The sequence below is a fragment of the Phaseolus vulgaris genome, chromosome 11 (assembly GCF_000499845.2).
Source record: "Phaseolus vulgaris cultivar G19833 chromosome 11, P. vulgaris v2.0, whole genome shotgun sequence".
Classification (NCBI taxonomy): Eukaryota; Viridiplantae; Streptophyta; class Magnoliopsida; order Fabales; family Fabaceae; genus Phaseolus; species Phaseolus vulgaris.
Window position 1 is genome coordinate 5,289,701 of NC_023749.2, and position 62,937 is coordinate 5,352,637.

The following is a 62,937-nucleotide window of genomic DNA, read 5'->3' on the forward strand; positions in this document are numbered from 1 at the left end:
TAAATTTATATCCATTTAATTGATTTAATATAGATAAAATTAGTATTAAAATTGAGACTATTATATATAATAAATTCATTTTTTATTTAAATTAATTAAGTTGATATATTTTTTAAGACTAATGGTTAATTTTGAGAGAATGGGGGATCATATAGAGTACCTATACAAATTGATTCAAATGGAAAATACAATTATTGAATAATCTAATTGTAAATAAATATAAATCCTTATCTCTTTCAAGTATTTAGGGTTATTCATATAGGTGCTAATACTAGAAAGAGTGAGTTGTGGGAGTCTCTCTTTGACTAAAATAAAATCAAAACAAAATTGTCTAAATGAAAAGGTAAACACCTAACTTTGGCTCTATGGTAAAATCGGTGTTCAGTGCACTACCTATTTATTATTTGTCCTTCTATAAGGCTCCTTGTATCTGTTTGTCAAGCAATCACAAAAATTTAAAGAAAATTCTTATTGGATTGGGGAAAGAGAGTACTAAAATAACATGGATTAGATGGAAAACCTATATAAATTCGTTGTATTTGACGCTCCCTAATGTGAAGATTTTTCTTTTTTGAGTTTTGTAATTCATTTTTTCATCTTCCTGATTTTTTTATGGGTTATGTGGCTTCCAAAAAAAAATGAAAAAAAAAAACACAATCACTACCAGTAAAAAAAACTTACATCAACCACCAACTTTCACCACCAGTCATCACAATCAACCACGACAAGCAACTACCACCACTTGAAAATGAAAAAGACACACACTCTACAAAATTATATCAAGAAGTATAATTTTATCACACAACTACAAACAATGAGAATATATTTTTTATCACCAAAAGAATATAATAAATTTATATATATTAGATAAGAATGTTTAAAATTTTGGCTCTTAAAAGCTCGTATTCTTTTGCCTTTCCAACACAAAATACAATTCCTGGTTTGTACATAGGAAAATGATATCCTTTATAAGAAGCATTCTTATATGTTTACAAAAGTATATCCTTTATTTTATTTTATCAAAATAAAATAAAATAAGACATTCTAAGAATGTCCGAAACTTTATACTTAGTCTCAAAGTTCTACCAATCTATTATGAGTCAAAATCCACCCAATACCATCAACCAACTACCGTGCTAATAACATACATTATTCCTATTATTGCCACCCAAGTACCCCTCTTATGCTTACTTACAGTGTCCTACTATTAAAAGATTAATGCATCGAACTTCTTTTTTATATCTCAAGCAAATTGCACCCCTCATATAGTGCCTTCTATAAAAGTGGATTTGTCTAATCACCCAATTTAGCACATTTCCTCATGTCTTAGCTCCTTCTCATCATTTACTGCTAATTTATTCCTTCAATACCTACGCCACACTTACATATCTTCATATATTTCATCCACTTTTCAAGCATTCAGAAAATATTAAATTACCAATATAAATGCAAGATAACAATAATTTATACTCATTTATAATCTAGAAGAAATAATGCATTTAATTCTAACTGGATTCAGTCTCACATCACAGTGATATCAATATGACAACCAAATAGCTTATTGGAAGTATGTGTATATAGTCTGTCTATCTAACAGTAAGGGCAAGTCTTCATTAGTCTCGAATGGTAAATAGGTTTGAGAGAGCTAACTGGAATAGCAGTGGCGTTGAGAAAAGCAGAGTATGACAGCTGGAAAAAGGATTTGGTACAAGATGGAGATGATAAGGAGCAAGGCAAAGCTTATTCAATTGGAAAGCAAGTCAAGAATGTTGAGTGATGAGTTGCAAGTTTTATGCAGATTATGAAGAAAATGAAAAGTGAGTCATATACCACATACACGAACCTAGGCAACCTGTGTTGGAAAACTTCAAACGGGCAGTGGACGTTACTTCCAAAATTGTATATGCAGTATCCACATACACTTTTAGGATGGAAGGTGCCCTGTTTTTATCTGTTCTTTTTTCTGTTCTTGGTTCAAATTGATGATCTTTTATTTTTGGAAACTTTCATGTATGAAGGTACCTCATGACATAAGCGAGAAGATTTTAGACTGTTTTTTCCGACACTTTCATATCTTCTTCTACCACCTCCATACACAACATGAAAATATATTTTTATTTTTCTTATGTTACTCCATAGAGTAGTTTTTCGGAATATGTAATCCGAAAACTTATTTAAAAAAAGACTTCTGAATTACATAATCTGGAAGCTAAATAAGACTTTCAGAAGATTATGTAATGTGGAAAGTAATCATGCATATGAAAAAATAATTTTGAATTATGTAATCCGGAACTTAATTACAAATTTGAAAAATGACTTTCTAATTATGTAATCCGGAATATTATAGAAGGGCATTTTTGGAAATTCAAAATTTTATGGAGGTGAGAGAAGAAGGTATGGAGTTGCAAGAAGAAACAATCAAGATTTTATTATATTTTGAACTGATTTTAGCTCCTCGCTTGAGTCCATTTGGCCAAGTAATTAGCTCTCGTTCACACTTGACATTTGTGGTTCAAACTTTGATTGGTCACTTGAAAAATCAGTTCTAACCAGGTGACCTATGATGCTTTAGCGAGACACTTAAGCAGTGACTTCTTTTAACTTTTTCTTACTCCTTTCTTCACTTTCCTTTCAAAAAAATTATATTTAGAATAAGAATATAGTAATATTGAAAAATATATTTATTTTTTATTTTTTAAAAAACTAATCTATTAAATATTAATGAAGTACATTGATTTGATAATGGAATTTACTTAGAATTAAAATTATCAAATTCTTTTCTAAATTTTTTTATAAAAGAAAATAAAATTAATAAAATAAAACATTTAAAAAGATGTTCGAACCGTATCTTTTATATAAAAGATGAGGATTAATAAACTCTCTCAATTCCAACAAGTCTCATTCATGTCCAAACAATCACAAGTGCTCTAGAGTTTCATCCTACAATTCGCATATTATAGAGAACCTATTTTTTTTTTTATATCTCTCCTACTCATAGATAAAACACTTTTGAGAGAGATGAAGTTTGCAATGTGTGAAGGACTTATACTAAGAGAGAGACTCTGAGAAATTCAAGTATAAAATTGAGAGTCGCATGTGAGTGAAATGAACAAAAGAAATCGTATATAAGAAGAAAATCTCAAAATTCCATTTCTTTAACTGTTTGTATTAAAGATGACCTAAAATCTTTTATAAGAGTTTACTCGTGACTTATTACTCATCACATCCAAATCTCCCCTCCCTAAATAAATTTGGAGTATAAACACACCACAGCATTTTCTCACTGTAAAATAATGTCTTTTAAATGAGCTTGTCAATGGAGAGAGTAAACAAATATTATTTTAAATTTAGAATGATCTGTAGTCTAATACTACAGATCATGCCCTACATGTCTATTTTGGAGAATGAGAAAAAAGACCTTGTGTAAACACAAAGACATTCCAACATGCACTGCAGGTAGGAAGCAAATTGTATATGTATAGACTCATTTTTTGGGGTATGTTCAGGTAATGAAAAAAAATGAGTATTATGAAATGACTTTTTAGTCGTATAGAGAGAATATTAGAGAATTTCTTTTTCTATAGTTTTCCTTGTTTGTCTCGGAAAAAATATTTCAAGATATCTTTTGACATTCTCAACCTGTATAGCTATTTTACAAATTATATAAAGTCTGATTGAATTATGCCTCTTTCTCTTTTCTGTTGCATACTGATTCTTCCATTTATATGCATATACTTTTGTAAGTTTTACAGCAAGAAGCTTGCCCTATAAGTATAAAAATATAGAATAACTCTCCAAAAAGGTTCTTTGGCTATGATGACTTTCCTCTTATAATGCAATAAATGGATCAAATAGAAATCTGCAGTTAAACACATTTGAAGTTTTTTCTTTTTATCAACAAAATATATGTATGAAACACCCTTATACAGACACCCTAACGTGATTTTGTTCTTCAATAATGCCTCTTAGCTTCACATGGAAAATAATAATTCGATATTATACGTTTCTAACCACACTTCTATGCAGAAACAATTGTAGTTAACATCCACACCTATAATAATAAATTTTTTGCACTGCAATAATGCGAGATTCTCGAATTAAATAGGTTAAAGATTAATAAGAGGGTATAGATTAAATAAACTGCACAAGTTTCTTAGAAATTAAGAGAATATCAAAAGGGAGAGTTATCTGGTAGGTAGAGACAGTAATTGAATGAAAAAAACATCAATGCAGTTTAGCTAATGAATTATTCAGTCATAATATGTCAAATCGAATAAACTATCCGTTAAATAATAACACAACAGTTCAACACGAAAATAACATTACAACAAATATTTCCACCGTCGATCTACTTTCCCAAACCAAGAATTTTTATTACCAAAAATAGTGTACGAGCTTTAAAATTAAACTCACGAATCCATTTACTGCTCTCTGCTGTAGTTGCATAAAAAAATCTAGTCACTGAGTGAAACTGAGTAAGAAGTTAAAATAAACTTCTACTGGTGAAAAAAAGAAAGCCATACTATTATTTTGAACAGTTAATATCGTCCGAGTGGAATAGAAAGCAATTATATACCAAGTCAAATATTCATTTTTAAGCCACGATGATCATTTTCTACAGTATTTTATTCGTGAAGAATCTTTGTTAGCGCGTTGAGAAGGATGTCTTATAAGATGAATCAGTTTTCACCGAAGATATAAGCATAAAATATAGTGATTATAGGAAGAAAGAACCAAAGGAATTATAAAGAAAGACATCTTAAATAATTCCGGCAAGTTTTGCATTTGACTTTATCAGATGTTTCTTATATATTATACAATTCACCAAAACGGTAAACGAAATAATCAGATTTGTCACCTAAGACGCGCTTCTACAATTATTTGTTTAAATCAATCAAAAACACATTTCAGCCATCCCATCACCAACTCTAATCTCTTCTTGACTTTGTTCCCACCATCTTGAGGAAAATACGAAATCGTTTAATGGCAAACCACAACATCAAGTTGAAATGTTAAAATAATATAAATATATATTTTGAAAGTTGATGCCAGCATGTAATCAAAACAAAGATATCTTACCAGCCATAATAAGTGAAGGCAAAGACTATATAAAGGGTTACAATTCATGGTTTGTGAAGAAAGAAAATAGTAAGTGTTCTAAAGGAAGACACCAAAGTTTTCACATTCAAAGAAGATATGGGAACGAGGCAATGGCCTCGTTTGATCCTTGCATTTGCATTTTCACTTATGGCTATCACTCTTGCTGCTGATTATGATAAGCCTTACTATTCCCAACCCTCAACCTACTATCCACACCCAACACCACCATATCAACAACAAAGGTCACCACCATATTACTACAAATCTCCACCACCACCTCCTCCTTATGTCCGTAAATTCCCTCCATATTACTACAAATCACCACCACCTCCCTCTCCATCACCACCTCCTCCTTATGTCTACAAGTCTCCTCCTCCACCATCCCCATCACCACCTCCTCCATATCTCTACAAGTCTCCACCTCCTCCATCTCCTTCTCCTCCCCCACCTTATGTTTACAAGTCACCATCCCCTCCATCCCCATCACCACCACCTCCCTATGTTTACAAGTCCCCACCCCCTCCATCTCCTTCTCCACCCCCACCCTACGTCTACAAGTCACCACCCCCACCATCCCCATCACCACCACCTCCATACGTTTATAAATCTCCACCCCCACCATCTCCTTCACCTCCTCCACCCTATGTTTATAAGTCACCACCCCCACCATCCCCATCACCACCTCCTCCATACTACTACAAGTCCCCTCCTCCACCATCACCGTCACCACCTCCTCCATATTACTACAAGTCTCCACCCCCACCATCTCCATCACCACCTCCTCCATACTACTACAAGTCCCCTCCTCCACCATCACCTTCACCCCCTCCTCCATATTACTACAAGTCTCCACCCCCACCATCTCCCTCACCTCCTCCCCCTTATGTTTATAAGTCACCACCCCCACCATCCCCATCACCACCTCCCCCATACTACTACAAGTCCCCTCCTCCGCCATCACCTTCACCACCTCCTCCATATTACTACAACTCTCCACCCCCACCATCTCCCTCACCTCCTCCTCCATACTACTACAAGTCTCCACCTCCACCATCACCTTCACCCCCTCCTCCATATTACTACAACTCTCCACCCCCACCATCTCCATCACCACCTCCCCCGTATGTTTATAAGTCACCACCCCCACCGTCCCCATCACCACCTCCTCCATACTACTACAAGTCTCCACCCCCACCATCTCCCTCACCTCCTCCCCCTTATGTTTATAAGTCACCACCCCCACCATCCCCATCACCACCTCCTCCATACTACTACAAGTCCCCTCCCCCACCATCACCTTCACCACCTCCTCCATATTACTATAAATCTCCACCCCCACCATCTCCTTCACCTCCTCCTCCATACTACTACAAGTCTCCACCCCCACCATCACCTTCACCACCTCCTCCATATTACTACAAGTCTCCACCCCCACCATCTCCCTCACCTCCTCCACCATATTACTATAAGTCACCACCACCTCCATCCCCATCACCACCTCCTCCATACTATTACAAGTCCCCGCCCCCACCATCACCTTCACCACCTCCTCCATATTACTATAAATCTCCACCCCCACCATCTCCTTCACCTCCTCCTCCATACTACTACAAGTCTCCACCCCCGCCATCACCTTCACCACCTCCTCCATATTACTACAAGTCTCCACCCCCGCCATCTCCCTCACCTCCTCCACCATATTACTATAAGTCACCACCACCTCCATCCCCATCACCACCTCCTCCATATTACTACAAATCTCCACCCCCACCATCTCCCTCACCTCCTCCTCCATACTACTACAAGTCCCCGCCCCCACCATCTCCTTCTCCTCCTCCACCATATTATTATAAGTCACCACCACCACCTTCACCTTCACCACCTCCTCCATACGTATATAAGTCTCCCCCTCCACCTTCTCCGTCTCCTCCTCCACCATATTACTACAAGTCACCACCTCCTCCGTCTCCTTCACCGTCTCCAGCATATTACTACAAGTCTCCACCGCCTCCCGTATATTAAGATTTTGGCTTATGCAAGTTCAACATTGTTACAGTTGTTTTGTAATTACTCATTCATTAATAATAGGGTCTACACTGAAGTGAGAGTCTTATTCTGACTGTAGTGTAGCCCATGAATTTGTATTGGTTTTAATTGAGAAGTGTGTATTACTCTCTTTTTATTAATATACATTATTACCATATTTTTGGTTTTCACTGATGTTGGATCCCATTTTCTTTTTGCATTACGAAATTACGATCTTGATGAAATTCACTAATCATAAATTTTTATATAAATTTGATTTGTACTCGTAGGTATCCCTTATAAGCTGCCACGTACTTTTAGACCCTAGAAAGTTTGCCAGCAACGTTCTAAACCTCAAACCTTTTTCGGATAAGGTTATTGCTTCCTCGTTAGAAAAGATTGTTCAGTCCCTCTGCGGTGGAGTTGAGGTCTGTATTAGGTAATGGACAGAGAGAGAAAATATAAAATGTAACTCAATCTTATTATTAAAGGTGTAGGGTCTCCTTTATATACAAAAGTTAAAGAGAGGATATATCCCTATGGTTAACATCCCGTTAAACTCATGGTTGGATTAGGAATCATCATGACTAACATAGTTCCAGATACTGGTTTGGTGAGAGGGTCCGCGACTTGGAAGAGTAATGTTGCCCTTGCATATATGATCACGAACAAAGTGTAGGTCCAACTCAAAATGTTTCGTCTTTGAATGCATGACAGGATTGGCACTGAGAAGGACAACACCAAAAGATTATCAGAGTACAACTTCGGTGTGAGAAAGGGAATACGTAATTATGATAAAAGAGACTGAGTCCATATAACTTCAGTAAGAAGAGATGCAACAACACGATATTCAGCTTCTGTTGAGCTTCTAGAAACAGATTTTTGCTTGTGAGTAGACCATGATACGAGGTTCGAGCCAATATAGATGCAGTAGGCAGTTGTTGATTTCCTGTCATCAACATCAACTCCCCAATCTGCATCCGAGAAGCCAATGATGGAGGATAAAGACTGACGTTTCAGTAAAAGACCAAAATTGCTGGTTCCAGCTAGATAGCGTAAGATGCGTTTCACAGCTTGTCAGTGGTGTAGTTTAGGGTCATGCATAAAGTGACAAACACGGTTAATTGAATAGGATAACTCAGGTCGCGTTATAAGAATATATTGCAAAGCACCAACGACTGACCTATACATAGATGGATCTTGAAAAGGTTCAGAGGAGTCTTGTTGCAGAGATGAAGTCATAGGAGTAGGTTGGGACTTTGCATGAAACATATTTGTTCGACGAAGCAACTCTTTTATATATTGAGCCTGAGATAAATGCATATTACCATGTTGTGTAGTTGATACCTGAATCCCAAGAAAATGATGGAGAGGGCCTAAATCTTTAAGAGCAAAGAAAGAGCTAAGAGTTGAAATAAGATCAGTGACAGTAGTAGATAAAGAGCCAGTAATAATTATATCATCAACATAAACAAGCACAAACAAAGTGAAGGAAGTAGTGAATTTTGTGAAAACAGAGGAATCATTGACAGTAGATTGAAAACCAAGATGAATCAAAGTTTGACTAAGTTTAGAAAACCAGGACCTGGGAGCTTGTTTGAGACCATAAATGGCCTTCTGTAATCTGCAGACAAGAGTTGAATCACGAGATGCAAACCCAGGAGGCTGTTGCATGTAAACATGCTCAATCAAGTCACCATGAAGGAAGACGTTATTAATATCAATCTGACGCACATGCCATTGATGAGTGACAGCATGAGAGAGCACAATGCGAATGGTATTATGTTTCACCACTGGGCTAAAAGTCTCTGTGTAGTCCACCCCTTCAGTTTGATTGAATCCCTTTGCAACCAGTCGGGCCTTACAACGTTGAAAGGTACCATCTGCATGTAGCTTGGTTTTGAATATCCATTTACAGCCAACAAGAGAGGCTCCCGATGGAAGTGTGGTAAGAGTCCAAGTTTTGTTGGAGAGGAGAGCATGATATTCGTCATTCATTGCTTGAAACCACATAGGTGATGAAATGGCTTCCTTGACAAACGTAGGAGTAGTAGGTATAGAAACCATGGCATTATATGTCTTAGGTTTGAAAATACCTACCTTGGCACGAGTGACCATGGGATGGGAATTGATAGGTTGAATCTCAGAGCCAGTGTTGTGATGTATATCAGTGATGTTATCTAGAGGGACAATAACAGAAGAACTATGAATAGGCATATCAGTATTAGTATTAGAATGAATAACAGTAAGTGTGGGGGTTGTAGTCACAGGGGAAGGCATTGAAACAGATGAAATAGGAAAAGAATTTAATTGTTCATGATATGGAAACTCATTTTCATTAAAGTGCACATGTCTGGAAACAATTGTCTTACCAGAAGGAGTTAGACATATATATAACCTTTGTTGGTAACACTATACCCTAGAAACAAGCACTGTTGTGAATGAAAATCAAACTTATTCCTGTTATAAGGTCGTAATAAAGGAAAACAAGCACATCCAAAAACTTTGAAAATAACGTAATTAGGATTTTTGTTAAACAACATAGTATAAGGATTAGAGTTATGCAACACAGGAGTGGGAAGCACATTGATAATATGAGTTGAGGTAAGAAAGGCTTCAACCCAAAAACGCCTAGGCAATGAAGCAGTGGCCAAGAGAGTTAATCCCATGTCAACTATGTGCCTATGCTTACGCTCAACAACACCATTTTGTTCATGAGTGTGAGGACAGATGAGCCTGTGGTGTATACCATGCTGATCAAGAACCTGTTTAAGACAAAGAAATTCACGGGCATTTTCGCTTTGTAAAGAACGCAATTTAGAACATGTTTGATTTTCAGCAAGGGATTTAAATTTTTGAAAAGCAGCAGGAACCCTAAACAGTATTTCTTGTCTCATACTCGATCTCAGGTCAAGAAACTTAAACTCAATCTCAAACAACTCAAGAAAGATAAATCTGTCTCAACGTATGTTCTCGGCATCAAAAGAACTGTGGATGCTCTTGCATCAGTCGGTGCGCCATATCCGTCGACGATCATATTGAAGCCATCTTGGATGGTCTTTCATCTGATTATGATCCTTTTGTTGCCTTTGTTTTGTCACGAAGGGATCCCTATACTGTTGCTGAGATCGAAGCTCTTCTTCTTATTCAAGAAGAGCAGCTTGAGCGACACAATCAAGTCGATCCGTTAACGCTTCCTGCCACTGTTGCATACACATCCTGGCATCCTGCAAACCCATCTCAAGAAAAATACAAGAACAATTTTTCCAGTTCCCGTAGTACCCGTGGCTCGGGCAGAAACAACAATTTTAGTCGCGGTGCTCGTGTGGCTCACTCTTCCAATCGTGGTGCTTGGAATAACTCCAAGATTTTTTGTCAAGTGTGTGACAAACCCGGTCACACTGCTCTTCATTGCTGGCGTTGGTATGATTATCACCCGCAACCTCCTCCACATGCCCATGTCTCTCATTTTGCAGATTCTGATCATGCATCGAATGAGGCATCTCTGTTGGGCGTTCAATCCACTCTGGACGATCCTCTCTGGTACCCTGATAGCGGCGCCACTCATCACGTCACAAAGGACTCCAGTGTCTATTCTTCAAAACAGCCTTACCATGGCACTAAAACTGTCAAAATGGGTAATGGATCAGGTTTGTCTATTGCCAATATTGGTTCCACATCTTTTTCTTCTCCTTCTACTCATAAAAGTTTAGTTTTAAAAAATCTTTTACATGTTCCTTTAATTACAAAAAATCTTCTTAGTGTGTCTTCTTTTGCTCGTGATAACAATGTCCTGTTTACTTTCACCGCTAACCGTTGCTATGTTGTTGATCAGGTTACGAAAAATATTCTTCTTCAAGGAACCCTTAAAGATGGTTTATACAGTTTCCCAATGCTTCATAATCATCTTCCTTCATCCTCAATTCACAATATTTCTTTTACTCGCAATACACTAACAGCTAATGTTTGGCATCAAAGACTTGGTCATTGTAATATGGATATTCTCAAAAAGATTTTTCACAATAATGATATCAGATGTTCCAATAATATTAGTTTATGTTCTAGTTGTCTGCTTGGTAAACATATGCAATTGCCTTTTCATTCTTCTACTACTGTTTACACAAAACCTTTAGAACTTGTGTTTGTTGATGTGTGGGGACCATCTCCTATACCAGCTTCCAATGGTGCACGTTATTACATTTCGTTTGTTGATGCTTTTAGTAAGTATACATGGATATATTTTCTTCATGCTAAGTCACAGGTTCCTGCTGCTTTTCAAAAATTTAAATCCCTTGCTGAAAATCAAACATGTTCTAAATTGCGTTCTTTACAAAGCGAAAATGCCCGTGAATTTCTTTGTCTTAAACAGGTTCTTGATCAGCATGGTATACACCACAGGCTCATCTGTCCTCACACTCATGAACAAAATGGTGTTGTTGAGCGTAAGCATAGGCACATAGTTGACATGGGATTAACTCTCTTGGCCACTGCTTCATTGCCTAGGCGTTTTTGGGTTGAAGCCTTTCTTACCTCAACTCATATTATCAATGTGCTTCCCACTCCTGTGTTGCATAACTCTAATCCTTATACTATGTTGTTTAACAAAAATCCTAATTACGTTATTTTCAAAGTTTTTGGATGTGCTTGTTTTCCTTTATTACGACCTTATAACAGGAATAAGTTTGATTTTCATTCACAACAGTGCTTGTTTCTAGGGTATAGTGTTACCAACAAAGGTTATATATATGTCTAACTCCTTCTGGTAAGACAATTGTTTCCAGACATGTGCACTTTAATGAAAATGAGTTTCCATATCATGAACAATTAAATTCTTTTCCTATTTCATCTGTTTCAATGCCTTCCCCTGTGACTACAACCCCCACACTTACTGTTATTCATTCTAATACTAATACTGATATGCCTATTCATAGTTCTTCTGTTATTGTCCCTCTAGATAACATCACTGATATACATCACAACACTGGCTCTGAGATTCAACCTATCAATTCCCATCCCATGGTCACTCGTGCCAAGGTAGGTATTTTCAAACCTAAGACATATAATGCCATGGTTTCTATACCTACTACTCCTACGTTTGTCAAGGAAGCCATTTCATCACCTATGTGGTTTCAAGCAATGAATGACGAATATCATGCTCTCCTCTCCAACAAAACTTGGACTCTTACCACACTTCCATCGGGAGCCTCTCTTGTTGGCTGTAAATGGATATTCAAAACCAAGCTACATGCAGATGGTACCTTTCAACGTTGTAAGGCCCGACTGGTTGCAAAGGGATTCAATCAAACTGAAGGGGTGGACTACACAGAGACTTTTAGCCCAGTGGTGAAACATAATACCATTCGCATTGTGCTCTCTCATGCTGTCACTCATCAATGGCATGTGCGTCAGATTGATATTAATAACGTCTTCCTTCATGGTGACTTGATTGAGCATGTTTACATGCAACAGCCTCCTGGGTTTGCATCTCGTGATTCAACTCTTGTCTGCAGATTACAGAAGGCCATTTATGGTCTCAAACAAGCTCCCAGGTCCTGGTTTTCTAAACTTAGTCAAACTTTGATTCATCTTGGTTTTCAATCTACTGTCAATGATTCCTCTGTTTTCACAAAATTCACTACTTCCTTCACTTTGTTTGTGCTTGTTTATGTTGATGATATAATTATTACTGGCTCTTTATCTACTACTGTCACTGATCTTATTTCAACTCTTAGCTCTTTCTTTGCTCTTAAAGATTTAGGCCCTCTCCATCATTTTCTTGGGATTCAGGTATCAACTACACAACATGGTAATATGCATTTATCTCAGGCTCAATATATAAAAGAGTTGCTTCGTCGAACAAATATGTTTCATGCAAAGTCCCAACCTACTCCTATGACTTCATCTCTGCAACAAGACTCCTCTGAACCTTTTCAAGATCCATCTATGTATAGGTCAGTCGTTGGTGCTTTGCAATATATTCTTATAACGCGACCTGAGTTATCCTATTCAATTAACCGTGTTTGTCACTTTATGCATGACCCTAAACTACACCACTGACAAGCTGTGAAACGCATCTTACGCTATCTAGCTGGAACCAGCAATTTTGGTCTTTTACTGAAACGTCAGTCTTTATCCTCCATCATTGGCTTCTCGGATGCAGATTGGGGAGTTGATGTTGATGACAGGAAATCAACAACTGCCTACTGCATCTATATTGGCTCGAACCTCGTATCATGGTCTACTCACAAGCAAAAATCTGTTTCTAGAAGCTCAACAGAAGCTGAATATCGTGTTGTTGCATCTCTTCTTACTGAAGTTATATGGACTCAGTCTCTTTTATCATAATTACGTATTCCCTTTCTCACACCGAAGTTGTACTCTGATAATCTTTTGGTGTTGTCCTTCTCAGTGCCAATCCTGTCATGCATTCAAAGACGAAACATTTTGAGTTGGACCTACACTTTGTTCGTGATCATATATGCAAGGGCAACATTACTCTTCCAAGTCGCGGACCCTCTCACCAAACCAGTATCTGGAACTATGTTAGTCATGATGATTCCTAATCCAACCATGAGTTTAACGGGATGTTAACCATAGGGATATATCCTCTCTTTAACTTTTGTATATAAAGGAGACCCTACACCTTTAATAATAAGATTGAGTTACATTTTATATTTTCTCTCTCTGTCCATTACCTAATACAGACCTCAACTCCACCGCAGAGGGACTGAACAATCTTTTCTAACGAGGAAGCAATAACCTTATCCGAAAAAGGTTTGAGGTTTAGAACGTTGCTGGCAAACTTTCTAGGGTCTAAAAGTACGTGGCAGCTTATAAGGGATACCTACGAGTACAAATCAAATTTATATAAAAATTTATGATTAGTGAATTTCATCAAGATCGTAATTTCGTAATGCAAAAAGAAAATGGGATCCAACATCAGTGAAAACCAAAAATATGGTAATAATGTATATTAATAAAAAGAGAGTAATACACACTTCTCAATTAAAACCAATACAAATTCATGGGCTACACTACAGTCAGAATAAGACTCTCACTTCAGTGTAGACCCTATTATTAATGAATGAGTAATTACAAAACAACTGTAACAATGTTGAACTTGCATAAGCCAAAATCTTAATATACGGGAGGCGGTGGAGACTTGTAGTAATATGCTGGAGACGGTGAAGGAGACGGAGGAGGTGGTGACTTGTAGTAATATGGTGGAGGAGGAGACGGAGAAGGTGGAGGGGGAGACTTATATACGTATGGAGGAGGTGGTGAAGGTGAAGGTGGTGGTGGTGACTTATAATAATATGGTGGAGGAGGAGAAGGAGATGGTGGGGGCGGGGACTTGTAGTAGTATGGAGGAGGAGGTGAGGGAGATGGTGGGGGTGGAGATTTGTAGTAATATGGAGGAGGTGGTGATGGGGATGGAGGTGGTGGTGACTTATAGTAATATGGTGGAGGAGGTGAGGGAGATGGCGGGGGTGGAGACTTGTAGTAATATGGAGGAGGTGGTGAAGGTGATGGCGGGGGTGGAGACTTGTAGTAGTATGGAGGAGGAGGTGAAGGAGATGGTGGGGGTGGAGATTTATAGTAATATGGAGGAGGTGGTGAAGGTGATGGTGGGGGCGGGGACTTGTAATAGTATGGAGGAGGTGGTGATGGGGATGGAGGTGGTGGTGACTTATAGTAATATGGTGGAGGAGGTGAGGGAGATGGTGGGGGTGGAGACTTGTAGTAATATGGAGGAGGTGGTGAAGGTGATGGTGGGGGTGGAGACTTGTAGTAGTATGGAGGAGGAGGTGAAGGAGATGGTGGGGGTGGAGATTTATAGTAATATGGAGGAGGTGGTGAAGGTGATGGTGGGGGAGGGGACTTGTAGTAGTATGGAGGAGGTGGTGATGGGGATGGTGGGGGTGGTGACTTATAAACATAAGGGGGAGGAGGTGAGGGAGATGGTGGGGGTGGAGACTTGTAGTAGTATGGAGGAGGTGGTGATGGGGACGGTGGGGGTGGTGACTTATAAACATACGGGGGAGGTGGTGATGGAGATGGTGGGGGTGGAGAGTTGTAGTAATATGGAGGAGGGGGTGAAGGTGATGGTGGAGGTGGAGACTTGTAGTAGTATGGAGGAGGAGGTGAGGGAGATGGTGGGGGTGGAGAGTTGTAGTAATATGGAGGAGGTGGTGAAGGTGATGGCGGAGGAGGGGACTTGTAGTAGTATGGGGGAGGTGGTGATGGGGATGGTGGGGGTGGTGACTTATAAACATAAGGGGGAGGAGGTGAGGGAGATGGTGGGGGTGGAGACTTGTAGTAATATGGAGGAGGGGGTGAAGGTGATGGTGGAGGAGGGGACTTGTAGTAGTATGGAGGAGGTGGTGATGGAGATGGTGGGGGTGGAGACTTGTAGTAATATGGAGGAGGTGGTGACGGTGATGGTGGAGGAGGGGACTTGTAGTAGTATGGAGGAGGTGGTGATGGGGATGGTGGGGGTGGTGACTTATAAACATAGGGTGGAGGAGGTGAAGGAGATGGTGGGGGTGGAGATTTATAAACGTATGGAGGTGGTGGTGATGGGGATGGTGGGGGTGGTGACTTGTAGACGTAGGGTGGGGGTGGAGAAGGAGATGGAGGGGGTGGGGACTTGTAAACATAGGGAGGTGGTGGTGATGGGGATGGAGGGGATGGTGACTTGTAAACATAAGGTGGGGGAGGAGAAGGAGATGGAGGAGGTGGAGACTTGTAGAGATATGGAGGAGGTGGTGATGGGGATGGTGGAGGAGGAGACTTGTAGACATAAGGAGGAGGTGGTGATGGAGAGGGAGGTGGTGGTGATTTGTAGTAATATGGAGGGAATTTACGGACATAAGGAGGAGGTGGTGGTGGAGATTTGTAGTAATATGGTGGTGACCTTTGTTGTTGATATGGTGGTGTTGGGTGTGGATAGTAGGTTGAGGGTTGGGAATAGTAAGGCTTATCATAATCAGCAGCAAGAGTGATAGCCATAAGTGAAAATGCAAATGCAAGGATCAAACGAGGCCATTGCCTCGTTCCCATATCTTCTTTGAATGTGAAAACTTTGGTGTCTTCCTTTAGAACACTTACTATTTTCTTTCTTCACAAACCATGAATTGTAACCCTTTATATAGTCTTTGCCTTCACTTATTATGGCTGGTAAGATATCTTTGTTTTGATTACATGCTGGCATCAACTTTCAAAATATATATTTATATTATTTTAACATTTCAACTTGATGTTGTGGTTTGCCATTAAACAATTTATATATATATTGCAGTATATGGGTGGAAACGAAGTCAAGAACAGAGTAGAGTTGGTGATGAATGAAGTTTGGTTAGATTTAAATAACCAAAAAATTATGGAAGCGCGTTGGCTTTGCGGAGAACTGGCATTACAATCACTCTGTGATAAAGGGTGAAACATCTGATAAAGTCAAACTTAAAACTTTGCCAGAATTCTTTGAGATGTCTTTTCTTTATAATTAGCTTTGGTTTGTTTCTTCCCAATTGCCCTCTTTTATGCTTAAGTCGTCGTTGTAACTGATTCAGCTTATAAGACATCCTTTTCAACAGCTTAACTAACATTACTTGATGTTATAATACTGTAGAAAATTGTGGCTTAAAAAAATATTTTTTTGACTTGGTTTATAATTACTCTATGCCAGTAGAACAACATTAAATTTTTAAATTTAACCAATATAACACGTTTGTCACCTTTTTCCTTTCATCTAGATTTGTTTTAATTTCAAAATTTTTGATGAGTTCCACTGTGACCAGATTTTTTCTTATGCAACCGCAGCAGACAAATATATTGCCTGAGTTTAATTAATTCGTAATGGTGGTTTTGTTTCATAAGAAAATCTGGATTTGGAAAAGTAGAATGGCGGTATCGAAAATTTTGTTGATTGTAATGTTTTTTAATTTTGTGTTGAACTTGTATTATTTTACGTGTTGTTTATGTAATTTCATATATGTGACTTTAAAATACTTTGCTTATAACTAATATGCATGTTTCTTCATTTCATTAGTTTTCTACCTACCACATAACTCTCCCTTTTAATAAAATGTTTTTTTATAATATTTAATTCGTTTAAGTGAATTTCATTAGTTTTCTTAAAGTATTCATATATTTTAAATTTATATCTTAGCTCATTTAAATTTATGAATAAATTTATTTATTTTTTAAATATTTGTGGTCAAACTCATCTTAATTAACTCGTTTAAGTTATATGATATATTTTAAATAACAAATACTTTAAGATGCAAGTCATATGTGGTGGTATGTTATAACTAATTAGATGTGATTGTTTATGTTTAGGGTCAAACATTCATTATCTTTCACTTTGGAAACATTCTCCTATTTATAATTTTTGTCACGAATCCCTACCTTTAGGGAGGGGTTCATTCTAGGTTCAATGTCCCCTTAATTATGTTCTTAGAGAGTCATTAAGTTTTTTCCATAATTAACTTGCATCGTAGGTTTTGACTTATTGGATTGAGAGGTCGATCAATCGTGAATAAAGTTAATCTATCCAGATGAACGAGATGACGAAAGGTAAAGTGATATACAGAAGTGACAGTCGAATGATCGGAGTGTCAAGAGATAGTGACATTATGTTAACAAGTCAATTTGTTGACATACTGAGAAATACGGATTCGATATTTAATAAGCCAGTAATATATATTATTTTAAATAAAGTGAGATTTGTATTTGATACTAGAATGGAATAAACCATAAAACAATTGACTCAAGTGTGTTCATATTTGTTTTATAAGATTGTAGGAATTAGAGTATACCACAACAAATGTTCTTAAATAGAAAGCCTATATAACTAGGTCAAATTTTGGTTATAAGAAACCATTCTCGTCGGTCTTTCTCACCATAATATATGTAGGAATGCATCACTTCTACTTCATTTTATCCTATCATTCTTTTGGCAATAAAGACTAAAGAGGAAGATGTTCAAAACAATAAATAAAACTTAAATGTTAGTATTGATTTTGTAGTTCTCAATATTCAAAACATTTCTTATTTTCATTTGTTATTGTATCTCACATCGAATAAAGATAATGACATTTCACAGTATATATGCAAACCTCATTTTATAAGTTGGTTTTATAAGTTTGAGTTACACTTCTTAACATAGTATTAGGGTCATTTAGAGTCTATTCTAGCAAGAGTTTTTTATGATTATCAAGTCACCCGTTATCAAGTCGTTATCGAATCACCCATAAATATATAGTTTGATGCACGAGTTGTAAGGTTTCGACGTAAAAGAAGTATGTTGGAGATCACACATCAACTAAAGGTAGATATTTCATAACATATAAGTAGATGAAAACCTCAAACTAATTTTATTAGTTTGAATTAGACTTAAAAGTTAGTAATGTTTACATGAAGTTTCTCTTTCCACTATTTACTTATGTTATCAAAATTGTAACCATTTGCACATTTCTTACACACTTGTATTTTTAGGTTTGCCTTTTTACACTCAATCTTATCAAAGTGTGACTCACTTTCTTGTTTAGGTGTTTGGGTTTATAATTAAAATTTTATTTGAATTCAATTTTGATTTGGAATTCGCAAAGCAAGTGGCAAAATTGGAATTTTATTTGCAATGGAAACTTTTTTCTACTTGAAACAAAATTTCTTTTATTTACCTTACTAAGCATCAGTACACTCAAAGAAAAAAAAAATATTCTAGTGTGGCAGGCAATACACTTGAAATTATTTCTATTTAATAATAGTAATATTGGTTGGATCAACACTAAGTTTATATTATTTATATTTTATATATTAACAAAATTATTAAATAATAATTAATTTAAAGATAAAAAATAATTAATCATTATATTAATTAAGTTAAACATTATTTTATAAATTAAAAAATTAAAAAATAATTTATAAATTAATATATAATATTAATTACCAACATTTTAGGAATTAACTACCTTAAATTCTAAATTAATTTTTTATTAAATCTTATTATAGAGAGGCAGAACCAATATGGGAGATGCACAAACCTTTTCCATTACCCATTTTAACCATTTCAGAACCTGCATAGTGTTGTTTATCGGAATAAACAGAAGAAGAGTTGGTGATGTGGTGAGTAGCGCCACTATCCGGATACCACAGAGGGTCATCCATGGAGGAAGGCGCACCAAGTATGGACGCGTCACTGGGAACACAATCCTGAGAAGAAAAAGAGGAATAATTGGCCGTCATATTGTTAGACGAAGACGGATAATACCGTTGCCAACACACATCCGCAGAGTGCCCATGCTTTTTGCAGATTTGACAAACAGGGCGAAGCGAGACCCAAGAGTCAGTATGAGAGGGCTGTAGTTGGAAAAACGTCCTTGATTCGAAGGAGTATGCATGACGCCACGACCACCACGAGAGCCACCAGGCTTACGGTGAAACCTGCCATTGGTGGAGCGCGTAGGAGTCCACGTAGCAACATCAGCTGTGGGCGGAACAGTGAGATGATCAACCTGAAGATGTTTAGCGAGACGCTCTTCTTGAGCTAATAAGAGAGCTTCGATTTCATTAATAGTGTACGCCTCTTTGCGGGACATGATGGATGCAACAAAAGGGTCAAAGTCAGCAGAAAGACCATCTAGAATTGTTTCAACATGATCTTCAACAGAAACAGGGGCTCCTATGGCAGCAAGAAGATCAACGGTCTTCTTGATATCCAAGAGATAGGTGGAAACAGAGCGCTCATTCTTGGGGTTCTTGAGACGCAATCTGAACTTCTTGATCTGTGCACGTGTGTTGGCAGCGAAAAAGGTGTGAAGAACATCCCAAATCTCAGCAGAGGAGTGAAGACCCACCATCTTGGTGAGGAACGGTGTGGTCATGGAAGCTAACATCCAAGCGACAAGCAAACTATCTTGTTGTTTGTACCGGGTATAGGCAGGATTGACACACGGGGTGGCGCCCTCAGTGACAGGAGGAAGAACAGAGGAAGGGACACAAGAGCCATCAAGAAAGTGAGAGAGGAGTAACCCATCAGTGGTGGCAAGGACCTGCTGCTTCCACAGCAAAAAATTGTCTTCAGTTTCAACGAAATCGGTGTGGTAAAGAAGTGAGGGGAAGGAGAAGAAGAGGAAGAAGAAGAAGAAACTGTGGATGTAGCGGAAGACATGACAAAAAAGAAAAACAGAAAGCTCTTGATACCATATTAGGTCAGGAGAGTAGAGAGAGAAAAGGCTTATATTTCATTATGTATATGGAAATATATATATATATTACATAAGGCGTAAGGGTATATATAGAAATACCCATGCATCACATTATTAAAATTAAATCTTTCATCTTCCTTCAAAAAAATTTGAAATGTTATCACATTATTATCTATGCAACCACTTTTCTTTAAATTAATATCTTGCTTTGAACTTCTATATTGTGCACATCATATTTAATATATACTTATAAGTAAACTCTAATTAATATATATATATATATATATATATATATATATATATTTCAAATGTGAAGTATTGAGCTCTTATTTTGCATACTATAATAATTATTGGTATATAACGGCTAATCGATAAGTTAAGAGTATTGAGGGTGAATGAAAAGATATATGAGCACCATATACTAACTCAAAATAATAAAAAATATAGTCCATTTTTACGAATATATTGGAGCACCATTACAAAAATATGGAAAAATGATTGGATTGGGCAAGTGAACAACATATACAAAATACCCAGAAGTTGTTTAAGCTACAGTATGTCGCAACACCTTATAATTCCTTTGAAAACAGCTTTGATTACATAATGTATTAATCTACATGGATTGGGATACTCTTTGAAGTATCATTTTTATTCATTATATTTTTTTTGATAAAAAAAGAACTAGACACATATTATCTATTCAGAGATAATTGTGTGTTTAGTTAGGAAAAAAATAGAATTAGTCAAATTAAAAGAAAAAAAATAAAAAGGCCAAATACACTCTAAAAGAATGATCATAAAAATTAAAAAATAAATAAAAACGTATTATATTTTTAAATAATTCAGAAAGAGTATTGTGGACTGAATCCACACATAAGTATTGTTATTTTTTTAAGACAGATTTTTCATGCATCTTCATATCTTTCTCTTATATTTTTATATATTTTCTATTTCAATCATGTAATTTTGAGTATGATGGAGTGTCTTTTTCTTCATTTTCAAGTAATAGTAGTTGCTTGTGGTGATTGATAATGAACGTTAATGGTTGAGTTAAGTTTTGTGATATTTTTACTGGTGGTGGTTGTGTTTTCGTTAACTTTGTTTCATTTTTATGGAAGTCACAAAACCTATAAAAAAAACTAACAAGATCAAAAAATGGAATATAAAATAAATAAATAAAAAATTTGGAGAGCATCGAATATAATGAATCTTCTCATCAATCTTCTCACACACCAAAATGATGGAACTATTCTCTTAAAAGTTGCAGTTGGAGAAGAATGAAAATGTTGCGATTGGAATAGAGGAATGGAGATGTGGGATGCAGCTAAAGTTATTTAAAAAAGTGAAGTTATGCTTCATTAGAGTTATTTATTTTTGTTTTATTGTTTTATATTTTTGTAAATTTTATTTCATTTTAGGATTGAAATGCAGATACTTGGATTAAAGTCTTGAAGGTTTTATTGGGAGCCTAATCTTGAGCATAACATTCATCACTCATTCGCATATTACTTAGTCGAACATGAAAATTTTGTATATGTTAGTTTATATGAGTATTTTCTGTAGTGTTACTTACCGAGAGCATGAAAATTTTGTGTAAAAGACTCTTACTGGAATTTTCTACTGTATGTTAGTGGAATTGTCTGCTATATGTTACCTATTGAAGGTTATTAGAATTTTATATTAGTTTTATTTTAATTATTATAATCTATTGGAATTGAATGGGTTTGAAATTCAAATTTTAAATTGGATTATTTGAAATTCAAATTTTAAATTGAATTATTTGAAATTGAAATTTGATAGTTTGAAATTAGAATTTGATGGATACAAATACTCACTAGTTTGTTCTATATTACAATTTTATTTTTAATTTTTTCTTAATTTGTTTATACACAGGTTAGACTAACTCTAACTTTTTTTTTTAGCATTGACTTATATGTGGGTCAAACTCACTCTTAACTTTTTCTTTTTTTTTCTAATCAACCACCCATAAACTTTTTTTAAATTTGTATGGGTAAAGTCACACATAAATAAAATATTATAATATTTAATTATAATTTGGGTTAACTACATTGAAACTAAGTACATTGATTTCGTATTTTGACACTAAATTTAGCAACTTCTATTTTTTTTTTGGATAAAAAGTAAATTAAATAAAAAGGAACACTATAAAAACACTAACGTACATATATAAAAACACAACGTAAAACCCTACTAAAAAAGAATAACTAAGCAATAAGCTGCACAATAAAAAAAAAAAAAACTCTACTCAATCATTCCCATATCACAAGTATTCAGACCAGATTTAAGATCAATTAGGTGAAACTGCTATGTTTTCCTTACTTCTCACCTAAGATCAAACTTTCACATTTTTGGTTATTACAAGATAAGCTAAATTCTAAAAGGATTTAGTAACTACCATGTTTTTAATGTTCTCAGAGTTTGCTGAAAAAAGCATAGTTGTTTTGGTCTATTTACATCTGTTTTTAACTGGTTCAAATTTAATATTTTCTTTGTAGTGATAAAAAATCATATTTCACCTAAAAATTACTACAATTTAAACACTTGGGAAAATCTCAAAGCACGCCAACAAAAGTGGGAACGCATGGGCAAGTAAATCAAGCAGAATGCGTCATGATGACTTCACTCATAATTCAGAAGTGTTTTTCAGCACGACATCTAAGAAAATCTTCAAAATGATCTGTATAGAGTGAACAGAACAACGTGTCAAGCCAATTAGTTTAGCTTTGGACAAATATAGAACCATATATGTAGCAAACTCAGGTAAGATACAAACTGCATATTTCTAATTAAAGTGAACAATATGATCATACAATTATTATTTTGGCCAGTGAGAAATGAGAGTTTCATGTCAAACCTAAAGACAACACATTCCAACTTCCACTGTTAGCCTTATGGCAAGCTAATCTATGCATCATTTTCCAATCAATCAAAAGCAAAATAAATACAAGTTGAGAGAAAAAACATATTTTAAACATACAACCCTATATAATCACATTACAACTCTCAATATTATTATTTTAATATATTTTTATATTATTTAATTATAAATTTATCTTTTATTATATATATTTATTTTTAAATCCATCATATCATTATATACAACTATAAAAGTTATTAAACTATTATTTTTCTTTAAACAAAAATACTGTCAGTGATTTCAAGATCATTTAACATTATATATATATATATATATATATATATATATATATATATTTTGCTTTAGGTCAGACCATTTACCTTCTTTTTATTCCATTTGATGTACAACTCTCTTTTTCTATTCCATTCACGACTGAAACTTTGCACCATGTAATTCGAATCAAATGGGATAGAAGATTAGGAGAGGGATTAATTTAATTAATTTGGAGAGAGAAAACAGCAAAAATGAATTATTTGGCTGTCAAATTAACTTGAGACGTGCATTCATGAAGCAAGCAACGTGTTAAACAAAGTATTTTTATTGCCTTCATGTATCAAATCAAATAAAACAATGCGTTGCTCTTACAGACAAAATAAACAATACATTAAATAATAATATTGAACGTTGAACCCAAAAATAAATAAATAAATAGCACTACAACATATGTTCCTAAAATCGATCAAAATTTCTCCGCCTTCACTTTCTTTTTTTATATCAGCTTTAAATTCAAACTCGCAAAATGCATTTACTCGCAAAATGCATTTACTGCAGGGTGGAATTGATCAAAGAATTTGTTAGAACAAACTTTTCTGGTTGTGAAAAAAAAGGCATAAGGTTGATTAAAACAACTAAAGTAGGTTAACCGGCATAAAAAGTAATTATACGTACCGAGTCAAAAAATAATTTTTTTAAGTCTGAGTTAACATTTGTCAAGTAGTTTGACAATAACAATAAAATATGTCTTGTAACCTGAAGCAGTTTTCACAGACGATAAAAGCATAATTTGAAGAGGAACAAATATAACAAAGATAAGCTCATGTTTTTATAATCTTCTTAATACATTATGATTAGGAAGACAGAACTGAAGACATATTAGAGAATTGCAGCAAGTTATATTGCATTTGACTTTATCATCGTTTCACACTCTAGCCATGCGATCGTAATGCCCAGTCCTTCATCAAAAGACAAACGAAACAATCAGCTTTCTCTGCTGTCACGCGCTTCTCTACATTTGTTTAAAGAGTGCCGATACTTTAAAAATTATAAAAATTACTCCCATTTTATAATTTAATATACTATTATTTTAATCATTATTTTTTTATATTTGAATATACATTATTAACATATATTATGAAATTGAAGTATTTTGTTTTATATGGAATTATAACTTTTCTTGTTTAAATATAACAAGAACTCATTCAACCACGCCATCACCTACTCTCTTCTTGACTTTCTTCCCTCCATCTTCAGGAAAATACGAAATCGTTTAATGGCAACCCACAAAAGCAAGTTGAAATGTTAAAATATATATTTTGGAAGTTGATTCCAGCATGTAATGAAACAAAGATGTCTTACCAGCCATAAGTGAAGGCAAACACTATATAAAGGCTTCCAGTTCATGGTTTGTGAAGAAAGAAAATAATAAGTGTTCTAAAGGAAGACACCAAAGTTTTCACATTCAAAGAAGATATGGGAACGAGGCAATGGCCTCGTTTGATCCTTGCATTTGCATTTTCACTTATGGCTATCACTCTTGCTGCTGATTATGATAAGCCTTACTATTCCCAACCCTCAACCTACTATCCACACCCAACACCACCATATCAACAACCAAGGTCACCTCCGTATTACTACAAATCTCCACCACCTCCTCCTCCATATGTCCGTAAATTCCCTCCATATTACTACAAATCACCACCACCTCCCTCTCCATCACCACCTCCTCCTTATGTCTACAAGTCTCCTCCTCCACCATCCCCATCACCACCTCCTCCATATCTCTACAAGTCTCCACCTCCTCCATCTCCTTCTCCTCCCCCACCCTACGTCTACAAGTCACCACCCCCACCATCCCCATCACCACCACCTCCATACGTTTATAAATCTCCACCCCCGCCATCTCCTTCACCTCCTCCACCGTATGTTTATAAGTCACCACCCCCACCATCCCCATCACCACCTCCTCCATACTATTACAAGTCCCCTCCTCCACCATCACCTTCACCCCCTCCTCCATATTACTACAAGTCTCCACCCCCACCATCTCCATCACCACCTCCTCCATACTACTACAAGTCCCCTCCTCCACCATCACCTTCACCACCTCCTCCATATTACTACAAATCTCCACCCCCACCATCCCCATCACCACCTCCTCCATACTACTACAAGTCCCCTCCTCCGCCATCACCTTCACCACCTCCTCCATATTACTACAAGTCTCCACCCCCACCATCTCCATCACCACCTCCTCCATACTACTACAAGTCCCCTCCTCCACCATCACCTTCACCACCTCCTCCATATTACTACAAGTCTCCACCCCCACCATCTCCCTCACCATCTCCTCCATACTACTACAAGTCTCCACCCCCACCATCACCTTCACCACCTCCTCCATATTACTATAAATCTCCACCCCCACCATCTCCTTCACCTCCTCCTCCATACTACTACAAGTCTCCACCCCCACCATCTCCCTCACCTCCTCCTCCATACTACTACAAGTCCCCGCCCCCACCATCTCCTTCTCCTCCTCCACCATATTATTATAAGTCACCACCACCACCTTCACCTTCACCACCTCCTCCATACGTATATAAGTCTCCCCCTCCACCTTCTCCGTCGCCTCCTCCACCATATTACTACAAGTCACCACCTCCTCCGTCTCCTTCACCGCCTCCACCATATTACTACAAGTCTCCACCTCCACCATCACCTTCTCCTCCTCCACCATACCACCCCTACCTCTATAACTCACCCCCGCCACCTCCCGTATATTAAGTTTTTGGCTTAAGCAATTTCATTTTTTTTCCAATAAATCACGTTCAACATTGTTGCAGTTGTTTTGTAATTACTCATTAATTAATAATAGGGTCGACACTGAAGTGGGAGTCTTATTCTGACTGTAGTGTAGCCCATGAATTTGTATTGGTTTTAATTGAGAATCGTGTATTACTCTCTTTTTATTAATATACATTATTACCATTTTTTCCATTGATGGATTCAATTTCCTCTTTGTATTATTTTTTTAAAATCAAGAACTAAATAAACAAGGAGCACAAAGGTTACCTTAATGCTTTAAAAAGAAACTTACAAAACATTCAATCTAAACTGCCATATGCAACCTTCATCCTTCAAAAGACTAATAAGTCTTGTTGCATTACATTGTCCGTGTGTATCAGACAACACAGTACAACCCATGAAACAAACAATTAAAACCACTGTAAAAAAAACAATAGAAACCAGAATGTGGTTACTGCATAGAATCTAAGCCAAGATTTCCAAGGTCTATTGTTGCACCTTTATTCATAGTAGCCCTGATAACGGAATGGACAAATTTGGGTATTACATAAATGGACAAATTAAGACCATTTCTGAGTCAAAAATTAAATTCATTAATCTGTTTATTTTTTTTAATTAAATTTTTCAATTGGATTAATAATTTCAGTTTAAATAAATTTAGACATTGAGTAAACAACTTCAGTTATATTTTATCTCAATTAAAGTTTTTTCATTTGATAAGTTCAGTTGAATTTTTTTAAAATAATTAACATTTTTAAAAATTAAAAATGTATATAATAATAATTTAAAAATTGTTTAAAATTATATGAAGTGAATAAGAATATTGTGAAAAATTGTATTTTATAGATAAATAATATTAAAAAATTAAAAATAAATTTTGTTTAAAAAAAACAAAGTTACCTAAAATTAAGGTGGATTGAAAATAGGTTGTGTAATAAATGTAAAATATTTAGTACTTTTTAAATATTGTTAAAATTAAAAATATTTTTTTTGTTTAAAAATAAATAAATTATGTTCGTAAAGTAACCTTTATAGTTAATACAATTATAAATAAAAGGGGTAGTGTTTAAATATAAATAAGTACAATTTATACATGATTAGAAAATATAAATGTAGGAAAAGTTATCATCTACGAGAAGTTATTCTTGTTTTCGTGGTCGTCCTTATGACTGTTGTTCCATGTTGTTTGGATGGAACGGTAGGAGGGGGCAGAGTTGAAATGTCATCGTTAGTGTCTTCGACTTCATTGTCCTCACTCTGATTTCTGGACACCTGTGAAGGCATTGTTGGTTGATAATACTGCATCGATGACATTGGATTGTAGGTAGATGGGGAGTCATGGTAGAGGTTGCAAAGAGATTTGATGGACCAACAAAAATTTGTTGTTGAGATGGAATTGTTAAGTAGTTGAAAGGTGGTTGATGGAATGACGATGTGATGTTGATCCCTATATCCGAACAACTGGATCGGTTGAACACCTAGTGGATGAAAAGATTGTTGTTCAAACGATTCAACTTGAGAAGAAGACCTGACATGATGTTGATAGTGAGGTTGTGTAGTCTCCTATGGCATATCATACTCTTTTGACATATGTGTTAATTTTGGTGTAGTTATTATGTGTTAATAACTAATTTTGTAATTGAACTTACATCGTCATCGGACGATGACTGTATAGGCGAGATGTAACAGATAGTATGGTTGATGTACCATTGCATGTATGTTGACTTGTCATGCAAATGGCCATTTCGGTTAAACTGATTTCCCTGAGTTAGACGATTATGACGGTCATTCCACATACTTATCCATGCGGCATGATATCATCTCTGTGAAGTTGATTAAGGTTCAATGGGTCAATTAGAATACTTTGTCGAAATCCAAATTGACGCATAACCCTATCAACCTGATGAAATAACCGTTACGAAACATATGAGAGGAACAACCGCCCATGCAATTGGGAGATAAAGAAAATTGATGCACAACATATATAGTTGTTTGTCAATAAATCTTTCAGCAGACCATGTTAATTTGGACTCAACCCATATTGCGTCCATGGTGTTGACTTGAGTAAAAACAAACCCTTCCGCCCCAATTAAAAGCTTAATTGCAAAAATGAAAAATCTACATGGCTATACTATCATATATAGAAAAGCTTGGTTGGGAAAACAGAAAACTCTTGCTTTGGTATTTGGCGATTGGGAACAATCTTACAATGATCTTCCACGATGGATAGGCAACAATCTTTCAATGATAAAATTTTTAAGATATATAATAGCTTTCGGAATGAGATTTTTACATAATGATCTCTTATATCTTAATATAGGGTTGCAGTTAATAATAATGGGGTGCTGAAATAAAAAACCTATGAAATGACAATGCCCAAATATGGGCTACTCTACAGTCCAGGTTTAGATGGGCCTGCGTCATAAGCCCGCCCAGGCCCATATCACCGTTTTGAATTTAAAAGCAGCCTCAATCTCTGACCATCGGGAAAAAACTAAAGTGTGGGTGAAGCATAATCAGCAGCGCGGCGGTGGAAGATGGCGTCGACGGCGATCGAGGAAGTGCGAACTCTGTGGATTGGCGATTTGCAGTACTGGGTGGACGAGTCCTACCTCTCGCAGTGCTTCGCCCACAGCGGCGAAGTGGTTTCCATCAAAATCATTCGCAACAAGATGACGGGCCAGCCTGAGGGCTACGGCTTCGTGGAGTTCGTTTCTCACGCGGCGGCGGAGGCCTTTCTCCGCACCTACAACGGCACTCAAATGCCCGGTACGGAACAGACCTTCCGGCTTAATTGGGCCTCCTTCGGAGACTCTGGGCCCGACCATTCCATCTTCGTCGGCGATCTCGCCCCCGACGTTACCGATTTCCTGCTCCAGGAGACTTTCCGGACCCATTATCCTTCCGTCAAAGGGGCCAAAGTCGTTACGGACCCCGCCACCGGCCGCTCCAAGGGCTATGGCTTCGTTAAGTTCACCGACGAGGCGCAGAGGAACCGTGCCATGACTGAAATGAACGGTGTTTATTGCTCCACGCGCCCTATGCGTATCAGCGCCGCTACTCCTAAAAAGAACGCTTCTTTTCAAAACCAATATGCTCCACCTAAAGGTAAGTACTGCAGTACAAGTATACAAGCCTTCGTTCCGTTCATAATTATAACTTAATAAAACGCTTAATTGTGGATTACTTTGCAGCAATGTATCAATTTCCTGCATACACTGCTCCTGTTAATACTGTTGCGCCAGAAAATGATGTGAATAATACCACTGTAAGTCGGATTCTCATTGACCTATAATTTATGTGATGAGTACACCACGCATTTAATCCATGAAAGCGTATAGTCCTGTCATAGAAACTTCTAAAATGTCCTTGAAAATGCAATCCGTAGGTCTCATTATTAGTCCAAAATTCTAAAAAATGTGAAACTTTAATGATAATATTATATGTTTGAGGAAGAAAATAACAATTAGTTGTCAAGTTTAGGAATTTGGATGAGACAACTGGAAATTTTAAGGACTTTTGAAATTTCTTTAATTTTATGGACGGACGAGATATCATTACACACTTTCTGGAACAAAAATGGTGGATTGCACTTTATGTGATTTTATGGTACTCTTACTTATATTACTTATATCTGTTTGTATTGCAGATTTGTATTGGTAATTTGGATCTTAATGTGACAGAGGATGAGCTTAAGCAAACCTTTATGCAATTTGGAGATATTGTGTCGGTCAAAATATATGCGGGCAAAGGATATGGTTATGTTCAATTTGGAACTAGGTTTTGTTTTTTACCCTTAAACTTTAACATGTGAATCTTTGTGGGGTTGCTCTAATATTTCGAAACCCAAAGGGTAAATGATATGATTTTGACTGTTGCTACCCCTTTCCAAGGCAATAAGTTTCATGTGGCCTGATGTCATGTTACTCTGCATCTTATGAGGTCTTTCATCAATCTTAGTTTCTTCTCCTTCTGCTTTATCTTGTTATTAATTAGCTTTTTAACCTCTTCCTTGGCTTTTGTCTGTAGAGAGTCCTCTGAAGATGCGATTCAGAGGATGCAGGGAAAGATAATAGGTCAACAAGTGATCCAAATTTCTTGGGCTAGTACCTTGACAGCTAGACAGGTGATTTTGCATTTCGAAATTATTCATATTTTTTATGTAATGGCTATTCGGTATGTCATGGTGACACTGGCCTGTGTAGCACATTTGTCGTACATAATGCATTTTAGTTTTAATTTGAAATTTTTTTGTAATATATACAACTTATTAAGTCTTCCGAAATTTCTATGTTGGTAACACGCATGTATCTTCCATACTCAGTTCTAGTATAGATTTTTATGGCCTTTACTAGTTTATAATGTTTTGGGTTAATTATCCCTTTAGTTGAGCTCAACGGGTATGGTGTGATCCATGTAGTTGACCTCACCTAATTGGGCAATTATGATATTATGATGCCTATGAAGGTCGCTTCAGCTGTTAGGATTTGGAGAATGTCAATAACAAGGAGTTAAGGTATGGTCCAGCTTGAGGTCTTTAGGTTACCACAATTGCATACACGACCTGGGTTTGGGGCTACTTCCCCTCCCCCTAACTACTTTCATTCACCCAAGGAAAAAGATACGGAGATTGTGATGATGTGTTCAGACAAGGAAGAATAATGAGAAACGTAAACATTGACTCAAAGCTGGGTGGTTTTAGTTGAAGTCAAGATGACACTGTATAATTTAATGATAACTGTAGCAGTTACATGTGAATGCTCTGTTAGTAGACTGAGTGTGTGATTGAATTTCAGTTAGGAAATTAAGTTGAGTTGAATTCAACTTAATTGAAGTTGAAATAAAAGCAGCTCCATGTCAAACATGTTGGCACAAAATTTAATAGAAACTGAAAGTTGGTTTAGGTGTTCCAACTAGAATTGGACAATAGAAAAGAATGAGACTAAAAATTAGTTAAATAATATAATGAAGAAACTGTATTACTATGATGGCGTAGCTTTTTCCTTCTTTTACTGGATCCCAAATCTTAATGAGCTTTCATCACTCTGAAATATTTATAAACTTCTGCATTAATGATTTTGGGATTATCTTGTTACAATAAATATAAGATTATCTGATCTGCTTATTAGTAGCTTATATGTAGATTCATTTTTAGTGTTTGTAGATGTGCAATTACGTTAGCTCTAACAAAAAAATTGTTGAAACAATTTTAGGATGTACCTAATGGCTGGGGAGCTCAGATAGATCCAAATCAATGGAGTGCTTATTATGGATATGGACAGGGTTACGAGGCATATGCTTATGGTGCTGCTCATGATCCCTCCTTGTATGCTTATGGTGCATACGCTGGTTACGCTGCACAATACCCTCAACAGGTAAATTTACTTATACTTCTTAGGGAAGAGTGTGTTTTTGGGGTTACTCATACATATTGGTTGCATACTATTCAGGTTGAAGGTGGTCAAGACATGTCAGTATGTATGCCTGTGGAAGAGTCTTATGATCCCCTGTCATTGCCTGATGTCGACAAGTAAACTTCTTGTCCCTTCTTCTCTCCACCTTTTCAATTTAAAAGTTATAAACACCTTAAAGAGAATGTATATTGGCTCATTATGTGTTTCTGACTGATCTTTGTTGGCTTTGCCAGATTAAATGCTGCATATCTTTCGACGCATGGAAGTTCCATTTTAGGACGGTCCCTTTGGCAGAGAACTTCGCAATCTTTACAGCAAGCATAGGATCTGTTTGTATTTCCTGTCAATTTTATGCACGAAGGCTTCAAAGTATTGCAGATCGTAAATTTTGTTTGTTTGTTTGAATGAGTGGAATAGCATGTTGATTAGATCGATGGTAGTATTTATGAGGTAATACTGAATATCAGCATTTCGATTTTAGTTTAGGATTTGAGTTTTATTAGTGATTACTACTGAGGGTATTGTGTCTTGTTTTTCAGAACTTATTGTATTATAGCCTCTTTTCTTCAATCTGCGCCTCCTAAATCTGCATGCTTGTTTTCTCTATATTTTCCAACCGCTGCTGCAACAACAAATTCAGTACGCTTAGGTTTATAGTCCGGTAAAGTCCGAGGAAATTGGTATCTCAATTACACTTATTTGTTTATTAGTTAAAATTTATTAAAAATTATAAAAAAAATGTAAATTTCACAGCATATTTAATATATTTTTTAAAATTTTGATACTTTTCAATAACTTCTTACTAATAAAAATATTTTTTTAAAGAGCGTATTTCTGATTTTTCTGAAACACTATTATCAGTTCTTATTCAAGTTTTTTTTTGTAATCACCACTTCTCATTTGTCCTTTTATATATTTCTTTTATCTCGTTTCTTTTCTTCATATTTTTTCTCTTCCTATTTTATTTTCTTTATACTTATATTTTCTATTTACTAGCTCACCCCTCTTAAGCAGGTATGACAAAAGTAGCTTCGCTGATCAAAATATAATGTGTTTGGGTGGTGTATTTGTACTTAACTTAATGTTCAATTAAAAAGGAATATAATTTAGCTTAATTTTCTATTAAAAAGAAATATAATTTATTTAGAGAATAGGTTATACGGTTTATTCATAGAAAAATTTAATAAAACTATTTAAAATCTTAGATAAAAATAAGATGATATTTGTTTATGGTACTTAAAATTCAAATTCAAATTTTAAGAATTAAATAATATTAATTAAGATTCAGAAAATAACAGAACAATTCATTATGGTTTATAACTAAAAGTTCTAATTAGATTGAGGTATTTTTTACTATAATATTTTGGTGTTGTTTGTGAATAGGAACTTGAGGATTCTGTGAGGGACAAACTTCCCAACATCATATTTCGATGATCAGGATTACGGAATGACAATGGTTTCAATGTGCTAGCAGCTATTTCAATGTGCTTAGCTTTTATGAATGGAGCAAGGCATGTCAGATTAGGTTCATCTGGGATCGTCATAAGAAATGTAGAGGTGAAGATGGTATCTCTTAAACTCGTGTTTCACTCTATAGGAAAAAAACTTGTGATATTTGCATAAGAGGCAAGATCGTTGACCCTTATGGTGCTTCACTCCATAGGAATAAAGCTGGTGAGATTTGCATTAGAGGTAACCAGATCATGAAAGGTGGAGTACAAATTCACACTTTCCATAAACTCCATCTTTTAATGTTTTGTTGACCTACACCTACTATAGTATGAAGCTGGTTTAAATTGCTCAATACATTATTTGTCTGTCTTATTGTTGTGTGTGGTTTGCATGATAGAATATGTAGATGGACCATATGTGATGACTACCTCAAACTGAAAGAACACAACAATGAACAAAGGAGATTTATAAGTCCCAATACGAATTTAAGTTTAAACATATATCTTATTATAGCTTTGATCGAGATTTTAATCCTTATCACAATCAGGATATGCACATGGAATTTGTACACTCATTATACTCTAATTAAGATTTTAATTTTCATTATAGTTGGGACATACACACGAGGTTTGTACACCTCAATAGAACTTTGATCAAGATTTTAATCTTCATCACACTTAGGACATGCACGTGAGGTTTGTACACCTCAGACTCTAATTGATATTTTAACCCTCGTTACAAATAGGATATGGACGTGAGATTTGATTTTCTTGCGATTTTAATCAAGATTTTAATCTTCATTACGGTCAGGACATACACGCAGGGTTTGTACACCTCATTACTACTTTAATTACGATTTTAATCCTCATTATGATCGACATCACAAGGTTTGAACACATCAGTACAACATCTCTTTCGAGGGTTCCATCACGAAGTCTTTAAGTAACACATACCATGCACTAATAAAGAAGTACCACTTAATTACATTATTTCTAAATTATGTTAAGTTACGTCTCGATTAATAACCTACAACATAGACTTCGTTTCAATTGATAAATTATAAAAAAAATATCTAAGATCAAGTTACTTTCAAAAATATTATGAGTCTCGATTCCAGTTTTTTTGTCAAATACTTCAATTAACTATATTAATACGTTTTAATATTATGTCATTCTTAAATAATTTTTATCTTTTTTTTAAAATAAATTATTAATTATTAATTTAACAAACTTTTAAAACTTAACTCTTTCAAAATCTGAATATAACTAATCTCATCACTTGTACAGTAATTAGTTTGAATAACTTATTTAAATAGTCAATTATAATGTATATTATTTATTAATAGAGAAATTCTAAGTATCCAAATTTTAGACAAAAATAAACTGATACTTAAAATTGGTTAAAAATTCAAACTTCAACAATTAAATAATATTAATTAAAATTAAAAAAAAAACAGAATAATTCATTATAACTTATAAAATATTTGTCCTATTACGAACAAAGGGACAATTCTCTTAATAGAACCCTGAAAATCAAAATGAGATATCTTTGGATAGAATAAGAAGTCGGTTCATTTAATGACACTCACATCAAGTAGATTCAATTGTATAGGTGTAAGAGATTTATATAAAAAAAAAAAACACATTGCTAGCAGTGATTTTCACCAGCAATTGTGTATTTTTCAACTACCATTATGCAATCACAATTCTCTACCACTAGTTTTCGAGGTTGCTAACATCGAGTTTTGAATGTTCATAAAGACTGCATTTTCTAGAGTGTTATAATTAATACGGTTGGTGAGTAGTAAGTGAGAATACTTTAAATAAATTCGAATTTAAAAGTAACAAATGTTTAAAACCGTAAGGTGATTTTTTTTTCTTTTTCTTTTTGGTCATTCTGTTGTTGAAAAGAAAGTATAATGTCACATTGTCTCTGTCAAATCAATTGAAAGCAGAAACCTTCTCAGCATGATCACCAACACACAGCATGATTGACTTATGAAGTGAATGTTTTCTACTTTTTATGGCATTATCATATCATCACCATATTTGATAAATCTAACCGACAAATATATCATATGAAGATTAAATTGTTACTTTTCCTACTATATAACACTATAAAATCATAAAATAAAAACTAAATTTTATACATCAAAATAATTAGTTACAATAAAAATCATTTTAAAAATTAAAAAAAAATTAATTTATAAATTAATTTTTATTATTTTCTATTATTATTAAATAGTTTTTAAATTGGTATCTAATTAGCAACTAAGATTTTAACTACTAATTATTTAATTTCTAAATTTAATAACAAAAACTTTGGTTGCTAATTAGATACCAATGTAAAAACTATTTAACAATAATAAAAATTAATTTAGAAACCAAATTTCTTTTTAGTTTCTAAAATGTCTCAAATTTAGTTACTATTGCAACTAATTATTTTGGTTTTTACAAATCAATTTCTATTTTAATGATTTTCTTGTAGTGTAAAAAAATTCTTTAATAATAAAAATTGTTAAAATAAAACCTGAAAACAAAGTGAACAACAACACATTACTTTATTGTATATAAATCATTAAAATAAAACTTTAATCTAATACTAATTGAAGAACAATATAGAAAATATTTAAAAAAAAATTGTATTTAATTTTTTTCTTAAACTAATTGGAATTCAGTGACTATATATCAGATAAGATAAGGGACAAATGAAGCTGCATAAGAATTTAATACGCAAATTTTGTTATCCATAAGTACTGATTTTTATTGCTCATAGAACAATTTTTATTGGACTTTCTAAGAAAAGGAAAGGAAAACAGTACACTTTTCCAGTTTTTTTTATAAGAAACAAATAAGAATCTATTTTGTTTCTTATATACTACCAAAGTAACATGCTATATAGCTAAATATGATTTGCAAATAAGCGTTTTGATGATCTCTTCAAGCCCAGCATGACAAGGAGCAACCCCAGATAATCATAATTGTAAGAGACTTCAAGTAGTTGCAACTTATTTAGTGTCCATGGAGGATATCTAAACCAAAAATCAGTGAGGAAACTTCTTCTTACTATTGCCTTCTGGTGGCTAAATGTGTCAAAGGAGAACTTTCCATGGTACATGCCAAATCCACTTTCTCCCACTCCTCCAAATGGGAGAGTATCAGCTGCATACTGCACAAACAAACAAAAAGAAGAAGATTAATTAAACCACTCAAAAAGACTACCAATGGAATGATGGTAGATAGTGTAGTTGGTGTACTTGTACTATTGCATCATTGAAAGTCAAACTGCCAGAAGATGTTTCAGACACCATTCTTCTCTCTAGGGTTTTGTTTCTGCTGAATACATAAAGGGCAAGAGGCTTAGGCCTGCTACTTATGAATTTAATACTGTCCTCAATCTTCTCTACCTGCAAATTGATAACCAAACAACAAAAGAGAATGACACTGACCAAGGTTGGAAAATATATTTAGATTTAAGCATGTGGTAATAGTATCAAAAAAAGATTAAAATTTATGGTTACAGTAATAATTGGAAGCAATGGGCCAAAAATCTCCTCTGACATAATTGCTGCTTCCAGTGGGGGATCCACCAAGATGGTTGGCTCAATAAATCTGCATAAATTTACACATAACTTTTTTGTGTAAGTAAATATGCACTTTTCTGATCTTCATGAGGAATGAGTACTGTATTGCAATTAATGCAATACATCCAAATAAACTAAATGATCAATTCTAATTACAGGAGAGTGGGTAAGAGTATAATAAGCATTGAAAGTTTTTATATTTCAAAAATATTAAATGCATATGAATATAGTTTTGTAAAGTAAGAGATAGATTTGTAAGAGATATCTCCTACTTAACACAACTTTAACTGACATACAATTATTGTGAAAGAATCTAGGGGAGAAAAGTAGGAGTGTTAGTCAATTACAAGTTTTCTTCGTCCATTGAGCCACCATAAACCACGGATTCTTTGACCATTTTATCAGTAAGAAGATTGTTCAATCTAGAGAAGTGGTGTTTGTTAACTATCTTGGTAATAGTTTTGGAATGTTGAGGGTTCTCTCCAAACATTTTCTTGATCCAGACCTTCATCAGTTCCACCTAAAAGAAACAAGAATAAGCTAGCACAAAACCCCTAACTAAACATCATATATGAGGAAACAAAGATGAGTGTGAACATGAAAAAGTTAAAGGGATGTGTGTACCAGTTTTGAGCAATACTTTTTTTCCACTAGGACATAATCAATAGCTATGCATGCTTGACCAGCACAAGTCCCAAATTTTCCCACAATAATTCTCTTCACAGCGACCTCTATATCCCAAGAAGAGGAAAGGGAGTCAACAACTGCAGGGCATTTTCCACCCAACTCCAAAGTCACAGGAGTCAAATGCTTCACAGCAGCAGACATAACAATCCGCCCCACACTTGCACTTCCTGCCATTAGTTTTTACAACAATTGAAGAGGAACACTTTGTTCTGTTAAGAGAGAGAGAGAAATAGTAAAATTTGTTTTTGAGTTCTTAGTTAAAATTGGTTTTACTGCATGTATTTTAAAAATGATGATTTTGGTATCATATTATAAAATATAAAAGATTAAAATCATTCCTAATTTGTAAGAATTTACTTTTAGTCCTATAAGATTTTCAACAAACTTATGCATCTTGTCAAAACTATAGTGATACTACCAACAAACTCTTTTATTATGATAAACTCTAATAACTTTGAAATTATTTTAAAATCGAAGCAATATTATACTATGACTCAATCAATATCTGATATAATATCTGTTACTCGAAAATATTTTGAGTAAGATTAATTTTGACCAAAAAATGGAGTCACCTAGGTAAGACACATTTATATCACCTGTGAAGAAGATTTTGTCCCATCTTTGCTCCAGTAGTTGTTGGGTCTCTTCTGGCCCTCCTTGGATCACCTTAATGGCTTTATTGTCCAAATAAGTGGTGAGAGTAGAAAGTAGAGAAGAAGAAGCTGGAGACAACTCTGAAGGCTTTAAGATTGCTACGTTTCCCGCAGCTACTGCTCCAATAAGTGGCTCCAAGGATAGTCCTAAGTTTGCATAAATCAACAGAACAAGCACACCTCTAAATTAGTTAGCTACACAAGCCCATGAACTTAATTTTATATTTTGCTCATAAATGTTTCTGAGGGATTGGTTAGAAGTTGAACTCACCAAATGGGAAGTTCCAAGATGAAACAATGAGAACCAGACCAAGTGGTTCGGAAACAATTTCTGCACTGGTGAGCAATGCTATTTGTGGCAATTGAGCCTATCAAAATGAATTTGGCGGCTAGTTACTTCATAAGTATATGCTCATAGGGTCATCTTCAACTATTTGGAAGGAATCTATCTTACCTTTTTGCCTGACATCCAAGCTTTCAAAGACTTCAATGCCAGATTTAAGGTCTTGATCAAAGTCCCTATCTGAGACGAGAATGGATTTTATGATCAGTAAGAAAATTATGTATATGTGAGAGTAGTTTATTACTCCCACAAATACTTTTCATTATAGCAATATAATATAAGAAGAACTATTAAAGATACCTCGTCTCTGAAAGCTTCAAGTTGATGTTTCCCTAGATCTTGCATAAGGGCATTCATGATATGTTCTTGTTTTTCCATGAGGAACCGACGCAACCCTTTGAGCTGAGACTCTCTCCAAGACGCTTGCTTAGTCTTTCCACTCTCATAATACTCCCTCATGTCATTCAGCTCTCTCTCCAAGCTTGGCATCATCTCCATGGTTCTTTGGGGTGTAGCTGCTTAACCTCCCAGCAACCAGTATTTATATTTGCTCAACCAACTCAATCACTTAATTTGGAAACTAGTTTGGGTTTCAAGAAGGAGTAAGGGCCCTATGCATTCTCCCATTCACATGTTTTGCCATTCACCAATCAAAGGGTTGCACACAACATCAGAAGATAATAACACCCTGCTACCTGCTGCACATTAAATACCAAAATTGGTACACACCTGCCTCATATCCTCTCCCGGATACAGTGTATTTCACTCTTTTAATCTGGAAAGTTTTCAAAGCTTTTGGATTAAATGTGATTGTGAAGTTTAATTGTATATAATTGGCTTTTGATCCATCTTCTTAATGTTTTACTTCAACAAATTCTCAATAAATGGTAGGAGTCAAATTCAGATAACTATAATGGAATTAGCTGTGGATCAATGTTTATTATAGATAAACGGTTGTTTTTAAAGTAATCTCCCTTTATAAATAAATAATAAAATAAAGTGTTGGAACAACTACTATTAGGACATTTCATTGTATATAAGTGGGACATTTCATTGTATATAAGTGGGTGTAAACCTCACCCCATGAACCGGTTTTATGGGATTGAGTTAAGCTTAAAGTTCACTTCGTAATATGGTATCAGAGTCATTTCGAACTTATCCTAGCGAGTGTTTGTTGGGCTTATCAGTCCACCCGCTATCGGATCATTATCGAACCACCCATAATAAGTTATCTCACGCACGAGTTGTCATTCTCGACATAAAGAGGGTGTGTTGGAGATTACACATCGACTAAAAATTAGAACGGTGCAAATCTCACTTCATAAGCCAGTTTTATAGTGTTGAGTTAGACTTAAAGTTTACCTCATAATATAAAACAATTGTTTATACATTTTATAAAATGAGAGAAACATAGTTTAAAAAAAATTAAAAAAAATGTAAAAGTATATGGGTTAGGATAGTTGGAAAAAGAAGGGGTAAGATGAAAAGTGTTAATGAAAGGGCTTGTTGAATGATTAATAAAAGCTGATGCTACAGATTGAGGTGCAGGGTGTGGGGGTGAGGATTGCACATGGTGATGCTGCAGTTAATGAAAGCTATGAAGGTAGCTTGTAGGGTGCATCACTCTCATCCACTTATTCCTTCTCATCATGTTCATGGAGAGTGTGTTCATGTGTCTTGGTAGAATGAATCCTGTTAAGAAAAATTATTAGTTGGGTGAGAAGCAAATTCTCCTATAACCTTCGTGTCTTTTACTTATACTAATTATCTATTACTAAAAAATTATTAAATCAAAATTAATTTTAAAAGTTAAAAATAATTAGTTGCTATATTTATTAAATTAAATATTTAAAAAAATTATTAATTTTTAAATTAATTTTTATTATTGACAAATAATTTTTAAATTGGTATCTAATTAGCTACCAAGGTTTTAACTATCAATTATTTAGATTCTAAATTTGGTAGAAAAAGCTTATAGTTGATTTGATATTAATTTAGAAACCAAATTTCTTTAATCTCTAAAATAGTATTTAATTTAGTAAATATAATAACTAATTATTTTTTGTTTTTAAAATTGGTTTTTTATTAATGATTTTTTAATAGTATAGTGATAGTATGAAAGATTAGTTCAATTTTTTTAAAAATATTAATAAAAACATAATTTTAAATTTTTAAATAAATTCAATTGTAATTCATAACTTTTTTAATTATAACTTCAAATAAAAACATCACAAAATTTATTTACTTGAAATAAAAAAAAAGTACACTCTTCATTATCTTCAAATTGGTATTGTTGAAATTTAAAAATAAAAAATACAAGGAAAGGGTATAGTGGTGCAGTGAGAATTTGCCTTTAATTTATAATCAAACTCAATCTTTTAAATCTTATGAGTTAAAAAAATAAAATAATTAGTCATACATAGGAGAATATCATATAAAAAAAAATATTTTTTAAGTGACGTGTATTTAAGTTTCACTAAATTTAAAATGAAATAACATTAATAATAATTAATTATGTATACTATACAATCTACTAATTTTTTCGGTTCATTGTCTCCATGTGGACCTCTTTAAATGAAATAAATTTACTTGATTCTAGCCCATACCTAATTTCCTTAAATGCATTCTCAGAAATTAATTCGTGAAAGTTTGTATAAAAGTGTGGTTGATAATTGTGCGTACAGTCTACAACATGGCTGGATCTATATATAGTATGTATCTAGGAAATACGTATAGGAATTGGACTCTAATAAATGTCAAATTTGATTGGAAAAACTTAAATAGAAGTGTATTTTCTTTGAATTTAATTTATTTCACTTTAAATTAAGAATTTGAAAAAATATTTTTGATAGAAATGAGTTGAAGAATTTGTAAAGTAGAAAAAAAATAATATATATATATATGTTTGATAATATCCAATTTAAAAAAATAGTAGGACACTCGTAGGACTTATCGGTTAAGTGTTTAATTCAAAAAATATTTATTAGATTTTTTAAAATTCTAACACGAGTCTAACACAATTTTAAAAGGTATAAATACAATAATTTTCTAAAATTGTATAAATTTTATTATGATTATAAAAATAAAGAACAAATTATTTTGAACCAGTCATGAAAAATATCTTCTTGTTCTCAAAAGAATCTAAAACATACTTTTGTATATAAATATTTATTTTCAATTTATATAATTTAAAATTATATAATATATAGATGTGTATTCTCATATTCTATATTTTAAAGATTTTACGTATTTTCGTGTTCATATCGGTTTCAATTTGTGTATGTGCTAGTAACACTTCTCATTCAAGTTCAATACCTCAACGAAAAAAAAAACTGTTGCATTTTAACCGTTATTAGTAATTATTTGATTTAGAAATTGCAATAAAGTTTGTGGGTCAGATGAATGGTCCATCTTGCACTCATTATTAGAGTATATATATATTTGACAATGTCACCAGAATGGTGCAAAGTAACTCTACGTATTATTTTACCAATTTATCATTCTCATCTCTTCATCATTATTTTGAAATTCAATTTTTCAGTGAGAAATAAGTTAAAAATAATTTTATATCACGTAGAAGTTATTCATTATAAATTAAAATTATTATATAGTTTATATATAAATTCAGTTATTCATATCTAACTAGAAATCTTCATGTGAAATAAATGTTACATTTTGCTGTGATTTTCTTGAAAGTCGTACTAATAATATTCTTTGATAATAATTGGTGTAAAATGTTTTACATTGACTATATATATACTAAAATTTTAATGACATAATAAATAATAGCAATTAAAACTACAACTATGTATGATCAACGTCAACACAGATGAGATATCAACGTCAACACTATTTGAATAGTTATTCCTAAGAGACAGTCCATTTTATATTGCCCATGCTACAACGACTCTTCATAAGGAAATATTTATTAGAAAGGAAAGTGACAACACTTTTTTTAATGTCTTTTTTTAACATATTTTTTGGTTATTGGTTAAATTATATTAGATAAGTTATAGGTGTGTTAAACAAAAATAAGTTGTGCATTTTTTTTTTAATTTTCAATGTTGAATAGAGAGTATATTGTAAAAAGTCTATGTAAGTTAATTTTCTATAACAACTTCTAAAAAAGAAAAAAAAAATATAAAATAAGTTTTTTTAAGTATAAATTAAGTTATGTAAGTTTTTTTATATTAATTTCTTGAAAATATCGTTTTTAACTTACACATAAACTAATTCTAGCGAACGAAAAAGGTGACTTACTTTTTGTTTTCGCTTTCTTCTTTTTTTAAGTATTTAGGGAAATTTTCATTCAAACAAGTTCAACGTTATTGATAGCACATATTTTATTTTATACTAACAATTTTATTATTTTTTTATGAATCTATTTTCTTTTCAACTTATTTTTCTTCTTTCCTTTTATATTTTTTCATCAAACCAAACATTGGATGATGGAATGGTTGAGAATGAGACTCAATTTGTATTCAATTATGTTATACTCAATATCTAATCAAATAATCCAAGCCTTTTAACTGTTAAGATGAGAATATAAACATTTCTTCAGATCAATCTTTTGTTAAACAATTCAGTGTCCTTCATATTATTTAGAAACATTGAAAGGAAAAAAAATTGAAAATGTATTTATTCAATATGAGTGTACAAGGAAGAATATAAAGGGTTAAAACAACATAAAATGTAATTGATATTAAATCAGATATTTCAGTTCTCTAACATCTCTCGTATGAAGTAATTATGGTGGGATTGTCCCACCATAAGTTTATCACAAAATTTATGAAATATAATATGACAACTACTTGAAATATTATAAAAATATAAATAAGAGGATTATACATTTACTAAAAAATAATCAAATTTATTGATGCACTTTTAACTACTGACTTAAATATGTAGTTAAATTCAGTATTACTTACAGATATTATTCACTGATACGTAAATTCAGTATTGTTTATGAATATTACACATGAATTTCCATCTGTAGGTAAATTCAATTTTACCTACAAATTATTACTCATAAATCTTTATTTGTAGGTAAATTTTACATTATCCACTAATTTTACCCACAAATCTATATCTAAAATAAATTCAATATTATTATTAATTATTAATATAAATATTTTTATTAATAATATTAAGATATAAATAATCTTAATAGTTTTAAAAGTTTTAATAATATAAATAATATTAATCACAATAATTATATACGTAATATTAAAAATATTATTATAATATATAATTATAAAATCATAACTAATATTCCTAAACAATATTAATATTATTATAATATTAATACTATTTATAATATTTATAATACGTATAATATTTGTAATATGTATAATATTTATAATATGTATAATATTTATAATTTGTATAATATTTAATAATATATATTTAATAATATTTAATAATATTAATAAATATTTAATAATATTAATAATATTTAATAATACTAATATTTTTATAAATGTTATGAATATTAATAATATTAGTATTATGAATAAAAATTAATAATATTACTATAATAATGAATAATATTCTTAATTTGAATAATAAAGAATATTATTAATAAAATTAATAATATAACGATATTAAATATATAAATAATATTAATAATTTTTATATTACTGATATTTATATTATTAATTATATTAATATTAATAAATATAATAATAATCATAACGACAACAAAATTGATTGGTACTTTAAAGTTTCTTTAGTCTCAACGACTTGCCTCCCTGTTGCACCTGATCGTGCACAAAATGGAGATTTAATTCAATGTGTTTGGAGACAAATCGAAAGATTGAAGAGGTTGAAGGTGTGCCAAGAATTGAAGCTGGCTTTGTGATCAGACGGCAACAGAACGTTCCCTTTTTGAAGTGTGCAAAGAGATAAGAATATTAAAGCTGTGAGAAAAAAAAAGAATTAAAGGAAGACAAAATTTCAAAGTAGGAACTGGAGAAAAAGAAGAGAAAGTCATGATAGACACTTAACCCGTCTGACCATGTTGAAAAAACAAAGAAAAGAAATAGATAAAAATATATTATATTCATCATAAACTAGAAAGGAAAAATATAAAATCACCTAAAACAACATAAAACTAATATAAAAAAAAGATATATATTAGTTATCTAAAACACATTAATCCTAAAATAAAAAAGATACTTATTGAAATCAACATCTCGAACGAAAAAATGTAAGAATATTATAATGAGAGAAAAATAATAATATTTGAAAAATTAGAAATGTTAATGTTTAAATTATCAAAGATGGTAATCAATAATTTTGTAATTAAACAACTATAAGTAATAATAATAATAATATATAGTTTAAACATAATTAAAAAAAATCAGTAAATTGCAATTCTACCATATACAAATACGAATTCCTTTTTTATATTGTTTCTTTTTTAAATTTATCATACATAATAAAACCATATATATTTATAATTTATTAGTTAAATAAATACAAAATAGTTTATATAAAATCATTGAAGACATAATTATTATTAAAGATTATAACTATATAATTTAATACATTCACAGTTATATATATATATATATATATATATATATATATATATATATTAGATCATCAAGATGAGTTTGATAACTATACAGAAGTTTGGAGATATTCATTACTCAACTAAATAAAAAAAAATCTCAAATTAAATTGAGTTAAATTTTTTATAATTTTTTTATTAGAATTAATTCAATCCAACCCTCTTTAATCGGTCAATTGATCCAAGTTTTGAACTTCTTTAAATTTGTCATTTAAAAATAAAAATTATTAAAATATAATGTTACCAATAACTTAATCAACTTTTCAATGGATGTAAATTACTTAAAAAATTGTTTTTTTATATATAAAATGACAGAAGCTGTATTAATCATGATTTTTTTCTTGTGATTATAGTTGAATTGTAATTAATGAAATTCGGGATAAATACTGCGTCCGTAATGTGACGAGTTAAAGTGTTTTAGTATTGTTAAAGTGCTGTAGATGTTTAGGAGGCAGTCAGCTGCAACACAGCTGCGAGATAGATTCAACAGAAAATATTCGTTCTTTCTGAAACAGCAACAAACAGTTTAAAACAAAGAGAACAGTGTGTTAAACCTATCATGCAGGTAACTGCAGCTGTCTATCAGCGTATTTACATGTAACAACGACAAAAAAATTAACTGCAATTGCTTAGCAAAAACAAAACAAAAATCATTCCAGATAGTAACTGAGAACCTGATTACTGGAAAATGTCCAGCTTAAATATTTGAATAAAAGGAGTCACAGACTTAGAAATCCAAGAACTTACGTTTGCTTCAACAACTACTACAAAAAATAAATGTACAATGCAGTTGTTGACAGATAATGTGCTACGACCCCATAAATACAAAGTGCTCACACAAGAATTACAGAATGATAATGATCACTGTATAAATGACAGATCCTCATCCAAACTCCCTGCACGCATCCCGTCCTTGTGGAGATTTTACTAACCTTCATGGATTTTAAGGAAGCACGACCATTTGAGTAATCAAGTAACCCCAGATGACCTCTTCACTTCCAACACAAACAGAACAGTCAGTTCTTCCTTGATCAAATATCTAACTTATGGTGCAGTTGATACCAATTTTGGATCATTTGATGTAAGATTCTCTTGGGTCCTTGTTACAGCTTTGCCTGTGACCAAACCATATATACATGTTTATAGCATCATTATAAATTTTTTCAAGATAGGAGAAGCAAAGAACGAATAATGAAAGCAAAATGAGGGGGACATAGTAGCAATATTGATTTTGATACAATGAATACTGACTTTCATCTTTGCCCATTTTCCTTCTGCTGCGCCATAGAAGTCGTATGGGTGTTCCAGAAAAACCTGCGTCCGTACGCAGCTGCCTCTCCATATAGCGCCTGTAAGTCTCAGGAAAAAGTTTTGCATCATTGACGAAGAAGACAAATGTAGGTGGCCTTATGGCAGCCTGCAAGAGGAGATCCAGTTAGACTACAAAGTAATTAAATATATTTTATATTGTGAGTACATAAAAGTATAACCAAAGGAGCTATTGAGTATGACTGCTGCACTATTCATTTCAATCATTCTAGTAACAAAAATTTGCCAATACAATACAAAAACTAACATGTCCCGGCCCTAGAAGGCTCCTCACTGTGCAAATAAGGGGCCATTGTGCGTAGTCTTACCGGCATATGCAAAAGAGGCTATTTCCAAATTCAAACTCATGACCAATCGGTCAACAAGGTACAACATCCTAATAAATGCAATGGGAACATCTCTATCATGAACAATAAAAATTCAAGAAGAATTCATCCAAACATTCCCAGTAAACTAAAAGACAAACATTAACAACTATTAACATGATACAAATACCTGAGTGCAATAGTAAACACGCCCTCTTTTTCCACCACGTGTCCTAGGCGGAGGCTTAAAAGCTACTGCTTCCAGAACTACTTGATTCAATATAGAAGTGCCAAGTCTTCTAGATCTTTCCTTTTCAACTTCACTGGCTGCAACAATAATCCTATTCGGAAAAACAACAATAAGCGATCAGCTATCAACTCCAACGAAACTTATCAAACCTGAATAAGTAATAAGTTTAATATATGAGACCGTGTTAGTGTCTACATCCAAGAAAAGTTATTCGCTATTAAAATTTATCTGTGACAAATAGTTTTCTACATCCAGAAAAAACAAAGCTAATCCATATCCAAATAAAAATTATTTTGAAAAGAGCCAGCTTCTCAAGTCCACTTATGTGCACTGTTTAAGCTCAAGAAAACGACCAAGGACTTTTTTACCACACATCAAGAAACAACAGTGCATACTAAATTGCAAGCCATCATCGGCCAATAGTGTGACTACTACTTGAGATCAACCATGACCCCCTACATTACAACAGATAAGTTCAACAAAATATACGAAGCATGACCTCATTCACCATGGGGGATACAAGTTGATATTTATTGCACGTGCCTATGAAATAAAAACTTGTTTTAAAGGGAAAGTTGGAGGAATTCAAAGCATGGAATTAGCATGCTATACAGCATAAATCAATAATTTTCCACATAAAACATACTTGTCAACACTATGACCAGCTATAGCAGTAGAATAAACAATTGGAGCCCAATCAAGTGAGCGAAGCTTCTCCCTGACATCTTCCTCATAGTGTAATGCAGTCTGCTGCTTTTTATTTGGTATTGTATCCCACTTGTTTACAACTATCACACAACCTTTTCCTTCTTTTTCTATCCTCTCAGCTATCTTGTAGTCCTTCAAAAGACATTTAAATAGTTCAAGGAGGGGAAAAGTATACATTAAACAACTACTATCCCATGTGTCTCCAGACCTGCAGCACTACTTTATTATAACAAAAAGAAAGACAATATAATTTTTATGTAACAAACAATTTAATCAGGAACCTGTTCTGTGATACAAGCCATGGCCTCAATGACAAGAGCAACAACATCAGAACGACGAATAGCACGAAATGCTCGATTCACTGACAAAGCCTCTGTTGTACTCCCTGCTGAAGCTATGGCTGCTCTTTTCCTGATTCCAGCAGTATCGATAAGTTGGAACTTCTACAGAAAGAAAACAATTATTGTGATTCCTCAAAATTATAAAAGATTACCAAATCACTATGACAATCTGGTATGGTCCAAAAAATATACAGCCTTAAACAAAGTTGGGGTTGGGAAAGCCTTATAACCAACCAATCGTTTGAATTTTTTCTGAGAAAGTATAAATTTTAGGTCTAACTCAACTTCACAAAACCGAGTTGTAAGATGAGATTTGTACCAATTTATATATTATAATTTGATCATACCATACCATACCATCTCAAAAAAATGAGTTTTAGACATAATTTAATCTTATAAAACCAACTTATAATATGAGGTTTACATCCATTTTATAGACAATAATTTAGTCATATTTGCAATCGATATGACATTTCCAACAATTTTTACAAAAAATAATAAAACATTTGAATTAAGACTTGATTTTTTTTTTGTGGTGTTACATACACCATGTGTTTACCAGTCACCAAAAGAATCACACCTGTCCATCTGGTCCAGTAAATTCAGTATCAATAGCATCACGAGTAGTGCCACTGATGGGGCTAACTATTGTTCTGTCCTCACCAACCAATGCATTCAAAATGCTACTTTTGCCAACATTTGGCCTACCAACAATGGAAATTGCCGGAACATATTCTTCTTCTTCTTCAAGAATATTTGATTCCTATAGTTCAGCCATAAAAAAGTATGAATTAAAAAACAAAGGGTCTCGAAATAAGAATAAAAACTAAGATCCTAAATTGTATAGTGATCAACAATAATACCACCTGAATCTAATTACTTGTTATCGGTTGATGATGCAAAGTATAGTCAACTCAGCGTGCTTGCGACATAAAAGTAGAAAATAAAACCTAAATTTATCAGAAGAGAATGCAACTTATATAGAAAACAAACCTCAACTTTCTGTAAGCCAGAACAAACAAGGTCAAGAAGCTCTCCAGTTCCAGTCCCTGAGATTGCTGATATTGGAAGTGGTTCAAATCTGATGTAGTAACCACAACACAACAACACTTGCTGATTACAACATAACTCTTAGAAAGATCAGTAAATAATATGATGCAACTATGTAAGAATTCCACTCAGCATGTTTAGCCGCTCAAAATTTCAGGTGTCCGTTTTGAGAGGGAGAGGTGATTTAGATGCTGTCAAGGATATTTTTGTTGATCTCTTATACTTTTAATTTAAATATATTCAAAATATATGATGTAATCCTGAACATCTTTATGACTGCTAAAAGGCTCATCTCAGAGAAATTAAGTTTCTTTATAAATGTGTACTTGTTGCTATATCTTAATCGCATCAATAATATAAAACTGCATAAGAACATGTATTTTGTGTCTGACCATAGTTATTTCCTCTACAATTACTCACGTGTGAACTAATAAGAGGAAATATGAAGCTGCAGATAGTAAAAAATAAAGTTAGTTGAAATAAACAAGGGTGGTTTTGTAACACTACTACAGCACATCATAATTAAAATAATGGCTTACTACCACATGAACTGGATACTTATTGAAAATTTAACTGCTTTTGGTTAAATTAACCACTAATATAAGTAAGTAACCTGATTCCCCTCAATGGTCATTGAATTTAATTGAAGACAATGCGAAAGTATCAATAACACCTTTGATGGCCTCAATTGTATCTTGGATTGGAACTGGCACACAAATAATTAATGCTTGTTGAGGCATATTCAAAATTATATCCGTGAATTTCCAAAACCAAGCATACAATAGATGTTCTTGGACTAGATATTCATGCCACGAAAACATCAGATCATAAACATTGTTTATAAACCGGTTAAGTGTCATGACCATTTTCCACTGTTTTTGGCCACACTTTAGGCATGCATTATCCACCCACTCAAGGAGTGCACCTCACCGAAATAGCTTACCCAAGGGACCAAAATTCAGATGTCTGGATAATTCTTTTGCGGGGAGATTCACACTTGTTAACTGCGAGAATTACATGTTTATCTGAGTAGTTTCTACGCAGCCAATCAGCAATCTCCTCATCAGCTGCTGTTAGTCCTGCCTGTTCAACATGTGTCATTACTGTCTTCGGATCATGATTTTGAGCAGCTTTATGAATCAGTTGATATATCATGCTTTTAAAATAGGTATTAAAACAACAAAATTAGATTGTCCCGTTTTGAAGGTGTATAATTGTCAGCTGTAGCCAGATGGCACCATTATAGGAACCAAGTTATATAACAAAAGAAATAACTACACCAGTGCTAATATGTATCACTGATCATAATAAAATTCCTCTATATAATGGAATTAGAGAAATCCAACAGAGAAACAGTACCGGATAGAAATAACCTCCGTACAAATACGGAATAACCACTAATGGGACTTTCCCAACACCCTCATCCACAAATACCTATCAAACCAGGCGAGCCTACCAGAATAGGCAGCTACCATATCAGATTTCATCTTAAAACTAGTTGGCATTAAATGAAGTTGTCCAACAGATATATAAGCCACACTCTTTTGCAAACCTGACGTATGGGCCTAAGACACCATAAATACCCAAAGCAGTAAAATACGGCTAAGATTTAGATTCAAGAATTACCCAAAAAAATGTCTTAATGACTGTAGCCTCGGAGGACTGGATTGCCCATCCAATTCTTAATAAAAGGAAATATCACCTTTTAACATATCTTGTGACCCATTTTTTATATATCTATTATATTACATAAGAAACGATCAGGGAAAAAGAAACAGCCTTGGTGAAGGAAAATAAAAAGATATGGCATACAAAATACCTGACCATCGACCAGGAAAATAATAACAGATGATTCTTCCACAGCTGCAGTTGCTTGTCTCTCGATCATTGAGGGCATCCTGGCAACAGCTGCTTCCCTAACAGCAAGTGGAATGCCATCCATACCAATGGTAGTAGTAATAGCCAGCTCTTCCATAACAGTAGCTTGTGACTTTGAAACAGTGATAACCCCCCCTGTGTCCACTACCATGAATTCATGCTCTCCCCAATACGATCGACCATATAAACGATCCCTGGTAACCCCAGGTTCATCCACCACAATAGCCCTGTTTCTCTACAATTTAAGCATCAAAGAGGTGACTGTTATAACTAATCAATTTCAACATTCAGGTTTTAGATGCACCAAATTTTCCAATGTTACTTCCCTAGAACACGAAAACATAAAGAAAAAATAAAGTTTACAGAAATCTTCAATACCCCAACAAGACGATTAAACAATGCTGACTTGCCAACATTTGGCCTTCCAACAATTGCGACCCTTTGGAGAAGATTGTCCGGGATCTGCCATTCAAATTAGAAGAGTTTCCGTAAGTCCCTGTTTATTTCAATACTTTCGAAAGAAATATGCTAACTAGTTACAAGCAATAAAGAAAAAATATCTGCTTAAAAATATTCATAGCTATTGTGACTCGCACCGAAGCTCGAGAATGCAGTAAATTCAAGCGCGAGTGACAAATCTCCCCATTGATTGGAGATAAATTAAATAAGAATCAAATAACTAGAATAGACTCATTGTTTGAATTCATTGGCATTGTGTAGAGTTCCAGAGTTTGCCAAGTTCATTATTGTTGTAATATATAGGCTTAATTACCCTTTTTATTTTATATTTTATTCAATTTGATCCTTCTATTAATTAAAAAAGTCAATCATGTCTCTCAATTTTAAAAATGCAACAATGTGACCTTGAAATTTGAGGTGGTTAGTTTTATATATTGTTAATATAGATTGATTATAAAATAAACAAATAATGGAATAAAAAGTTAATTAAGCCATTTATATATACGTGTGTGTGTGTGAATTTAACAAGAAAAACTTAATTATATACTAACAGATTTTGTTCTACGTGCACTTCTACTGCGGGATTGAGCTGTTTCCTCGTGATCATTTTTCTCCTCGTCTTCTGAATTCAAAAAACATAGAGATGGTTATTGAAGGCGCGCTGCAAAGAGAAGCAAAAACGAATTAAAAATATATATATTCACCAATGGTCAGAACTTGAGACAGAGAGCTTGAATAAGCTTGGGCAGCGTCCTTTGCTTCTTGTTCGAGGGCGATGACATCGAGCTCGCCCAGTTCCGCCGATTCTTCTTCGTCGTCGACACTGTCGGAGAATTCGGCGGCGGTAGAGCGCAGGACGGAGCGGAATAGGGAGCGGCGAATGGGCTTTTGGCGAGAAAGGATTGAAGAGGAGAAGGGAAGAGATTTGTGGAATGGGGAAATGGGGTTTAGGGTTTTAGCGAGAGAGTAAGAGATGGGTGGTAGTGTTAGAGTGTGTGCCATGGCATGGATTGGAAAGTAACTAAATCTCAAGTCTCAGGATTCAACATTTGGCGGGGAGGGGTTTATCTACTCTCCTTCTCTCCTCACGCCATTTATTCCTTACGTTAACAAAATATCCTATTCCCTACACACAATATTTTTTTTTTCAAGTTTTTTCCAACTAAATTTGGAGTTTAATTTTATTGATTAGAAAAACTTGTTAAGGGCTTTTTTTCAGACAAATTAAGGTGTTTTTGTTTTGAGTGATTTAACATAATTTAAGTGTGGTGATATTACGTAGGAGTTTTAACTTTTAATTTTCTGATTAATTGCATAATAAAAGAACAAAATGAAGATTTTTATATTTATGAGGGTACAGAAATAAAATTATGGAGTTAAAAAAAATCCTCCAAATGATAAGACAACAATTCATATATCATCTAAATATGGTAAATAAATCGTTTTAAATTGAAAGAGTAAAAAAAATACCTTCTACTTTGTAAAAACTGTATTTTATTTAAGTATAAATGAAAAGTTATAAAAGTGTAATAAGTCTTACAAAATTCTGTAAAAATATTAATAATATGATATGATAAGTAATATCATTATATCCTTATATTAAAGATTGACCAAAAAAATTAAAATTTATTTTTTAATTCAAGAAGACGAAAAAAAACACTAATACAGTATTTGCATCAGCTTGTTTATTTTTTAATCAGCATTTGCATCAGCTTGTAAAAACTATTTTTTAATTTATATCCATTATTATTAAAGTTATATCCAAGATATTTTTGTAATTCATTATATTATTAAACTAAATTAATTATTTTTTTACAAACTATCCACTCCACTTTTTTTGTTCAATCCAAAGATCTTTATTTTTTCAGTTTCTCTGTAGTCTAAAACAAATATTGGTTCAAAACATAGAATAGTGGAAGCTACTAGTTTCTCGCCTACCTTAACTTTGTATTTCAACTTAAATAGTCATCCTGAACATGTATATATAAACGTTACAGAATCAAAGCTCAGAAAATCCACATGTCACGTTTAGCAGTATCTTTTTGTAGCCAATTGAAAAAGGAATATGGAAGCTGCATTCCTCTGACATGTGTGCCTGTTTTGTTCAGCGTCAACAACTCAAGAATTTCTTATTCCCTTATCATGCTTTACTTGCTAACTCTGCGGAATCACATACTTCTTGCGGGCTATCTGGTTTAACTTTTATTTTTACTGGATTCCCAAGTATTGATTTATCTTCCATTCTAGCAATTTCTAAAGCTTTTGTACAAACTGGAAAACTCTGCTCATCCCAGAACTCCAAAATCACACCAGAACCTAAGCATGTTCTTCCCTCGTAAAAGGCCGCAAACTGCCCAGCTGCTAGACCTTGATCATCTTCAGATATGCGGACAACAGCAGAGTGACCTTGGCCATCTCCTTCCACTTCCATTTGTAAGCTACAATCATAGAATCCAGGACCATGTCTCACCTGAAAAGGTCAAGATACCATAACTCTGAGTGAGTACTACAAAAATGGGAAACGTTTTAAATAACAGGAAAAAGAACTTGATATTCAAGTAATCCACCTTGCATTGAAGTTGACTTGTCTGGCCTGGAGGCAGCTCACTAAGCCATTTAAAAGAGCCAACACGGAATACACGCCTCCTTTTGTCAAAGGAAAAGTAATTTCTTGAGACAAAAACTACATTGTTTTTAACATCCTTCTCAACAACATACCTGCATAAGATAAAAAAAATGGGATGAATTTCCTTTCTTTTAATACAAGCGGAAATTTGACATCTGGACAGGAATGCATGGAAAATATATTTTTTTCAAATGATTCAATGTGGAGAAAATAATTTAGGTAATGATAATAAAAAAATTGTACAACGCAGATCGTATTAATAATCTCATATTTCTGCAACTACAACATGGATATATCTTCAATGCAAAATGAATTGTATAATTACATGATTACAACTAATGTAGGAAAGAAATACGGAGATAACAAACCATGGACCTCCAGGTAGCCGTAGACCCTGACGCTGACCAATAGTATAAAACCAGAATCCTCGATGTTTGCCAAGGAAATCCCCTGTCTCGGCCTCCAGTATGATGCCTTCTCTTTCTCCAATATGTCTTGCAACAAATTCACTGAATCTTATCTATAACTCAAAAAGTGAACAGAAACAGAAATCAAACTTCTAGACTTGCTTCTAAACAAAAATATGGCATCATTGATGTTTTGAAATAGAAAATTAAAGAATGGTTACAATAATTCATATGGACATTGCCATAAGTGTCATTTCATTTATATTTTAATCTTCCACTCTTATAACCTTTAAAAGCTCAAAAAGTGATTTGTAAACACTTCTCATCATCATCAAATAGATATGATGTAAAGGACCCGTTCACTGCACATACCTTGCCCAAAAAGCATATTCCTTGGGAATCCTTTCTATCCTTATTTGGTAAATCAAATTCTGTTGCAAGCCTGCGAACTTCATCCTGCAGATGATAGGCAGGAGATGAAAATTAGATTAATATTCCTTCAAAACAACATGCAGTGTTACAGAAAAAGATAACGTGATAGCTTTTATAAATGGTTTACTTCAAAAGAGCATCCAAATATCAACCTACAATTAAGGGCACTCAAAAACCTATTTAATAAATATATTCAGAAAATTCCATGCCCAAATTCTCTTGTCAGCCATCATATAAAAAAGGATAGCAATTGTCTTTTCAACCCACAAGATGGAAAAGGAAAAAACTTCATATAGAGTAGGATAACTCGTTGGCATGTACAAATGGTTACTTAAGTGCACCATCCAAATTTAAATCACAAACAACAATTAAAGGCACACAAATTTAATAAATATATTCCGAGTGCTTACTGACTGACTCCTCAAGATAGACATCAAAAAGTGATTGAATTGCAGACATTAAAGGCAATTTAAGCATTCAAAATTATACAAATTCACAACAAACCTTGGGAATACAACCAAGTGGAAAAAGAAGTTGCTTTAGCTGGGATTGTGAGAGGTGTGAAAGGAAGTATGTTTGATCCTTTACCTAAAATTCCAAAAGCACATTAAGATCTAATAGTATGTAAAAGTATTTTCCCGCACAATAAATGGGAAAGTAAAGAAATATGCAAAATTTAATACTAGTATAATTAGTGAAGATTCTTCAGACAGAGCTGAAAGTACCCAAATATCACCTAAATATAATAATAGACAAACAAAAACAAGATTCATGAGTACCATATCTTGTGATAGTTCAAGAACAGAAGGCCCGTTCATGCCATCAGCACATGGGTGGATAACATTTGCATAATGCCCAGAGGCAACATAGTCAAAGCCCATGCCACCAATAGCATCCAAGAATGCACCTAACAGAAAATATTTGATTAATGAAACCGAAAGAAAGTACGTGAAACTAACTACAATAAGGTCAGATTGGATTTATTGCATTTGACTGAATGTATACCAAACTTTATCCTTGTATTGCAAAGAACATCGGGGTTAGGAGTTCGGCCACTACTATACTCTTCAATGAGATAAGAAACCTGATATACATGTAAGTAATAGTCAAACACGAGGCAGAAGATACCTACACTATTGCAACTTACATTTTAGTCTTGTCTAGGTAAACTTATTGATAAGCTCTTATATAAAGAAAAGAATAAGGTAAAAGAATTAAACTTCTTTCATAAGTTAATATTAACTTAAGCTATTGATTAATTTAATAGAAATTCTCACATTTAACTGTTCCATAAGCTTATTATAAGTTATACATAAACTAAATTTATGTTATGGAAGAAACTTAATTCGTTTTTCTTTTCCAACAAGTACTTGTTCATAAGCCTTTCCAAACAAATAGCTTACACTTATTGGTATAAAGTAGCTGAATGTTATTTCCTATTAAAGGGAAAAGTGCATAAATATTGAACAAAAATAGCTGAATCGATCCAGCATACCACATTGTTCCAGTATTCATCAGTTAAGTGAACAACTTCTAACGGTACATCAACCTGCAAATAGAAACACAGACACCATTGGCATTTCCATTACTAATTTCCCGATCAGAAAAATACACGACAAAGGCGTTGATAAAAAGCGACCTGTTCACAGACAGCTTTGGCATACTTCAAATCCTCTTCCCAGGGGCACTCAGACCAAAAGTTCTCAAAATCTTCCTACAGAAAACCACGCATGAGAAAGCAACAGCCAGAATATCGATTACGCAATTCAATTTTAAACGAGAAGAATGAAGGCGTACTTGGAACCATATCTTGAGGTAGAAAGCGGTGCAGGAATGGCCGGCGGCGTGGAGCAGCCGCAGAGCGACGCTGCTATCAACACCTCCGCTAACGAGAACCGCGACTCGGAGCGGCGAATTCTGCGGCAAGGAGCAGCGGAGGTAGCGGTGCAAGTCGGCGGAAAGAGGAAGCGAGGTGTGCGCAACGGCGGAAGAAGAAGGTCGGCAGAAAAGCCTGACGGTGCGACATGGAGGCCTAGGGTTCAGCGTGTGGAAATGTTGGGATGTGAAGGCAGTTAGAGGCAGAGAAGCCGTTGGCCTCCAATTCCATCGCACGGCCACCCTCAACATCTCACCTCATCCATTTAGCGTGTCATTTCGAGAAAACGTTTCAGGAAAACACACTTGCTCGGATCTCTGTGTTTTTTTTTTCTGTTTTTTTTTTATATTTTGTTTCAACTTTTGAAGAATTTTGTGGTGGTTTTCTTTCTAAACAATTATTTTTAAAAAAAAAATCATTATTTACTTCATGAAATATCATCTGTGCTTTTATCCAAGCTTTGGAAGTACTTTCTTGTTAATAATTGGTATAAGTGATTTTCACTTGAATTTAATATAATTTTCCACTAATCCAATTAATTTTAATTAAGTGATGTTAGGTTGAATATATTTTTTTATGTACATCCAACTCAACTCAACTTGAATTGATTGGATTGGAATCATCAACATAGATTATTATCTTTCAACAAAAAATATTTCAAAATATATAATGTTATTTCATTTTTATAAACTAACAATAATACTTATAACCTAATTATCAAAATATTGAAAAGTCAAAATAAAAATTGAAAATAATGGTGGAATTACATATTATTGCATTCGGTACATTTTGATCATTTTATCTTATTTTATTAAATTAAAAAATTAATATTCATATTTTACTGGTATAAGCCGAACGACCAATTCCATATCTCGGCTCATACGATTGGACCGACCGATATGCCCACATTTGGGTGGACCGATCAACACCTCGGTTCATTAATGCTCAAACCAAGATCATCATTAATAATTAGGTAATACACCTCTAAGCACGATTCATCTCACTGATCAGACTCCAACGAGGTAAGTCTATTAAAATAATATAAATAACGCATATTCCAATAAATAAGGTACATCATTATTAATTATTGTGCTCTGACGACCGAGTACCGAACGTCATTTGCTGACTTGAGCGTCAGAGCGTCTTCTGTAGGTATCCTCATTCGGGGAGACTAAGCGACCAAGCGACCGAGACCTAAAAGTGTAGTACGAGGACTGAAGGAGTAAGCTGAAGTGTGTGCTGACCGATCGATAGGAGAAAGAAATACGAAGTCAATCAACAGTTATCTAGATCTCATCTCTCTAACCGGAACTGTGGGTTTATGACTCACCTTTCCGTTTTCTTGTCATAATTGGGAGGTTAATTGCCACAATCAATTGCAATCAATGGGAGATTAATTGCCGCAATCAATTGCAATCAATGGGAGATTAATTGCCGCAATCAATTGCAATCAATGGGAGGTTAATTGCCACAATCAATTGCAATCAATGGGAGGTTAATTACCATTAATTGTATTTATTATTGTTGTCTCCTAGAACCACTATATATAGTGGCTTCCTTCAAGCAATGTAACACACAACAAACAAGCACACACTTGCTTCCTCTCTCTTTTCATATACTCTTGGGTGTAAGTGTTTAACCCATATAGAGAGGATTTGTTTTAGGGCTATTTATCTATTAGTCTGAGAGGAATTCATTGTACTCCCAGTATCATTATAGTGAAAGTTTTGGCTCTCTCGCCGGTGGTTTTTTACCTCTATTTAAAGGGGTTTTCCACCTAAAAATTCTGGTATCATTCTCACTTTACTTGTTACTTTAATTTCTCATAATCTTTGCTTGAAATTATCACGCTTCCGCACACGATATCCCTACAAATTGGCATCAGAGCTTTTCGATAATTCAACCAGGATCTATTGTTCAATAATGTCGAAATTGGATATTGAGAAATTTGATGGTAAAATCAGTTTTGCTATCTGGCGAGTCCAGATGCTAACCGTTCTCACCCAGAATGGTTTAAAGAAAGTTCTGGCAGGTAAAATGATGAGACCAACCACTATGACGGAGGAGCAGTGGGATGAGATGGATGAAAAGGCATTGTCTGCAATCCAGTTATGCTTGTCCAGTGAGGTGTTGCATGAGGTCATCAACGAGAAAAGTACAGCAGGCATATGGGGTAAATTGGAGTCTCTATACATGACCAAAAGTCTTGCAAACAAACTCCGGTTAAAGGAGCGACTCTTTACACTCCGAATGTCTGAATGTACTCCCATCCAATCTCACCTTGATGAATTTAATTCCATCATAATTGATTTGGAAAATTTGGATGTTAAAATTGATGATGAGGATAAAGCAATTCTACTTATTGTTTCTCTACCACCCTCACACAGACAATTCAAAGAAATTATGTTATACGGTAATTATCTTACCTTAAGCTTTGATGATGTCAAGACTAATTTACTAGCCAAAGAAAAATTTGATACTCAAATTCATTCTGAAAATTCTGGTGAAGGATTAGTAGTTAGAGGGAGAAACCAAGAGAAAGGTAGGAACACTAAACATAAATCTAGGTCAAAATCTAGAGGCAAGAACTCCAAATATTGTTGTTATTGCAAGAAAAGGGGACACGAGATCTCAGAATGCTATAAATTGAAAAATAAGCAAGATAGAGAAGATAAGGGAAATGGTAAACAACCAGAAAAATTTGCCGAAGCTAGTTTATAATGGTCTTGTTTTGATGGGAAACGATGCTCAATGCAAAGTTGTTGGTGAAGGAACAATCAAAATCAAGACACATGATGGAATTGTTAGAACTTTAACAGGTGTCAGATATGTCCCTGAGTTGAAACGGAATCTCATTTCTTTAGGCACCCTTGAATCTCATGGGTGTAGATACTCAGCTGAAGGTGGAGTTTTAAAAGTGTCTAAAGGAGCTCTTGTGTTACTAAAGGCAATTCGATGTGATAGTTTGTATGTGCTGCAGGGTTCAACTGTTACAGGTTCTGCAGCTGTTGCCTCACCCAACAAAGATAACACCAAGTTGTGGCATATGAGATTAGGCCACATGAGTGAGAAGGGAATTCTAATCCTCAAGAAGAAGGGTCACCTTGGTAACCACTGTACTGAAAAGGTTGATTTCTGTGAACATTGCATTTTTGGTAAGCATAAAAAGGTTAGTTTTTCTAAAGCCATACACAGAACCAAAGGTACCTTGGATTACATTCACTCGGATCTTTGGGGTCCGTCAAAAGTTCCCTCCAGAGGTAAATGTCGTTATATGATGACAATTATTGATGATTTCTCACGAAAACTATGGGTGTATTTTCTCAAACATAAGAATGAAGCATTTTCCACTTTTAAAGAGTGGAAATTATTGATTGAGAATCAGACTGGCAAGAAGATAAAGAGGTTAAGGACAGACAATGGCCTTGAGTTCTGTTCGAATGAATTCAATGATTTTTGCAAGAAGGAAGGCATTTCCAGACACTTCACCATCCCAAGTACTCCACAACAGAACGGGGTTGCAGAAAGAATGAATAGAACTATCCTGGAGAGAGTTCGTTGCATGTTCTCCCATTCTGGTTTGAGCAAATATTTTTGGGCTGAAGCGGCTTCAACGGCATGTTATCTGATAAACTGCTCTCCTAACAGATCCATTGATTGCAACATTCCAGAAGAAGTTTGGTCGGGTAACCCTGTTGATTATTCTAATCTTAAAATATTTGGTTGCCCTGCTTATTCTCATGTAAACGAGGGAAAATTAGAACCTCGTGCTAAGAAGTGCATTTTCTTGGGTTATGGCTCAGGGGTTAAAGGCTATCGTTTATATGACCCAGAATCTCACAAAATAATTCAGTCAGAATGTGACCTTTAATGAAAATGCTATGCTTTCTTCTGTAAAAGATACTGTTATTTCCTCAATTGATACAAGTGACCAGGAAGATGCTCGAGAGAAGGTGGAGTTTGAGATTAAAACACCCGCTCATGAGGAAGACGTTCCCAATTCCTCCAGTACTCAAGGTGATCAAGTCACTGTTATTGATGGTACAAATGAACATTTGAGTCCACATGAGCAATGTCCACCTAAACGACGAGGATTACCACAGCCATGGTCTATGGCTCAAGAACTTCCACAACAGAGACCAAGAAAATCGACTCAAAGATTAATTGCAGAATCAGCCAACATTGCTTATGCTTTAACTATTGCACAAGAGATGGGTGAAGAAGGTGAACCCAAGAATTACTCTGAAGCTATCTCTGGTGACGACTCAACAAAGTGGATTGCTGCTATGCAAGAAGAAGTTGAGAGTCTTCTCAAAAACGAAACATGGGAATTGGTGAAGTTACCAGAAGGAAAACGAGTCATTAGTTGCAAGTGGATCTTTAAGAGAAAAGAAGGGATCCCTGGTGTTGAGAGTACAAGGAATAAAGCAAGATTTGTTGTAAGAGGTTTTGATCAAGAGAAAGGTATTGACTTTAATGAAGTTTTTTCTCCTGTTGTTCGTCATACTTCAATACGTATATTACTTGCTTTAGTTGCCTTGTATGATTTGGAGTTGGAACAGTTAGATGTGAAAACTGCTTTTCTTCATGGTAATCTTGAGGAAGAGATTTACATCCAGCAGCCTGAGGGCTTCGTTGTACCTGGAAAGGAGGACCATGTATGTCGTTTGAAAAAATCTCTTTACGGCTTGAAGCAATCACCAAGACAATGGTATAAGAGGTTTGATTCTTTCATGGTTGGACATGGATACTCCAGAAGTAGCTATGATAACTGTGTTTATTTTCAAAAGACATCTGATGGGTCTTTTGTATACTTGTTGCTATATGTTGATGACATGTTGATTGCTGCAAGAGATAAATTTTTAGTTAACAGTTAAAGGCTCAGCTTAGTAGTGAATTTGATATGAAGGACTTAGGTCCTGCCAAGAAAATTTTGGGAATGGAGATCAATAGAGATCGTCAAGCTGGAAAACTTTTTCTATCACAAAAGAAGTATGTTCTTAAGATGCTTGACAAATTTGGAATGCGAGATTGCAAAGCTATTAATACTCCAATTGCCGCCCACTTCAAGTTGTCATCAGATCAGTGTCCAAAATCAGACAAGGACAAAAGACGCATGTCACATGTCCCGTATTCAAATGCAATTGGAAGTCTCATGTATGTTATGGTATGTACTAGACCTGATTTAGCTTATGTTGTTAGCATTGTTAGCAGGTTCATGCATAATCCAGGCAAGGCACACTAGGAAGCCGTTAAATGGATACTTCGTTATCTGAAAAGTTCTCCAGATCTTGGTTTGGTATTTGATCAACATAGAGCCGATCCCGGAGGAGCAGTTGGCTATGTTGATGCTGACTATGGTGGTGATTTAGATCGGAGAAGGTCACTTTCAGCTTACATCTTTACTCTATGTGGGTCTGCTATCAGCTGGTATTCTTCACTTCGAGCCATTGCGGTTTTGTCCACCACTGAAGCATAATATATTGCTGCGACAGAAGGTATGAAAGAGGCTATATGGCTTCGAGGCTTGGTAAGTGAACTTGGTCTTCAACAAGATGTTCTTGTTATATTTTGTGATAGTCAGAGTGTTGTTCACTTAACCAAGAACAGTAAGTATCACTCAAGGACCAAGCACATTGAAATTAAACACCATTTTATCCGAGACATTGTTGATACAGGAGATATAATTATTGAAAAAATTCATACAACCGAAAATCCTGCAGACATGTTGACCAAGCCACTTCCATCGGCTAAGTTCGATCATTGCCTGAACTTAGCTGGTATTATCCATACCTAATCAAGGCTTCATGGCGAGAGAGTGTTCCAGTCAAAGGCAAGTCAAGGTGGAGATTTGTGGGTTTATGACTCACATTTCCGTTTTCTTGTCATAATTGGGAGGTTAATTGCCACAATCAATTGCAATCAATGGGAGATTAATTGCCGCAATCAATTGCAATCAATGGGAGGTTAATTGCCACAATCAATTGCAATCAATGGGAGGTTAATTGCCACAATCAATTGCAATCAATGGGAGGTTAATTACCATTAATTGTATTTATTATTGTTGTCTCCTAGAACCACTATATATAGTGGCTTCCTTCAAGCAATGTAACATACAACAAACAAGCAACACACTTGCTTCCTCTCTCTTTTCATATACGTGTAAGTGTTTAACCCATATAGAGAGGATTTGTTTTAGGGCTATTTATCTATTAGTTTGAGAGGAATTCATTGTACTCCCAGTATCATTATAGTGAAAGTTTTGACTCTCT

General features: G+C 34.2%; 7 protein-coding genes across 8 annotated transcripts; 3 read left to right on the top strand and 4 right to left on the bottom strand.

The window, feature by feature from the left end:
* The first annotated feature begins 5,117 nt into the window (after nucleotides 1-5,117).
* LOC137824935 (extensin-2-like) lies at nucleotides 5,118-7,320 on the top strand. Its single transcript, XM_068630612.1, has one exon. The coding sequence runs from the start codon at nucleotides 5,197-5,199 to the stop codon at nucleotides 7,120-7,122; it is 1,926 nt and encodes a 641-aa protein (XP_068486713.1). The 5' UTR covers nucleotides 5,118-5,196; the 3' UTR covers nucleotides 7,123-7,320.
* A 6,744-nt stretch (nucleotides 7,321-14,064) lies between these two features.
* LOC137824946 (extensin-2-like) lies at nucleotides 14,065-16,264 on the bottom strand. Its single transcript, XM_068630621.1, has one exon. It carries the CDS (start codon nucleotides 16,186-16,188, stop codon nucleotides 14,263-14,265), a length of 1,926 nt encoding a protein of 641 aa, XP_068486722.1. The 5' UTR covers nucleotides 16,189-16,264; the 3' UTR covers nucleotides 14,065-14,262.
* Nucleotides 16,265-24,891: 8,627 nt separating this feature from the next.
* LOC137824955 (extensin-2) lies at nucleotides 24,892-26,490 on the top strand. The gene has a single exon (XM_068630627.1). It carries the CDS (start codon nucleotides 24,964-24,966, stop codon nucleotides 26,275-26,277), a length of 1,314 nt encoding a protein of 437 aa, XP_068486728.1. The 5' UTR covers nucleotides 24,892-24,963; the 3' UTR covers nucleotides 26,278-26,490.
* A 2,290-nt stretch (nucleotides 26,491-28,780) lies between these two features.
* LOC137825730 (polyadenylate-binding protein RBP47B'-like) lies at nucleotides 28,781-32,282 on the top strand. Its single transcript, XM_068631479.1, has 7 exons — nucleotides 28,781-29,406; nucleotides 29,493-29,566; nucleotides 29,948-30,078; nucleotides 30,328-30,424; nucleotides 31,512-31,673; nucleotides 31,749-31,828; nucleotides 31,946-32,282. The coding sequence occupies exons 1-7, from the start codon at nucleotides 28,836-28,838 to the stop codon at nucleotides 32,034-32,036; spliced, it is 1,206 nt and encodes a 401-aa protein (XP_068487580.1). The 5' UTR covers nucleotides 28,781-28,835; the 3' UTR covers nucleotides 32,037-32,282.
* A 3,619-nt stretch (nucleotides 32,283-35,901) lies between these two features.
* On the bottom strand, nucleotides 35,902-39,342 carry LOC137820566 (aldehyde dehydrogenase family 3 member F1-like). Its single transcript, XM_068624714.1, has 9 exons — nucleotides 38,731-39,342; nucleotides 38,542-38,610; nucleotides 38,359-38,455; nucleotides 38,031-38,234; nucleotides 37,372-37,601; nucleotides 37,095-37,267; nucleotides 36,685-36,775; nucleotides 36,421-36,570; nucleotides 35,902-36,332 (listed from the first exon to the last, which is right to left on the bottom strand). Exons 1-9 carry the CDS (start codon nucleotides 38,926-38,928, stop codon nucleotides 36,066-36,068), a joined length of 1,479 nt encoding a protein of 492 aa, XP_068480815.1. The 5' UTR covers nucleotides 38,929-39,342; the 3' UTR covers nucleotides 35,902-36,065.
* Nucleotides 39,343-45,682: 6,340 nt separating this feature from the next.
* Nucleotides 45,683-52,461, bottom strand: LOC137820380 (uncharacterized). 2 transcript variants are annotated; one of them, XM_068624450.1, is made up of 12 exons: nucleotides 52,029-52,461; nucleotides 51,876-51,946; nucleotides 51,244-51,327; nucleotides 50,807-51,100; nucleotides 49,931-50,070; nucleotides 48,931-49,018; nucleotides 48,518-48,700; nucleotides 47,878-48,039; nucleotides 47,535-47,728; nucleotides 46,829-46,979; nucleotides 46,256-46,421; nucleotides 45,683-46,119 (listed from the first exon to the last, which is right to left on the bottom strand). In XM_068624450.1, the coding sequence occupies exons 1-12, from the start codon at nucleotides 52,324-52,326 to the stop codon at nucleotides 46,049-46,051; spliced, it is 1,902 nt and encodes a 633-aa protein (XP_068480551.1). In that variant the 5' UTR covers nucleotides 52,327-52,461; the 3' UTR covers nucleotides 45,683-46,048. The 2 variants fall into 2 exon arrangements, with proteins under 2 accessions (XP_068480551.1, XP_068480559.1); XM_068624458.1 differs by having other exon boundaries at nucleotides 51,876-51,943; nucleotides 52,029-52,408.
* Nucleotides 52,462-53,250: 789 nt separating this feature from the next.
* LOC137821019 (uncharacterized) lies at nucleotides 53,251-57,024 on the bottom strand. The gene is made up of 10 exons (XM_068625422.1): nucleotides 56,587-57,024; nucleotides 56,429-56,503; nucleotides 56,285-56,338; nucleotides 55,795-55,873; nucleotides 55,569-55,696; nucleotides 55,294-55,377; nucleotides 54,730-54,813; nucleotides 54,319-54,470; nucleotides 53,892-54,042; nucleotides 53,251-53,794 (listed from the first exon to the last, which is right to left on the bottom strand). The coding sequence occupies exons 1-10, from the start codon at nucleotides 56,914-56,916 to the stop codon at nucleotides 53,465-53,467; spliced, it is 1,467 nt and encodes a 488-aa protein (XP_068481523.1). The 5' UTR covers nucleotides 56,917-57,024; the 3' UTR covers nucleotides 53,251-53,464.
* Between the last annotated feature and the right edge of the window lie 5,913 nt (nucleotides 57,025-62,937).

What these genes read in the sequence shown, in the direction of transcription:
- LOC137824935 (XM_068630612.1), top strand. Translation starts at nt 5,197, where the DNA reads ATGGGAACGAGGCAATGGCCTCGTTTGATCCTTGCATTTGCATTTTCA.
- LOC137824946 (XM_068630621.1), bottom strand. Translation starts at nt 16,188, where the DNA reads ATGGGAACGAGGCAATGGCCTCGTTTGATCCTTGCATTTGCATTTTCA.
- LOC137824955 (XM_068630627.1), top strand. Translation starts at nt 24,964, where the DNA reads ATGGGAACGAGGCAATGGCCTCGTTTGATCCTTGCATTTGCATTTTCA.
- LOC137825730 (XM_068631479.1), top strand. Translation starts at nt 28,836, where the DNA reads ATGGCGTCGACGGCGATCGAGGAAGTGCGAACTCTGTGGATTGGCGAT. An exon ending in TATGTTCAATTTGGAACTAG is followed by an intron (nt 30,079 to 30,327) that starts GTTTTGTTTTTT and finishes TTTTGTCTGTAG; the next exon opens with AGAGTCCTCTGAAGATGCGA. An exon ending in GTACCTTGACAGCTAGACAG is followed by an intron (nt 30,425 to 31,511) that starts GTGATTTTGCAT and finishes AAACAATTTTAG; the next exon opens with GATGTACCTAATGGCTGGGG.
- LOC137820566 (XM_068624714.1), bottom strand. Translation starts at nt 38,928, where the DNA reads ATGGAGATGATGCCAAGCTTGGAGAGAGAGCTGAATGACATGAGGGAG. An exon ending in CTTGGATGTCAGGCAAAAAG is followed by an intron (nt 38,456 to 38,541) that starts GTAAGATAGATT and finishes TCATTTTGATAG; the next exon opens with GCTCAATTGCCACAAATAGC. An exon ending in TCAATGATGCAATAGTACAA is followed by an intron (nt 36,333 to 36,420) that starts GTACACCAACTA and finishes TTGTTTGTGCAG; the next exon opens with TATGCAGCTGATACTCTCCC.
- LOC137820380 (XM_068624450.1), bottom strand. Translation starts at nt 52,326, where the DNA reads ATGGCACACACTCTAACACTACCACCCATCTCTTACTCTCTCGCTAAA. An exon ending in TGTTTAATCGTCTTGTTGGG is followed by an intron (nt 51,101 to 51,243) that starts GTATTGAAGATT and finishes CTTAAATTGTAG; the next exon opens with AGAAACAGGGCTATTGTGGT. An exon ending in GTGTTTACTATTGCACTCAG is followed by an intron (nt 46,422 to 46,828) that starts GTATTTGTATCA and finishes CTCCTCTTGCAG; the next exon opens with GCTGCCATAAGGCCACCTAC.
- LOC137821019 (XM_068625422.1), bottom strand. Translation starts at nt 56,916, where the DNA reads ATGTTGAGGGTGGCCGTGCGATGGAATTGGAGGCCAACGGCTTCTCTG. An exon ending in ACCTCAAGATATGGTTCCAA is followed by an intron (nt 56,504 to 56,586) that starts GTACGCCTTCAT and finishes GGTTTTCTGTAG; the next exon opens with GAAGATTTTGAGAACTTTTG. An exon ending in CAATACAAGGATAAAGTTTG is followed by an intron (nt 55,697 to 55,794) that starts GTATACATTCAG and finishes ATTTTCTGTTAG; the next exon opens with GTGCATTCTTGGATGCTATT.